Consider the following 72,089-nt stretch of genomic DNA (forward strand, 5'->3'; position numbering starts at 1 on the left):
GTCACGCAATAACTTTAGAACGACTTTACCGATTTCATTCATCTTTTTTTTAAAACTTTTCTAACACTGTGTAGAAGATTCTTACGGCAAGAAAAACTAAGAAAATCGCGCAGAAAATTGGAAAATTGGAGAAAACTTAACGACTATTTAAACATCGCGCTTTTGACGGTGCGGCGGCAATTGTTTTAATCAGCTACATCGATCGGCATATATCCGTCAAAAAATTAATTTGTGTGCTGTCAATTCGATCGGAAAGTTGATCCAGATTTCAGTGAGTTTTTTGATAAAAGTGGATGTTATTTCATCGCAATCACGCCTTTTATATTAAAAGTTTGATATACCTAATATCCATTTTTGGTAAGTGTTGATAGACTAAATACGTGGTATACATAGTTATACAGGTAGTTGAATTTTAGTTTTTTGTAGATGCTACTAATTAGACGTACCAACATGGTACCAACTTAGGTCGCAGAATTCGTAATCCTACAAGTCAAACATACCGGATGGTGCACGGTAAGTAGGAACATAGGGATTTAACATGGGAAATTAGTTTTATGCAATATTCTGCCCTCCTGTACTTTTTACAGAAAAAACTGTAGAGTTTAAAGTTGTACAGAATTAAAAGGTGCATACAAAACTGTTTTGACATGTTTTATTAAGTTTTTGATATACCCGCAAATTTAAAAATAAATTTCAACATTTCTGTTATTATGGCAATTCATAAAACAAAAGTCATGGCTATTGCTACTAATAACAAAAATGTTGAAACTTATTTTTAAATTTGCGGATATACCAAAAGCTTAATAATAAAACATGTAAAAACAGTTTTGTATGCATCTTTTAATTCTGAACAACTTTAAACTCTACAGTTTTTTCTGTAAAATGTACAGGAGGGCAGGATATTGCATAAAACTCACTTCCCATGTTAAATCCCTATGTTCCTACTTACCGTGCACCACCCGGTATATGAGTAAGTCCAACTGACGAGCAGAAATGTCCCCTTTCATCCCTATCGAGTTGCATTTAATTACAACGTAAACAACCGGTTACAGTTTACTTTTACAGTAAAACGTTGCTATTAGTCGTCTATTAGACCAATGAATTTTGTGTGTCCACATTGCAAGGTTTTTGAGTTTAAAACTGAAGTCCCGGGTTTATGTTGCGCCAGTGGCCAAGCGACATTGACGCCATTTGTACCGCCACTAGAGCCACTACATTCCTTGGTTTCTGGAAATGGGCCAGATTCTATACATTTTTTTTACTCATATCCAGAAATACAATTGCTTTCAAATTACGGCATTTGGCGCAGCAAAAAAAAGGTACGTTGTTAGCCCTGAATCGCCAAAAGCAACGTAGAAGTGAGTGCGTTTATTTTTGATTATTCTGAGGGGAGATGGGGAGATTTTGGGGCAAGTGTGTCAAAATCTCTTTTCCGGCTAAACGGTTGAACCGATTGGAACCAAATTTGGTACACATATTCTTAGACATAAAAGGGCAGAATCGCGCATGCGCAGGTGGGGCGGGTGGTACCTGCGCTAGGCACAGCAAATTTCTTGAAATAATTTTTTGTTATTGTTTATTCCAGTTCAAATTGATTAGGTATGCATAGCTAGGAAAGAGGACAACGTCCGTCGGGTCAGCTAGTTACGTATAATTTTCCGTTTTTCAAAACCGTAAATAAAAATTTAATTTCTTACACTAATTTTATATTAAATAAAAGTGTAAGAAATTAAATTGTGATTTTTAGGTAATTTCAAGTCAAATATGATTTATTGCAAAATTAACTTTTTATTTACGGTTTTGAAAAACGGAAAATTATACGTAGTAGTATGAACAGATGATCTATAAAACGTATTTAGACTTTTGCTCTAAAATAATTAGAGGAGCTAGTAATTGACTATAAAGAAATTATCATTGAAATCCCTATGCTGCGTCGCGCTAGGCACCACTCTGTATAAATCGCCTGAAGTGAACAGTAAGAATATTCTGTGGTGAATTTTAGGAGACTTGTGAGTTTTACTCAAGCTTGACTTCTTCATTTTTTAGGGGACCGAAATATTAATATTTTATATGCAGCGTCGTATAAAACAGGTTTGAACATGTTAGATTGTGTAGGTTTGGTGCAAATTATTAGTGAAACTACTCGATCTGACACGTCACTCTTAGATCAAATATTGGTATCTGTAATCAATCGTATACGAGAAATCGTCATTGGTGGGACGTTATTCGCTGATCACGCAACCATTTTCTGTGAAATCTAAAATTGAACCATATAATTACTACAAAGGGGTACAGAATTTTAAAATTTTTAATATGGATCTGTTTTTTGCAGAAATTCAAAAAGTGGCATGGCAAAGGATATTCTACTTGAGGGACATAGACTCAAAAATAAATTATATCATATATTAAATATAATAAACAAACTCGCACCATTAAACATAATTTCAGGAAAAATCAAACCCCATGCTCCGTAGTTGTCTGACAACACGAAATACTTAATGCATCTAAGAGACAAAGCATCCTGTATATTTAAGCAAACCAAATCTCCACCACGACGCGACGCGGCAGTGGAAATACTATAAAGCGCTTCGTAATCTCACCAACAACACTGTAAAGTTGGAGAAAAAAGCGTTTGTTGAATTTAAATTTAAAGGCAATAACCCTAAAGTCTTGTGGAGAGAAGTGCATCAGAATATCATGCTTTCTGACAATCATTCAAGGTTTAGGCCTGTTTATAGCTGCACCACTGCACTACTAAACGTTACGGACGACTTACTGAAAGACAATGCTGAAAGCTAGCGATGAGAATAAGATGTCTATATTGTTACAATGATACAATTAATCATCAAACTGAAACTTTAATCTTACGTGCTGTAGGTCTTTCTCCTAATTCTACCTCATTACTTCAAACCTACCTAACGTGTAGAGGTGTACCGCAAGGGTCTATTCTTGGTCCCTTGTTGTTCACCTTATTTTATACATCAATTCCTATAACGTGTTTAGTTCACATGTATGCTGATGACATGCAGTTGTATCATTCCTTTAAAAGTGTCACCTACACGATGCGCCAAATCACAGATCAGTGACCTTAATGCTTAGTTTAATCCTTTAAATTAAAGTGTTACACTTGGTGTTACTAGGATGCCTTTAAATATATACATACTTGATTTCTGAACTCAAATGGGTTTAAAAAGTAACCATCGGGGGGGGGGGGGGCGTGTACCAAGAAATTTTCCTTTTATTCACACTTCATATCGATTATTTTTTCTTCGTGGCGCTACTAACTAATTTACCGTTTGTTGTGTGATGTGATGTGTGCCTCACTTCCAGAACTACTCCATCTTCATTGAAGCTTCGATGTAGTTACTTCATTTTACTTTGTCTAATATCTAAATATAACCAGCTCTGCCAAAACACTTTCGTGGTGGTTAGAAATTACTATTCAAAAGGGAATGAATATCCAATAATAACTTTATATCCAAGAAACGATTCATTTAGTTAGCAAAGCTCTGCTCGTCTAAAATTTACATATTAAAACTGAAAAGGAAAGTTCGGTACGTTGAATTTAATTATCGAACAATTGTTAGTCCTACCGAACCCTGACATGTAAAGTCGACCTTGTGCTTATGAGAGGAAATGTTTGGCAAATGCTAAACGAGTAATTTGTTAACCCTTCGTAATTACCGCTAACATGTACCAAAGCGTTCCTTAATGTTTTCATAGTACCCGTACTTTATTTTGTTATGTACGAAACATTATATTACCATTTTGATAACACATTTACTTTGTTCAAGGAGGATATTACGTTTTGTTACATTTTCGTAATTCCAAATTTACATGCGCAAAACACGATTATTATACTAATTGGGGGAGTGCGTTAACTTTCTGAATGTGGTGGGATATTTTAATAAAATAATATTAAGAGAAATTACACATTCGTCAATAACGTAGGATAGGTATATAGTCTGTATGTTTTGCATTTGTGTGGTAGGTATTCACTTAGCGAAATCAAATAAATTTATTCAAATTATTCAGCACCGGTTTGCGGTCCACCGCGGATTTACTTAATTATTTGCGAATCAGCAGAGTTAATTTTAATTGTGGGAACACAATTCGATTTATTAAATGTGTTTCTATGTATTGTGAAATTTGTAAACAAATATGGATTTAAAAATTATAAATTTAAATAAACGCATATTTAAGTCCAAAACGTTTATTGTATTTACTGCTTTTATTTTCATTAGGTATGGAATAAAAATAATTAAAAAAACTGTGCATCTGAAAGTAAAGTGGAAATGTTTTCATCGCGAAACAGTAAGGGCATTTAAATGCTTTCATAAATAAGAAAGTTGGCATTGCGCATGCGCAAAACAACATTTAGAAATGGTCGTTAATTTTACTTATATTCGTAGTGTTTACATATAAAGTTTCATTTAAAGATCTTCATAAATAAAAAAGTTTCCGTATTGAAGCGGGTCCTTAAACTGGTACTATAAATTAAAACTAGACTTTGAATCCTCCAATTAATACCTTAAACAAAATCAAAGGTAACCCTCAATTATTTATATCGGGTGATCAAAAAGAACTGCAGACAGTTTAAAATGGGCGCTTTAAGGTTTTAATATTTTTTACTTAAGGCGAGGCTTTACAATTTACATTGTTGCGATTTCGCGCGCCCGAAGAAATAATTTGTGTGAATTAGTGGGAGAAATAGCGAGTTCATCCGATGCAGTAGTCCCGCCTTGATTCACGACGGCGCGCGTCGCCGACGCCCGATTACGAATTGGTTGAATGCTAGTTTCTTTGAAACGTTGACAATTGTTTTGGAAGTTTATGCAATTAGCACGAACCGTCTGCTTTACGCTAACCGATGATCTAATTCGCGTTGTTCGAGTTTTGCGATTTGCGTTATCTGGTAATTACCAAATATAATGCACAGAGATAAACAATGCATAGGAATAAATGCCATAATAAACATGGAAATTACGACTATCAGCTAATAAAAAAAAATCGTAAGGCATATTTAGCTTTGAGTAGATGGCGATAAGTAAAAACATAAACGTATTCCGTTGACAGCATGGGTCATCTCTAATTTAAATAATATAATAAAAAGTATAGGGGATTATTAGGGATGCCAGGGATTGTCAATCTGTAGTCGCATCGGTTGATGATGACAATAATTACGCTAATCCCGATTTGATTCAGTCAATGGCTTTTGAACATAATTTTGATGTAAATTGTGATTCTGTAGCTCAACCTTCGTCTCACAGTCCCGCATAGCACCAATTTGGAATTCAGATCAAGAAAGGTAAAGGTACACACGCATGGATTTCACTGTTGATTATTAACGATCCTCAGAGCCTTTATAGTTCTATATTGTCGTCCGTCCGTCCGTGTGCGCTATAACTTTTTAAAAGTAGCCAGGAATTTGTTGCATTTTTGGCAACCACATGTACTATGCGATCAAAAATGAGTTGCTGTCGAGTTGCCGTTGAAATTTTTGTTTACATGGAAAATCGTATTTCACTTGAACTTCCAAAGGCGACTCGACAGCAACTCATTTTTGATCGCCCGTCAATCAAAGCACGTCAAAATCATTATTCATCCACCTAGATCGTTGGAAAAAAGACTAAGAACATTGCCCCGTATGAATAAAAGTAATACCTAATACCTACTTGCAAAATTCAAAGTAAATACTCGTAAGTGCTCCTTCGCACTGGGCGACTTAGCAGCGCTGCTAAGCAGAAGGACAGGACACAGTGCAGCGTTGCTAAAGAGACCAATATGAAGGCACTTACGAGTATTTACTTTGAATTTTGCAAGGATTTGCTTACTTTTATTCATACGGGCCCTTATCTCAACGCCCAAAACATGGATTGGATGCGTTCTGATCAAAACATGTCAAAAGCATTATTCATGTATCAAAATCGTTGGGAAATAGAGCAAGAGCATTATTTCAATGCCAAAGACATGAATTTGATGCATTTTTCGCGACCATATGTGTTTTGATCAAAGCATGTCAAAATCGTTATTCATGCACCAAGACCAAGATTGTTGGGAAAAAGACTAAGAGCATTTTCTCAATGATCAAGAAATGAATTTGATGTCTTATAAATAAGGAAGGCCCTTTTGACATCTCTGTGAGTTATAAACCGAATTGCATGAAATTCAATATGCGTATAGCTTTAGCCATATAAAACGTAATTCCAAAAATTGAGCCACTTTCAACTTTCACAGTGCCCTTTTCGCATCTCGAGCATTAATAAACCGAATTGCAAATCTTTTTATTTATGAAGGTATTTAAATGAAATTTGATAAATAGCCACTTGGAATAAAAGCAAATTTAACACCAGTTTTAAGATTTCGTTTTGCGCATGCGCAGTGCCAACTTTCTTATTTATGGAGGCATTTAAATAAAATTTGATACATAACCACTTGGGATAAAAGCAAATATAACACCAATTTCAAAATTTGGTTTTGCGCATGGGCAGTGCCAACTTTCTTATTTATGGAAGCAATTAAATGAAATTTCATACATATACACTTTAAATAAAAGCAAAACTAACATCAGGTTTAAAATTTGGTTTTGCCCATGCTATAGCCATACCCAGGAGCTCGTTTTCTATATTTGTTTAGTTTATTTATTTCATTGCTTGCAGCATTGAAACGGAGGAACTTGAAATTGAAATAGAAACAATAAATGACGCAGATGTAGTTGAATTGCCCATTGGACGTAGATTTTTGACATACACTCCTTAATTCATCATTTCGGAGAAATCAACTTTATTTTCTTATATGGTCCGTAAAAAAAGTAGATACTATATTGAGTAGCATTTTTTCCTATGAATAAAACGATTTACGACACACAAAAGAAAACACAAGTCGGAAACTGTTGGTTTCAAGATGGTGTATCCGCGCATAATGCCCTAATTGTGCAAGAAGACCTATTGGACAAATTTCGTGGAAAGTGGAAAAAATCGATTTGGGCCGACAAAAAGAAAGCGCGACTTTGCCATTTAGGCATTTTCTGGTTTGTTCTTTTCTTAGTTTATGAAGAATTAGTTATTTGTTCAATATATTTCTTCGCGATTGCACTGGATAACGCCATAGAACAAACAAGGAGGGTGGTGAGGAACTGCAGCACAGATGGCCCCAACACTATTGGCGTACGCGGACAACCTACTAGTAATCGAGGACAGGATAGAAGACATCGAAGACTTCGTTCAAACCAGTGAGGCATATCTGGAAATGGCAGGCCTACAAATAAACAACGAATAGAGAGATCATTATAAGAGACCGAGGAAGCAATACCCAATATAAAGAAGGAGGAAAGATCACATTAGCCGGGAGGGAGAGAACCATGAAGCGCAAGATAAAACATCTGGGAGCGTACATAAGCAGCACACTCAGTGGACACAACACAGTGAAAGACAGAATAACAACGCATTCAGCGTCTCACACGGAATTCGGAATTCACACGAGAGAGAGTTTACTTTCCAAAACAGCATCTCAGGTAATAATTAATTCGTGGGGGGGGGGGGGGGGGCTTTTAGAAAATTTGATGGTCGTCTGGCACACCTTCAAGGTATAGGATACCTACTGCAAAAAATTCCAGGACTCTAGGACCATTCCCCTAGAAGTAGTTCGAAACGGCAGAAGTGGGTCCGGACGGACGGATGGACAAAACGCAAATAGCAAAAAATTCCAGGATTCTATATGACCATTCCCCTAGAAGTAGTTCGAAAGGGCAGAAGTGGGGACGGACGGACAAAACGCAAACAATAGCACAATTTTTTAATGCCTAAAAATGCGATAAAAAGTGCTTGTATCGAATCGAAAGTAGCTAAAGTCTAACAAACCGTGTACGCGCCTACGCGATGTTAAATTTTTATTCCAAAGCAAAAGCTAACTGGCAAAAGTCGCAAACGCATCACATTCATAGTTTCGGGTTTCCCCGTAACCCCCTGGTAACAGGAGATAAGATTAGACACACAAAAATGGTCACATAGGTATAGGTATTCTAAAAATGTGGCTATAAAGGTAAGTATAAATAATCTCCAAAAAGTATCGATATGAGAAAGTGTCGATACAGTGCGATCAATATTGAGTTGCTGCGCCGCTTCAATAAATTCTGACGTTAGTAATCATTTGCCGCAACAGGCCTGGTGCACCAATACTAAAACATAACCTTAAAGTAAACTTTTGACGTTTAACCATATTTAACCTAAATCAACGATTTAACCACCTTGTAAGTTTCCAAATTATGTGGAACTACTCGAATAGCAAATTACTACAAAAATTGAAACGATTTTATTTCTTTTACAACTCATTAATATCGAAGTAATTGGATAAATTACATGCACACTATAACAACTGTTCGAAGTGCTTGCCACCATACAGGGGTCCACTCTTTTCTTCATGTTTTCGAAGACGGCATGTAAGTGCTGTTGCGTAATGTTTCAAACGGTAGCTTCTATACCTGCTCGTAATTCGGCAATGGTGTGTAAACGGTTTCGAATACGTTGCCATCTCGTAAATTTGCATGCAATAATTTACGGTTACTTTAAAGGATAGAAGTACAATTTTCTCCAGGCAATAGCGTCACACGTTCCGTATGAGATGCCCGTTAGTGGGACACATTGTCGCAGCTGCTTTTTCCGACTTTGCTCAAGACGAGCAAGAGCATCTTTTACAACCTCCTTATTAGCAATCACTAAGCGGCCAGGTGACTTCCCAGAAGCAAGACTTCCTGTATGTTAAACCGCTCAAGTAAACGATGACGGCGTATATTGTTGTAATCCTTGTCATGGTTGACAATCGTTTATCGAAACTCCTGTATACACAAACCTATCGAGTACTCCCAAACTCCACTTTCGTCTTTAGTCCCATTACGGAAACAGGACAGCAAACGCATCTTATTCTCTTCTAAAGTAAAAGGCTTGTCGGAGTAAACCTATTGCCTATTACACGCTACAACTAAAAAAACGTTTGTTTGTAATTTACAAGTAATTTACCCACCTTGTAAATATTCGAAAGAAACTGGTAGTCTTGAAAAAAGCCGTTTTGAAAGGGACGAAAGTATTCTAATAAGAATCACAAATCATAGTTTTGGTTTGTGAAATTATAGGTTATGTTTTGTATTGGTACACATATACCTGGTTGCGGCAAATGATTACTAATGTGATATTTTATAAGAGCGGCGCAGCATATGATTATTGATCTCCCTGTACTTTTGCAGTACCTACTCATATATTTAGGTATCGCAAGACGATTTCAGTACTACCGTTGAGTGAAGGATTAGGGATAATTACTCAATGGTACTACTCATTTGGTGGATCGTAACATCAGTAACCACGGCCATTACCACGTAAATCATTTATTCATACAATGTATGAATTTATTTAGTAGGTAATGCCACGGCCCACGGGAGAAACGATAGCGCGTGGGGATATGCCGAGGACAAAGCCGAACGTGACGGCTATGGAGTGGGGACGTGTACTGAACGCTTTCCGGCCTACGAAATTGGTATTACACTATCATCGAATTTCCAATTTTTTACAGTCGATAATCCACTAATTGCCAACATAATTTACAAGGAGTGAGTTAAAACATGTACAATTTTCCTTTACTTTGAATTTTTTTGATACGACGCTTAGAAAATTACTGTTTTTGACTCTTTTTGGGAATTAATTACAGAAAAATTAATTAAAATTTTTGAATTCTGCAAAGTAATAGACAAATATTCAACTTTATTCTTTGAAACAAAGAAAACAACACAGCTCTATCTGCTTTACCAAGATAGAAAAACCGGAAAAACTATTGCATGAAATAAGCCCGGTTTCGCTAGGTAAAGCCTCGCCTTAAGGAATTGGCAAACATGTTTATAAGGTAGTTTATTTATGTATTAGTGATTAAATTGATCCACCACTGCTTTTACATAAATGACATTTGGTATGTTATCAACGTTATAAATGTTTAGTTTTACGGAAAATTCAAATTGTCCGCACTACTTTTCGATCACCCGGTAGATGAAGGTGCAACAGTCGATAGAAATTATATTATGGCAAATATCGGTTGAAGTCTAAAGAAAGGTACACGTCAAGTAAATTAATAAATGCAAATGGCGTACTTACGACAAGCCGGAAGAGACGAAATTATATCCTCCCCATCTGGGAGTCACGGGCAAATCCGTCCATGAATCAATGTGAAATCCCAAATTAAACGAATTTAATCGCCAAATATTAAGAAACTATGGATAGCGACAATTTAAATTCTCCACTAACGCCTCAGCTGATTTTCTACGAAGTGCACTCTATTAGAGCCCACAAGCGAAAAAGGAAAACGAATGTGGGCAATCAACAATCAACGTGCACTAAAATTACGTGGTTAAAATTCCAACGATAGTTGAAGTCATCTCTTCCAAGGTTACGACTGTTACGAAGATCTTTCAATAAGTAAACATTAGCTGCTTTGTAATGAAGAAAATAAACCATTACACTTTAACAAGCTTTTCCGGGCTGGGGTTCCAGTGTCTGGTGACAAGTTTATGGCGCTCGTAAACCAAAACTATCGATTTTACAAAAAAGATAATTACATACATACATTGTAGAAAATTGTCTCTAGTTTTCTAGACCTATTCCATCTTACGAAAGTCCAAATTTAGATAGCATATTTTGTTGCTCTGTTTTAACAGTAAACTAACTGTAGTGATAAATGTTAAACCCAACGTGCAACTTTGCTACTTTTGATATAAGATGTAAAATGATATATTGTTATATAAACTACGTCATGCAAACGTTATTTTGGATTCGGCATTTTCAATAAGGTTGGAACACCCCGTTTGTGAAATAATTTCAGTTTTTAAGTGTAAATCTGGGTTTTTACGAATAAACACAAAGTGTGATCGTTTCTTTTGAATTTACCTATATTTCAGTATGTATTCTTCCTTTTAACAATTTGTCAGATGCGTAATTTTGAGATGTTGTAAAGTGATTTTGTAGAGTTTGTGACAATTTAACGCGTTTTGTTCGTTTTTTAGAACAGTTAGTACGAGTGAGAGCCAACCAAGGAGTTGTTGCACACAAAGTTTAAGTAACGGTGTTTTACCGTCCGGAGAGCAACAAAATTTTGTCATTTCATTCCATAAGCCAGTTTTGTTTTGTCATCAAGATCCTGTTTAATAAAAAAGAAGTGAAGTTTCCTGAAGCTGTCAGCGCATGTTTGTGTCAATTCTAAGTGCGCCTGAATATCGCAAAATTATTACGACCAGATTTATTGGGTTATTGTAAGTAACTAAGATTTTTATGTACTTGTCGGTCGAACGCCTGGTTGCGTGGTATGTGTAAAAACAGACCTTAACTGCATCTTTTTCGTCCACATTTATTGTTTAATTTTTAATGTTTAATGTTTGCCAAATAAATTTGTGTTATTGTCAATTCATTAGCTGTGTGTTTAATCGAACGCATTATGCGAATCGGATAATAGAGTTTTCATGTCAGATTTTTCTTTTCGTGCCCAACAATTATGTCACGTGTTTTCAAATTTTTGTTCACTTAATTCATTGGAATTGTCGGGAGTTGATCGAGGCTATTGTGTTTAATTCAAGTCAGTATTGAGGTTTTTCGTTATAATGAAAGCCGAATGCGTACGGGGAATATAGTAACATTAAAAATTTCAACTTTGGTTTGTTTTGAGCTATCTGGACAGCTTTGGGGTGACTTAGTGTCGTGACCGTTTGTCATTGCACAAAGCAGTGTTAGGGTAACGCAGTTTCGCGCTAAAAAGTATCACTTTCCGAACTAGGAACTTAGGAAAATAACTATTCTTATTCGGCTTATTTGATTCCTAATAGCAGCGTCCATTAATGAGCAATAAAGAAACGATGCACGTACCTCAAAATGTTTAAATTATTACATCAACGTCTTGTACAGTTCGTTTTCAAATACGAGTAGAACCTTTACATTCATTGAGTAATGAATGTATTATGGCAACTGAAGTTTGAGATCTGCAGCTGACTGAATATCATTTTTGTACAATGTCATAGTCATAGTCATGTAAACTTGATGAAAGCGTCTTCCGGAAGTCACAAAGCAAAATTACCAGTTAAAAACCTTTACTACTATTTTATTATACCATCTCCTACCGTTATGCGCGAAAGGCATTTTTGGAATCCATTTTTAGAGGATTAAATCGACGTCGATGGGCGCCGTTCGTTTCCATCTAACGTAACGCACTTTGCATATTAAAGTTATATACGCCATAAAAAAGAATGTAAAATACTGATAATGAAATCACAGCATTAACCCAATTAAATTTTTTATAACAAAAGCATGTTTCGTGTCATTTATCCTAATCTAATTATGGTCATGCATTTCACATTTTAGTTGTAGTTAATTTGTGACCTTAGTAATGTTAGTGACAGTCTGGAGTGCGTTTTACGTTGTTCGGTTTGTCACCTGTGTGGTAAGCTAGTAATTGCATTAATTAATATTCTAACCAGGATTGTTTACCGCTACGTCATAACTATTAACGTAGTATTCAAAATGTTTCCACTACCCTTTCAATAAGAAACAGAAGAGTTTTATAGTGCATTTGAAGGAAATGTTATCGAATACAGTAGGAGAGAAAAACTATAAATAAAAAACCAATTTGCTTTTTGAACCACATAAATATCTCTCTTTTGACTTATGTATTTCTTATCATATAAATAAACTAAATGTTCGTCTCTGCTGTATATGTATATTTTCTTATTAAAACGTGGTATTTTTATGGATATAATTTGACTTAAGCCGGCTACAGACACACGTACATTCCTAGAGATATGTACCGGGTGACCCAATAAGACTGTTCGTCGGCCCTATCTCGGGAACCGTTCGTCGTATGACTTGGGGGTAAAAAAAATTATTGGGTAAATCGATTATGAAGAATCGCTGGATAATACTTTCAAGTTCTAAAAATGACTACCAGAGGGTGGAACTGCCATCTTAAATTTTAAAATTGCATTTTCTTTAAATTTCGCATAATAAACTAAAAAAATTTTTTCACATTTTTAAAGAGAACTATCATTTTCGTGAAAACAAAAACTCAGTTATTTCAAAAACAAAGATGGTGTGGGGCGTTCAATTGTTTTTGCAATAAGCTGCTTTAACTTCTTAACCGTTTGACCGATTGTAACAAATTTGGTATCGTTTGAAAGAGCATTCCTTAGGCAACAAGAATCAAAATTTGCTGCCTGTTTGGTGGCATGTATTTTGACCAAAACATGTCAACATGGTTATTCATGCACAAAGATGCAAGGCATGAATTTGTTGCATTTTTATTAACTATGAAATGTATTTTGTAAGATTAAAATAAATTGTCGTTAAAAGTGTTTGTATAAAGGGGTCGCCACACTGAACGCGGTCTGCCCGCCGGGGGCAATCGCTTGCGATCAGCCGCGTGGTCTGGTATGTCACACAGGAAGCGGTCCATGCTGCGGTTCGCAACAAAATTTGATTAGTATAGTCTCATTCATTGCTTAGTAAGCATGAATGAATATCAAAGTTCTTTTACTGCCTGAGTGTATACCACTCTGATATCTCGTTTCTGATTGGGGACCGCGCGCGATAGACCGCCAGAAACTGTTGGCGAGGCGATCCAAAAGGGCTCGCCACATTGAACGCGGTCTGCCGCGCGGGCAACCGCTGGCGGTCCGCCGCGTTGAATTGTTTAATGCTTTTCTTATGAAGCATGTCACATAGGACGCGGTAGACCGCTTGTCCACTCGCGATCCGTCGCGCGGGCAGATTTGGATCGCCTCGTCAACAGTTTCTGGCGGTCTGTCGCGCGCGGCCTCCAATCAGAAACGAGATATCAGAGTGGTACACTCAGGCAGTAAATGTCAAGCACATTTCAAATTATTGACCAATCATAAGCATTTCGGATGATCGTATCGTCGGATTTCGTATTCATGTGAATCCAGCTTTAGTCTGTCTGCAAGCTGCAGTCGCCGAGCTGTCTTCGTTGTTGATTAATCTTGTGCACCCAGCAGCGCCTTCGCGGTTCACTATCAAGGGTAGCTGCGAGCAGCAATAATTCCTTGTCAGAGGAAGAACTTTGATATTCATTCATGCTTACTAAGCAACGAACGAGACTATACTAATCAAATTTTGTTGCGAACCGCGGCATGGGCCGCTTCCTGTGTGACATACCAGACCGCGCGGCTTTATTGACTTGTTGGAGCCATAATATCGCTCTAGAAATTTGTTGCCATCGCGCTGGGCCGCGACATAATATGTGGTGGATTTTGTGGATTGGGGGGGGGGGGGGGGGGCAAACTGGGTGTTATCCGACCCGAACGGGTACGGCCACAGCTTCGCAACTGGTATTCTGCCTTAGAGGGAACTCTGCTTTCTAGTGATAGCTTCTTCTCCGGGCGTTCATTGGCTTCCGATGTTCCTATCCTTTTTCCCTCGTGTTAGGCGCTTTTTATTGTTGTCCTCTCCCCGCGTTACTTTCTGCCCCCCTTTCCTCCTCCCCTTGGCTACTTGTCCTTGTGGCTGATTCTTCCTCCACCTCCAGTATTCTTCTGCTTTCTTTCTTCCTTTGATGTTTGTCTCTGCTCTTCTCTTCCCATCTTCCCATGGTAATCCCCGAGACCTCTACCGTTTGGTTTATGGTGGTGTTCCATGTTTGGCAGGGTCGGCCTACCTTCCATTCCGAGGCACATAGAATCTTGGCAGCCCGGATGATATGGTCTTTGTTCCTCCTGTTGGTATGTCTCCAGTGTCTCATCTGCCTTCCGCCTTCTCTGCTTTCTTGTGAGGTTGCTGTTTTCTTCAGTATCCTGAGTGCCTTCCACTCCGCCCTCCTCACTGTTCGTCTGTTGCTCTTTGTTGGCGCTGAAGTGTTAATTCCGTATAAGATTGTCGGTGCTACGATCGTGTTGTAAATCATCATTTTCAAGCTGTCCGGTATTTTCTTTTCTCGTAAGAAGTTCCAGATTCCGTGTGTGATTCTGAATGCGTTGGTTATTCTGTCTTTCACTGCGTTGTGCCTGCTGAGGGTGCTGCTTATGTACATACGTTCCCATATATTTGATCTTGTGCTTCATGGTTATCTCCTTCCCGGCTATGGTCTTCTCTCCTTCATTGTACTGGGGGTGTTGTTTCCTGGCACCCTTGTCATCATGTAGCTCTTTTCGTTGTATATTTGTAGGTCCACAATTTCCGGGTGTACCTGGTACCCCGATGACCTGGACGAAGTCCTCAGTGTCTTATAATCCGCGATTACGAGCTACATAAAGCGCGGGAGTACAGCATTATAGGTTGGTACTATCGAGTTATTCCTGCATCGCTTAGTTTGAAAACTCAAGGTCAATCCCGAAGTTGATAATTTATCAATGTCATTTAGAGTCCTGCTTTTATATATCTATAAAAAGTATTTGAATACTTTCAAAAGTGTTTCATTACTATGAAAAGTACTTAAATATAGTAAGAGAGTTTAAACACTTGTCACCCAAATACTTTAAAAATTAAAAAATATTATCCATCATCATCATGATCACTTGATGTCATTGTGGGTGATTACATTTAGTAGCCTATTACTAATCGTGGTTTAGTGGATTGAAACCACATCGATTAACATCACACCTCGTAATTTTTAAGCATAAAAATTCGATACAACCGAATACCGAACGATTGTGCCAATGTATTTATTAAACCTATTACATGGCTGATAAATATGTCTCTTAAAACCAATACATTTCCAGACATCTGGAAATGCGCTCGTGTGTCTCCTGTTTTTAAATCAGGTGACTCCACTAACATCTCTAACTATCGGCCTATCTCTGTTTTATGTAACTTTGCTAAAATCTATGAACTATTCCTTTATTCTAGAATATATTATAATGTCAAGCGTTCTATATCTACGTGCCAACATGGGTTTATTGAGAACCGCTCAACTATATCTAACTTAGCCCACATTACGCAATATTTATCGATCCATCTGGACCGCCAGGGCCAGGTTGATGTCTTATAAATGGATATATCGAAGGCATTTGATCGGATTAGTCATAGAATTTTACTCTATAAACTTTATAAATTTGGCTTTAATAACAATTTACTTTGCCTTATGTCGTCCTACCTAGAAAATCGCCCTCAGTATGTGTCATATAATAATTACAATTCTAGGATTGACTTGCCAACATCGGGTGTACCCCAAGGTTCTAACCTCGGCTCCCTTTTATTTCTTTTACACATTAATGATATCAGTAACGTTATTGTTTGCGAGAAGCTGTTATTTGCTGATGATTTAAAAATATTCCATCCTATTACCTCATTGAAAGACTGTTGCATATTACAAGAACAAATTGATAATATTTCTGAGTGGTGTAAACTAAATCACCTTTCCTTAAACATCGCAAAATGTAACATTATATCTTTCACTAAGCAAGTCAATTCCATTACTTTTAGTTACAACTTAGACAATCAGAGTCTGAGAAGGGTTGATTGCATTAAGGATCTGGGTGTTTACTTTGACTCTAAATTGTCATTTAATTTGCACATAAGTAAACTTAAAAATGATGCTCTGCGATTACTTGGGTTTGTTATTAGGAATTCCAAAGCTTTTACTGATATAATGGTGATTAGGTCATTATATTTTGCGACAATTCGATCTAAGCTTGAGTATGCATCTTTAATATGGAGCCCATTGTATAATGTGTATAAATTGTCTTTGGAATCTGTCCAAAGAAAATTTTGTAAATATTTTTGTAAATAGATCGTCCGCGTACGCCAATAATGTCGGTAGTTATAATTGGTCGCCTATGCTAAGGTTCCTCGCCACCATCCTTGTTTGTTCTATAACGTGGTCAAGTGCTATCGCGAAGAGCCTTGGGGAAACGGACATCCTTGTTTGATCCCCCTGGTTTCCTTTTGGTGTTCGGTTTTCTTCCAAAACCATTGTATACTAGTTTTTTCGATTCGAAAGGTCGTCTCCGTACGTGGGCACTCCGGAACTCGATATTTTACGTCGGTCGGGGCCGTAGACGCGTCTCCGAGTTTCGTTTGGCACATCGAGACACGAAAAAAAACACGTCTATCGGTGTATGGTTCTGTTGATTAGGAATTTGGGTAGTCCCAGCATCGCCCACGCTGTCATTGGTATATATTTTCTGTTTCCCCCTTTGTTTCCTCCTTTTATATTTTCTGATGTGCCTATACCATTACATTTCCGTATTCCTCTCCATTGGTCTGAGTTTGGTGATGTTCTCCGAGAACTCGGCGAATTCCTTGATTTCGTGTTGCTTATAGGCTGTGTTTTCTTCCCCCTTGGCTTCCCTTAGCTTCTTCTTTGTTTCAGGTTCGTGTGGGTTTTGGCCCGCTTTCTGTTCGGTCACATGGGCGGTTTCTGTTTCCCTAGTGTTTTCCTTGTTGCTTCTTTGATCGTTTCGCCGATCTTTTTCCATATGGTATCCCATCCCCTTTTTGCTTCTAATGTTTTACCACTCCTTTCGGGACTCCTTTCTTTTCTTCTCCCCTGACAGAAGTTTCACATTCCACCCTTCACTTTCCCCGTTGTGCTCCTTGTCCTTTCCTTCCTGTTCTCTTCTTCCCCTGCCCCCTCTTTACTTTCCCCTTTACCATTTTGTGGTCCGATCCTACTGTTTTTGCCCATATGTCTGCTGTGTTCGTGACGCTTATTTCCTTTGATTTTGTCCTTGTTATGTGGTCAATCAGCGATTCAATGTTTCCCCTCCTACATGTTACCATTTTGGACTATGTTTTCTACCCTCAGTCCATGTAGGTGTACCATGTTCCTAAAGGTCGCTGCCGTTTCCCTCCTCCTATTCACTTCCGTCCAGTCTGCCTAGTTGTGCATTGAAGTCGCCTAGTATGATACCCAGGTTCTTTTCGCACTTTTTTTTGTTGTTTCCCTTCAATTTCTGAGTTCCGCCTAACCTCTTTTGTCCGAGGGGATGTGACATCCTATGATTGTTAGTCTTCTTATTTTCATCTTGATTTGGGCCATGGATATACTCTTGCTTTTTCTTCAAATTTCTCCACCTCAATGCCTCGGTGCTTCTTGATTACGATTTCCGTAACCCTGCTGGTTCTCTCCTTCTTCCCTCCACGTATCCGTCTACGTCTCCTATCAATTGTGGGTAGAAATCTTCCAGGTTTTCCCTGATGTATGCGTTGATTTCTTTTTTAATCATTTGGTTAATTTCCTGTGAGGCTCTGATGTCACTGGCAGTCGCCTCAGTTGGTGCGCAATCGCTCCAAACAGGAAGTCCCCATCCTTATTTATACTGATGCATTCTAGGATGTATTCTTTTGATCGCACTTCTATTTGATCGCTGTTACGAGTACTTGTCATTAAGGTCTTAATCCTGGTTTGGGTGGTGGGTGCTGTTTATTGATCGCTAAAAGAGATACCTAGGAGAGATAATTTAGTTAAGTTAATTGTTAAGTCACCGAGACGTGCCTCTTCAGTCTATCTTTGACCGCCCCGTATATTCTATTGTGTGTGGGAGACTCTAAATTAAAGGTACTAACGAGAGTGAAAAGTGTAAAAAAACAGGAAAAAAAAGCCGCTGAAATTTGGTAAGAAAGGTTTCCTTTTTTCTCAATCATGCCTATTAGACCGAAATTTGAGAGCTTAAATATTGTAATGTATGGCTATAGTTTCTTTATATGTCTCCGGTTGACAAGTTTGTACTTCCTTTCCCAAGGGTCAATTTGTTCCACCCCGATTCGAAGTAGGTATATTCAATGTAGCTCCCAGTGATTTGCGCCTCTCTATTCTATCTTTTCCCCTTTGTTCACTTTTAAATTAAATTTAGCCTTAATTTAATTCTAAGCAAGTAAGTGAGTAAGTAAGCAAGCAAGCACTTATCTTAACTTTACGCCCTTTTTTTGTCCTGTTGATTGGAGGTTCCTGCCCTGTCTTCTCACGATGTAATTAGTCTCGCGCGTTATGAATCTTGAGATTAAACTTAAAACTTAAAACTGTAAAAATTCGTAAAATCTCAACCACTGAACCGATTTCGATGAAATAAGCACTAAACAATTACAAATTTTGTACGCTCCCGACTGCGCGAGATAATAACATTTTTAATCCTATACAAACACAAAAACCCACTAAAAAACGCCGGAGCTGGCTCAAAACACGTCCGTTCGCCATGAAAGACGAACTTCTCTCTCCTTCAAGTTTTCAAGTTAAGTACTATTTCCCATGTAAACAAAAATTCCAAAGGCGACTCGACAGCAACTCATTTTTGATCGCAAAGTAACTATTAATATTCCTTGACCACTTTAAGATTCTTTGATGTTTTTGTAAACCATCAGATGATCAATAGTTCCCAACCCAAGAGCCTCCGCTAGTGTTTTACGTACTTGTGTAGTTTTTGACCCTTTCAAGTCATTAGAATTTATTGGTTGTCTTGTCTAGGGTCTTTGTTTTGAGGTGTTTGAATGTCAATCCCGAGCTCAATCCATTTCAAAACAGTAAAATTAGTACGAGACTAACACTGACAACTGCTCTGTGAGATTTCCATACTACTGCTCGACTTATATATAAACGGCGTTGGAACAAGCAAAAACGACCTAATGCATTTAGCTTACATTTGGGCGCCGCGCCGCATTAGACAGAATTATCACTTTCGAATAAAATAAGACAGCAAACCTAAGGAATCTCCATATAGTATCCATACAAACACAAAGCTCAAACAGGCGCAACAGAAACAAACGGAAATCTATGCTAATGTTTTGGGTTGCATTATTGCAACGTGCTTTTAAAGATTTTGAACCTATGTGGCCCGTGGGCGTGTAAATGCCACCGTATCTTTGAAGACGGCTGAATTTTTGTAAATATTTAAAAGTAGCCTGCGCCCTCCTTGCTAGTAGTTTACGACTTTTGGAATACTTACGCAGAAGTATTAAATATTTCATACGCATTAAATTTCTCACGGAGGTTTCGTTGTCAATATAAATTTTTCTTTCCTTCTTCAGAGAAAAAAAGTTCCGCTCATTTTAATATATTTTGTGGAGGAGCATTTCGTCCTTTGTCGACTCTCGTTTTCGTGCTACTTTATTAATTCCTTGATCAATTCGAGGGTATAAATACTTGAGCAAGTTATTCACAAGCTTCACTATTAGATATTGAGTAATAATAACCGTAACCGTTATGTTGTGTGGGTTTTGCTGCAGTAGTAGTAAATCTCGTAGTAAATAAATCCTCACTTCACCAGTTACTTTTCCCGACTTTATTTAAGGCCTTTAACGATTTGGCGACTAAAAGAGGCGTGAATTATTTACTTTACGCGTTTTTAAAATTCCCCCGAATTTCAACAACGGCATGTTGGCAACCGCCGCAATTATTTTATTTATGCAGGTGTGATCCAATAATCGAAAATGTGGAATACGTTCGAAAATTTATTCACCCCTTCTCTAGCGTAGAATACGTTTTCGAAAGTTCCATTGAAATAATGCACATCTCTGTATTTTCCATCAAATTGTTCCAGCTTAAAACGAAAGTAAACTACACATTCTGCATATATTCCAAATTAATTGTGGTATAAACTCTGACGCCATTGCGCGTTTTAATTGCACCCTATACATATTTCGCTGAATTCCTAACAGTTTGCTCTACACATTTCCCTTTACTCCATACAGCCTGACGCTAACGAAGGGGAGGGGAGCTATATTAAATAGTTAAAAGTCTGAAAGTAAATTTCCTAAATATTTTTCAAATGTTAAAGGGCATCAATATTGAATACTTATATCACACGTCACAGTCCTGTGCTACTAACCCGGATAGACAGAGCTATTGCTGGATGAATTAATTGGAAGCCGTGTGACATTTCTTCAAAGAGCGGTAATGTATACCAGGTGATCTGCGTTAGTGCGCATGAGAAGACGGTTAACGACTTCGTTGATAAAAACCGAAGAAAAATATAAAGAAACCTCAGTAACAGCAGGGTTCCACGATTATGAAACCGAGTTGATCTTGTATTATGACTTCTGAACTACCTACTTATCTCAAAGTTCCAGGACGTATCATGGCCATTGCTGAAGAGATAGATTCCATTGATCTATAAGTTAGAGCTAGGTGACATAGGAGATCGGAAAAAAATTAATTTCGAAATAATAACCAAGCCTCTAAAAATTAAAGGAGCGACGGAAATCTTACGAAAATGTTATATAACAAGGTAAACAAGTTCACTTGATTCTTTCGCAACCAAATACACAACCTCCTTCCAGCCATGGTATAAATCACCATAACCTTTTTATTATACCATGCCATAACCTCATCCTAAAGCACGGCCATCGCCGCGCGCGGGCTCAATGTGAAACACCAGATTTTCCATCACGTGCTTATAATTATACATTTTTCAATCGGTATTCGATTAGTTTATTAATTATTAATTATTATACACACTTTACTCTGCACATACAGTACAACGGATACTATATTCACATTTCTTATATAATAATTTGTAGTAAGATGTAAACCTAGAAATTTCAATTTTCTGCCCATGATCGTCTCCGTGTGTCAAAACAATAGTTATTTTACTGACGAGTTTTGTATTACACCCAATTACTGTGTTTCGAAATTGATGTAAAATCAAAAAATAAAATAATAACCTCCACCAAATCAGTGCTACATGGCAAGAAAATTTCAACAACATAAGCAAGTGTCTTAATGTACTGCGATTCATGCATACTATCAATGTGATACATAGACTGTGATATATTGTAAAGAATGTTTGATTGTAAAATGTCTGTGATATGTCCTACACACGGTGTCCATTTTTCGGGTGCCACTATGGGGATCTCACTTATCTTAAGAGATAGAAAGTTGGTTAAATGGGGGCAAAGTTGCCAATTTTCGTACCGAGTAAGAATCTGAAAAGAAATTTGAAATATCTTCAATACTTTTTAAGATATCGCAAAAAAACGAAAATTTCTGATTTTCGTTTTTAATTTTTGTATGATAAACTAATCGTAGTAGACATTTCTAATTAACACATTATTCGGACACTTTTTAATGGAGATTTCAAATATGGCATCCTGTTTTTAATAACTTTCAAGCTGACGGAGAAACACGTGGAAACTTTAGTTTTTCTTATGTGCGCCATTTTGAATTTTCACATTTTTAGATTACGTTTTTTTTTCTCTTTACAACGATATATCACACATGGTGGTTTAGTATCACATTTTTCCTAAAAATACAATTTTTAATTTTTTGAGAAGAGTGCTTTGGAAAAAGAAAACGTTCATTTGTTGTGAACAAATGACGAAGTTCAACAAGGTAGTTTTGTAAATTTCATTTTTCATTGTTCCCCACAAAAAATAGTCCAAGGGAGACAGGTCAGGTGACCGCGCCGGCCAGCGTTCGTCGCCATTATCAGCAATAACATGATTGGGCAACAATTCCGATAAGCATTCCCCAACCCTCATAGCATTATGGGGCGGTGCGCCATCTTGCTGGAACCATCTCGAGTTCAAACGATGAAGAGGAACGTTATTGTTAATAAAATCGGTTAGAAATGTCCTCAGGAAATGGAGGGACCGATCAGCATTTAGAGTCTCTTAAGGACCAATTATTGTATCGCCCAATAAACCGACCCATACGTTAACGCTAAAACGTATTTGTGGTCGTCGTTCTTGAAATTGATGAGAATTTTCAATTGACCAGTAATGTTCATTGTCAAATTTCAAAATTTTTACCGCTTGCAAAATTGCCTGCTCCTATTCATTGGGTCTATCACCACATTACTGTCTACATCTTTTAAAAGAACCATATTCGCCCAAGTTTTTATGCAGCAAAGAAAAATACCTCAAACTAGATTGTAGCCGCTCTGGATAACGCTGGAAGTATGTTGCAGCAGCCATGTGGGCATTTCGATGAGAAGTGTAGTAAACTTGGATCGTATCTGTTTGATCTGCACTTGAAAAAGGCATTTTCGCATAAACCTAAATGGCACTACATGAAATACCTAAGTCAACCTTTTGTTCACAACAAAAGAACGTTTTCTTTTTCCAAAGCACTCTTCTCAAATAATTAAAAACTGTATTTTTAGGAAAAATGTGATACTGAACCGCCATGTGTGATATATCGTTGTAAAGAGAAAAAAAGACGTAATCTCAAAATGTGAAAATTCAAAATGGCGCCTATAAGAAAAACTAAAGTTGCCACGTGTTTCTCCGTCATCTTGAATGTTATTAAAAACAGGATGCCATATTTGAAATCTCCATTAAAAAGTGTCCGAATAATGTGTTAATTAGAAATGTCTACTACGATTAGTTTATCATACAAAATTAAAAACGAAAATCAGAAATTTTCGTTTTTTTGCGATATCTTAAAAAGTATTGAAGATATTTCAAATTTCTTTTCAGATTCTTATTCGGCACGAAAATTGGCAACTTTGCCCCCATTTAACCAACTTCTATCTCTTAAGATAAGTGAGATCCCCATAGTGGCACTCGAAAAATGGACACCGTGTATATAATTTACTGTACTGTACAGGTGATATTTATAAACTGTGATATATAAACCCTTAGTCAGAAAACAGGCTAATGGCCTTTGAAGCCAAAGCCTTAGGTGGGGTTTTAGTGGGTAAGTCTGGATAACGGGAGAGCCCCACATTACTCCGAACTTCCTCATTATGGAGTGTGCATAAGGTGCATTTCTCCACCAACAAATAAAAAAAAATTCATTAAATTCTCAGGAGAATCAATTGTTCTCTGGTCGTAACTGTTTGGAACGATGGGCTTCTGTTTAGATTGTAGGCAAACAAGATTCTTATTAATATTAAAGTTTGATATTAACGGGTTTTACAAATTATTATGAACATTTTCTACCACCCAAAAAGAGAAACTTTCACGGAATCTAAATTTTACTAGCTTTACTACTTCTCACCTCAGATGACACTTTAGTGATTGTATAGTGAGTTTGAGTGGAAGAGTAGCTAATTAGCTAACACACACCCCCACTATAAAATAAAGACAATAAAATAAATCACAAGAAAATAGTGACTCAGGTTATAGACTCTTCATAACCACCCAAGACTTCATGAATTTGATAATTAGAGCTCAAATCCCATCATCCATACTCGGATTTACTGCAAAATTGTGAATGAACGAATCACTCTAACACTCAAAAACTTTCTCGCACCAAATCAGCTGGGAGTAGGAATCAAAAATAGAGCTGAAATTGCGGACCATGCGGCCAGAACCTACATAAATGCAAATCAATTCACTCCAAAAACGTTCTTCAAAACTGACTTCGCTATTGCTTTCAACAAAATAAGAAGAGATGCAGTCCTGGAAGAAGTGAAATCATAATTTCCAAAGAATAATAATTGATTTGGCTATGCCAACACCTCTGTTTTGGGGAGTTTATCTAATGCAAAATATTCGTGTTCTCAAATTTATTTATTTATTGTTCCTATGGTTCTGGGCCCTCAACAGCCTTTCGCCCAATTACAGAATGACCCGCATAATACTTTTTAGAGGTGCCCCTGCAGAAGGCATTAAGGTGTTCTATACTACTTCTTTACAAATTAGAAAACTGCAGGAAATCCTAATTGGGCGTAGCCGAAAGAATGCTAGAAGTTATTCTGGTGCGAATTACCCGCAAACCAATTGCCTGGGTTCCGGTGCGATTTGTCAAAGCGCATGGTACAAACTGACCAACAGAGGAGATATTTTCGTAGGCAGTTTCAGCAATTATAATGAAAGTAGCAGAATCGTAAAGTGTCAGGTTTTTGTAAGCATTTGTTTATGAGTATTATTTATGTTCTTATATCCACCCATAGTTTGATGTTGTTTTTCAAAAGGACATAATAAAACCAGAAGTAAATCAGCATATGCATGATTAAAGCGTATTTTTGTTATTACAGATCAGTATTATATACGGTCCTCGTCTCGTAAATAATATGTGTAGTACCCCCGTAGATGTACTATATGGTCACAAGTTTAAAGAATGTTGATTGTTGGCGTCGCTCTCACTCTGGGAACCTCAGTCTTCGTTTTTGTGCTGTATAGTTCACATTGTGTGTTTCCTTCTTCGTATTATGCCGAAACATTCGAAAAAAAGACACAGAAGTCGAAGCTCTACGCCGCAGACTGCCAGCAATTACGACGTTGGAAGAATATTAAGGCGCATCGAACGGCGTTTAGACAAGGTAGAAAAACAACAACGAAAAAGACATCGCTCCAGGTCGCCTTCTTACGATGCTTCTCCAAGGGAGGAGCACGAAATTAGATCGACAGTTTCGCCATCGCCAAGGTGTGATTCCATACCTGCCGCTTCTCGCTGTACCTAATTCAGTGGAAGCAGAGCAATTTTTAGAGGACAGATCGGAACATAATACAAACCAAGGGAGTAAGTATACGTTCTCTTTGTGTAAATTATTACACGAATTTCGAACAGAACAGCGCTTTGTTTTGTTCCTTAAATAGATTCTACTAGAAGTAGTTTCTATTAATTGGTCGCGTATCCGCTGACCTTGTGTCCAGCACAGGATGCTGTCACACGTAATGCCTAAGAGGCATTTTTTGCGTTAATATTTACAGCGGGTTGAGCTAACCGGGCTGTTTTAGCGCGTAATTTGACGCTGAAATGCTTAAAAAGCATTTGCGCGGGTTTTTCATTGAATATAAAATTCAATGTTTTTATTTACCTTGCAGGTCAATTTTGCACTTTCCTTTATTTATCTGTAATTAATTCGCTACTCGTTAGCAAGGTGATTGAATCAATCCCCTCCTTTACAGATTTGTTTGAGAATTTAGAACAGCAAGATGGGGCGTTACCGGTAATTACACCAGAGATTCTATCCATAATGGGAGACGATCGAATTGAGGAAAAAACATTGTCAAAACCCATTCAGCCTGTAATAGCGGAGAGATGGACAAATATTTTAACAAATGGGTTAACGGAGGAAGTGAAGAAAGCCCTCATTGATAAACATTTGCCACCTGAAAATCTTCAGGCTCTTTTGGCCCCGAAATTAAATCCTGAAATTAAGGCGGCTATTCCGGAAGGCGCCTTACGTCGAGATGCTCGATTACAACTGTGGCAAAAACAAATTGGGGCAGCAACATCTGCGGTGGCGTCCGGCTTATCGTCCATGTTGAAGGAAGGTGCGGACGTAAATAAGGGATTCATCGAGACACTAAGTGACGTGGGTCGCTTATTAAGTGATCTACATTTCTGCGAATCGTTTTCGCGGAGGGAACTTTTGTCCTTACAGTTAAATAAGGACCTTAAAGACACCCTTAAAAATACAAACATCACCGATTTTATATTTGGTGAAAACTTGGACACAAATATTAAGTCAGCAAAGGACTTAGAAAAGTCTGCTGAACAATTAAAACTTCAAAAGAAGGTTTTTCGTCCAGCTGCATCCGGAAAACCGGAAAACTCCCGCCGTCCATTCATGCAAAGGAGGGGCGTACATCAGAATGGACGCGGCTCTCGAGCCCCCAGATTACAGCGACGACAGGGACATCTTCCTGTAGTTCAATACAGAAAGGAGCACTTTCATTCGCAGGGGGAGAGAAAACCACGTCAAAAACGCTAGAGGTTAGTATGAGTGGAGGGAGATTAAGACACTTTGTGCAGTGCTGGAAGAACTTGTCCATTAATGAGAAATTAATTTCTCATATCAGGGGATTTCGTATACCCTTGATTAAAAAACCAGTACAAAATTATGTACCTTTAGAGCCTCGTCGATCTACATCAGAAATAAGTATTATTAGTTACTTGATAAAAAAATTACTAGAAAAACGTACAATTACTGTTGTGGAACCAAAAGACGGACAGTAATTTCCAACATATTTATTGTTCCAAAACCGGATAAATCATTTCGATTAATTTTAAATCTAAAGGCCTTTAATAAATATGTTGAGTCTCCCCATTTCAAATTGGAGGACTACAGAACTGTTGCTCGTCTTTTATCTCCAAACTGTTTTATGGGTACGATAGATTTAAAGGACGCTTATTATTTAATTCCTATTTGCGACGCCCATAAAAAGTATTTAAGATTTTGGTTCAACGGTATACTGTACGAATATAACTGTTTACCCTTCGGATTAACGTGTGCACCTTGGATTTTTACGAAAATTTTAAAACCTGTAGTAACAATCTGTAGAGAAAAGGGTTTTTTGTCAGTAGTTTATTTGGACGACATCCTATTACTAGGAGAAAGCAAGGAGGATTGTGTAAAATATAACAGAAACTGTAAAATTATTAGAATTTTTAGGTTTTATCATAAATTATGAAAAAAGCAAAATCGTCCCTGCACAGGAATGTAAGTTTTTGGGATTTCTGTATAATTCGAGAAGCTTAAGTATTTCATTGCCGGAGGATAAGCGTAGAATAGTATATTCTATAACGAGTATGGAATAGAGTGTATTCCGCGCGAGTGGAAAGTTCGTCACACGAGCCGAAGGCGAGTGTGACGGTTCCACGAGCGTTGAATACCTATTCCTTACAAGTAATAGACATAATTTTTTCTACTACTACGACGAATTTTTGCAAAATATGTAAAACAAGCAGGGTTAACTATAGACAATTCACACATTAGTATGGACGTCTATGTACGGTGGGTTGGTATAACAGATCCCTGTGGCATATTTGATTTGATTTGTCTAAATGGCTGTATAAACAAATTCCTCGACAATTTCTCTTCCCTCAATATTATCCCAGAAAAGGAAAACTAACTTTTCTGTGATATTATTTACAAATGTGCACATTTATTGAATGTGCCCTGTCCTGCGCAGTGTATCGGCGTGGATCATTTAGATTTAGATAAACATAACCATAAGCGATAAACGTATTCGAGATTGCGACCGGAATGTAATTCATGATGTGTATAAATTCAAATACAAAATGCTACAAAGAGGACGTTATGGATGCAAATTAGAAATAAACATCATAGCACTACTCGAAAAATTTGTATGTAAGGTATCTACGAGTGTAGGTAACATTTTAGTGAGCATTATATTTTAGGTTAGTTTTAAAACTTCCTGGAGGAAATGTGTTCTGGATGACCAACAACGTTAACTGTTTTGATATGGATGTTCTTTTTGTATAGTGCAGTGAGGTACATTAATTCATTGTAGAATATGCAACTTGATGTTTGGTTGTAGGTATACCAACGTACGGGTTCCTCGTAATTGTAAACTTTCGTTGTACATTAGTTTTCGTATTGGGTATTCTAATTACAGTTCCACCTAAGTCCACCGATTTTTATGTTCCACAATTCGTGCTTACGACAAGCACCACTAATGCCAACTATAAGAGCAACCTGCAAATGTAAAATAAATATGATGTAACGAGTAACGATTTGAACGTGTAATGTTATAGTAGATATGAACTGTCGGGGGTGCTTTTTGAATAAACATTTTTACTTTGCTCGTTGATAGAATTTTTGACTTTTTAGGGAAATAGCCGCTGGATTGCATTTTTAACAAGGCCTGCAACTTAGCATAGCTGCTTATATCTACATTATTGTTCAAAAGTATCGTAGAGCACAGCATGGAATACGTTTTCCACAATGTGGATGCTTTAATTTACTGTGATAGTTTGCTAAAGTAAGCACTACGTTCTCTGAAAATGAGTTGGTTTTTTTCTTGTCCTCCACTCCAAAAATTTGCTGTATGTATGTTCGTACACTTTTAGTTTGTCGGGAAGTAAATTTTTTTGCGTGTTCTGCTTCCACGGTGATTTCCGGGGGAGTATTTGAAAGTTCCATTAAATCCTCACTGGCCACTGCTATTCATTTTCGCGCTACCGGTCCTTAAAATTTAATATCTGGCGCAAGCGTAATTAAAATTTTGACAGTTTAAGAATTTTGGTTTAGGATGTCCTGTTTTAGATGTCGCCACATGTGCTCATTCCATCACAAGAGCTAGAATGAAATTATTCCACTTCACTAGCAGAGAATAGGCGAGATTCTGTTGTTAAAAAAGAAGCAAGTATGACGTGATTCTAAGGTAGTAGTAGAAAAAACTACTTACAATGATTAAGGTCATATCTACCAAAGATTGTTGTACGATACGACTATTTTCAAAGTTTGTTGGAAGTTTGGTTTCGGCAATGCCGGCCGTGAAGTATGGGCTTTTATATTTAAAGTTATTTGAACGGCAGCGGTTCTTAGCTTTAAGGAGGTGCAGGGGCAATTATGACAAAGTAATGCACCTTTCATCAGAATTGTGTTTAGATTTTTGCTGGTGGGCAGATAAAATAAAACATGCGTCTAATTCAATACGATACGACTCATTTAATTTGGAATTGTTTACGGATGCCTCAACTACAGGCTGGGGAGCCTTTTGTGAGGAAGGCACGGCGTTTGGATTTTGGTCACGATGAGCAAAATTGCCACATTAATGAGTTGGAATTATTAGCACTTTTCTTTGGATTAAAATGTTTTGCCAAAAAGCTGTCAAATTGTAACATATTATGCAGAGTAGATAATACAACGGCAATCAGTACAATTAACCGAATGGGGAGTGTCCGTTTTAATCATTTAAATAAGATAGCCCGTTTGATTTGGAGTTGGTGCGAAGCGAGAGGGATTTACATTTTGGCTTCGTATATTAATTCAAAAGACAATTCAGAAGCCGATCAGGGTTCTCGGCAGGTACATAAAGAAACGGAATGGGTACTGGCAGATTTTGCCTATCGAGAGTTAGTGGGGCGATTTGGCACGACAGATACTGATTTATTTGCTAGTAGAATTAACAGAAAGTGTCTCAAATTTGTCTCTTGGGTAAGAGATCCCGATGCATTTAAGGTGGATGCTTTTACTATCGACTGGGCAGATTTTAGTTTTTACGCGTTTCCACCTTTTACACTAGTTTTGAGGGTATTACAAAAGATAATTAAAGATAAGGCGGAAGGGGTAGTGGTAGTTCCGTTATGGACTTCACAGCCCTGGTATCCTATTTTTATTTCTCTATTAGTAGAACAACCAATAGTGTTTAAACCTAACAGAGCCTTACTTTCTTTTAGCGGAACGCCACATCCTCTCTCAAAGACTCTTTACCTAATGGCAGGCAAGTTATCAGGGAGGCGTTATTGCGAAGAGAGGTGCCGAACGAATCAATAGACATCTGTTTAGCGTCTATAACTAACTCTACTTTAAAACAATATAGTTCAGCATTAAAGTTATGGTGGAGCTTCTGCTCCCAACAGAACCTTGACCCATTTCGTCCTTCAGTGCCATCAGTGTTACAGTTTTTGACCCGCCAATTTTCCACTGGCGCCTCTTATGGTACCTTAAATTCGTGCAGATCTGCCATTGCACAATTAGTGGGTCCGGAGTTGGGAAGAGATTATAGAATTAGGAGGTTTTTTAAGGGAGTGTTTGGATTAAAACCACCTCTGCCTAGGTATGAAAATACGTGGAATCCAAATACAGTGTTAACATACGTGAGAACATTGGACAATATGGAAATTAACTTGCCACTATTAACTCGAAAGCTAGCTATTTTATTGGCATTGGCTACTGGACAACGTATTCAGACTTTACATTCTATAGAAATAGAAAACATTTACACACACGCGGATAGAGTGGAAATAAAAATCCCTAATAGAATAAAAACCTCTTCCTTGCACAAATCTCAACCATTATTAACATTGCCTCATTATGAAACCGATCCAAAAATATGTGTAGCAACGACACTCTTGGTTTATCTTACAAGAACTAAGGAATTACGCAAGCCTGGTCGGTTCCTTTTTATAACATGTAAAAAGCCTTATCGTCAAGCCTCTTCACAAACCATTGGTAAGTGGATAGCCAAAGTATTAGGTGAAAGTGGAATTGATACAAAACAATTTAAACCGCATAGTACGCGACATGCGTCAACCTCAAAAGCGGCACGGGCGGGTGTAAGCTTTGATACCATTCGCCTCGCGGCAGGGTGGTCAGGTACATCTAGCTGTTTTGCAAAGTTTTATAACAGGCCGTTGAATAATATTAGTAATTTTGCAAATTCTGTATTAAATTTAGATATTGATTAATAATTAATATTTAGAATATCGATCAACTAGTTAAGTTACTATTTTTATTTTTGAAAGAGAAATTTCTTTTGTTTTTTGATTTAGGTTTTGATAACACGAATAAATTAGCAAGTCGTGTGATATGAGGTTATTGCAACGTCTTTAAACATCTACACATATTATTTACGAGACGAGGACCGTATATAATTATAAGATCAAACGAACTTACCTTAAGTGATGTTCGATCTTGATTATATACGGTCCTCGTCGAAGTAAATAACGTCCCAGATCCCACCCTTAGTTATCAATTTTTTTTTCTTCGCCCAATCATTGCAATAACTAGGCAAAAAACTCGACTGAGGTTCCCAGAGTGAGAGCGACGCCAACAATCAACATTCTTTAAACTTGTGACCATATAGTACATCTACGGGGGTACCTACACATATTATTTACTTCGACGAGGACCGTATATAATCAAGATCGAACATCACTTAAGGTAAGTTCGTTTGATCTTATAATTTTATTAGCAAAGTAAGTTTTTCCGTGACAGTAAATTCTCTCGCCACAGTATTTGTTTACTTCTCCATATTGAAATTATTTCGATCTCACGAGTAATCTAACGCAAAATAGACTAGAGCTAGGACTATAGACTGCACATCGACACTATAACAGTGAAAATTTAAAGTCTCTAACAATAATTGTAATTGATGAGATTTCAGCCTGTCAGCCAGTCATAAAGAATTAAATACCGTATTTTTTTTTTCAAAAATGCGTTAAAAATTGCATGTATTTTATGTATTCTCTAAAAATAACTTCTCGGTATACTGTTTTATCCTAGGAGGAAATGTTAACCCGATGGATAAAATGTTCCATCTTTGTGCCGTTGGAGAAAAAAACTAGTTGTCAGGTAAACTCCTGACTTGACTTTCCGCTACTTTTAATAGAGTCATTGCAGTTATCTTTGGTCATAGTATAACATTTAGAAAATGCTTTATTTTGAACCTGACACAAAAAGTGTAGAAGCCTTTTTTGTAGATTTCATCAAGACACATATTTATTGTAATTAACATTTTTCACTCTGATGCTTACTTTTAGATAAAAATGTTTGTAGACTTTTTAAGCCATTTATTTTTTTCAACCGTTATGGCTCTTTTAAACTTCTGACATCCTCAATAACCATGAAGATGGTTACGGATCAAAACCAAAATAGGACGTTTTCGATTCCCCACACCACCCTATATGCACCCCAAATTTCGTCCAAATCGGTTCAGGGGATTTTTAGTTATCGTGTTCAGCAGCAGTGCAGATGTAATCAATGACTTCGAACATTTTGTTGAACCATCTAAATTAGTGCGACCGTCTTTAATAAATAAGAGAAGGAAAGTAGGCGTACCTTCTTCTCAGGATCCAGACTTATATGAAGAAATTGGACATGTTTGGCTCAATACTGATCGAGTTGTAGATTTTACCACTTTTACACACTTTTTACAAAAAGTTAAAGGTAATAATAAGCCATTAGAGGTAGCTAGAAATTATACTGAACGCGTCGATGACCTCATAACGTTAATCAAAGAAGTAATTCCTCTTTTTTCGCAACGGGCTATAAAGGAAAGATGCAAACGGCTAATAAATTACTTAAAACGGGATCTTACGAAAGAGGGAAAACAGTGTTCTTCTCCTGAACCGATGGAGGGTGAAATTTCCTTGGAGCGCTCAGAATCAGTCGACAGTATTCAAAGCACCTATTAATATAACATGACATTTAACATCAATAATAATAATATTAACAACTCCGTCTCACTATCCACTACGGTACGAATTTTCACACTAAACGCAAAAAGTTTGAGATCTGAATTTAAATGGAATGAACTCATCACTTTCCTGAAAGTAAACTCGCCTGACATTCTTATAGTACAGGAATCGAACATTTCCCAAATACCCGTCTTCAATACTTGCGATCGATACGATTTTCTATTAAATCCGTACATTTCTGACTACAGCGGAACTTTAATCGCCGTAAAGAAGAAAGCAAGTTTTAAAATCATTTGCCACCAAATATTATATCGCTCATACTTACAACGAATAGAGATATCAATGAATAGGACTACATGGCATGCGATTACGGTTTATATACCGCATGATAGGATTATAGCCCAAGAAGTGTTGTCAGCATTGCACAATTTTATCGACAGCCTCGGAAACGATCCAAACGTAATACTTGGGGGCGATTTCAATTGCACAGTAGATCCAGCAAGGGATCGTAATGGATCCTTTGACAGATATCCGGAAATATCTGCTCTTTTAAAGAACATCACAATAGCGGCAAACCTGCAAGACTGTTGGAACATCTATAACAAGAACAAGGGCGGATACACCTTCTTTAACAGAACGAACAGTACGGCCGCTAGATTAGACAGGATATATGTTTCTACCAAGTTAGTTACTCAACTGAATGCAACCATGCTCCACGTCAGCTTTTCAGACCATTTGTCACTTTCAGCATCTTTCAAAACCGGGAAGGTCTCATCTTCTCCGCCCTATTGGAAATTTAATGATTTTCTACTACAAGATAAAAACTATATCGAAACCATGAAAACCTTCCTATCCAGTGAAATAAATAATCAAGATGAAACGAACATATTAAGTTGGTGGGAACAAATGAAACTGAAGGTGAGGGACATTACCATATTATACTTGCGTCAACAGAAGCAAATGTCACACATCGAGATCCGTTTACTGCATAGACAGTTACAAACGGCGCTTGCGGTTGGATGTCAGGATTCGGCAGCCAATAATGACCAATTAGGCACCATTTTAAAAGACGCCAAAGATACATTTTTCCGAACTACCGAAAAGGAGCTTGCAGCGACAAAGTACGACTGTTTTGTCCACGCAGATCAACCATCATCAGAAAAGATTAAAAAAATCCCCTACAAGTCGTTGTCTAGTTTGAGACACAATAACATAGTTGTCGAAGATCTGCCGACGCTAAGCTCTATAGTTGTGGAATATTTTAACGCAGTGCATCGGAAAAAAATCGTTCAGATAAATACCTCGAGTATGCTATATAAGGACCTTGCGACGCTGAGTAACTCAGAGAAGGAAACCTTGCAGTGTGATGTCTCCATGAAGGAATTATCAACTGCCCTGATTTCTTTAAACAAGAGAAGTGCGCCAGGATTGGATGGGTTGACGTCGTCGTTTTACGTACACTTCTGGGAGCTTTTAAAGGGACCGTTTCACCAAATGGTAAAATCATCCATTAGGTCTCAGCAACTTCCCCGATCAACATCCAAAGCAGTGATAACGCTTTTACCCAAAGGAGGAGATCTTTTGGAAATTGGTAATTGGCGACCGGTATCCATTCTGAACACGGATTATAAAATTATAGCAAAGGCAGTTTCCGCCAGACTATCTGATGTCATTAATAAACTTATACCAGCAGACCAAAGTTACTCCATCCCCAATAGATCTATGTATGACGCAATACACTTACACAGGGAGTTGCTCCACTATGCAAACCACCAAAACAGGGAGCTAGCGATAATAAACCTAGATCAAAAAGCCGCATTTGATAATATAGATCATCAATATCTATTTTATGTACTAAAGAAGATGAACCTTGGGGAATCCTTTGTGAATATGGTGAAACTGTTATACCGAAACATATTTAGCGATTATAGAATAGGATCGGTACTTACTAGCGCTGTCAGAATTGCAAGCGGTATTCGGCAAGGTTGCCCTTTGTCAGGTCCACTTTTTTCATTAGCCATAGAACCATTCCTAAACCTAACCCGAAAACTACTACAAGGTTTCTCGATTCCTATGTCTCCCTTACAACTTAATATCAAAGTGAGTGCATACGCGGATGATGTGTCGATATTCGCAAGCTGTCAAGACGATTTTAAAAACGTGTATCGTTGCTACAAAATATACAGCCAAGAATCCAGTGCAACACTTAACGACAGCAAAAGTAAGGGGTTATGGGTTGGTGCTTGGAGGGGAAGACAAGATCAACCTCTTCCCTTTCGTTGGACATCCGACGGTATCAAAATCTTAGGAATGTTTTTGCACAATAACAACCAACAGGATGCTCCCCACGCTTTCAACGTTTTGGACAACATACTTACCGCTACCATCAATAAATGGAAAAGGATCTGCCCTACTCTTTCTCTGATGGGACGGAGTAACGTCGTAAATAAATTTATAAGCCCCAAACTATTACACATCTTGCATGGAATTACACTACCTATCGAGAAACAATTGCACCTACAACAGCGAATTATTAATTTTATGTGGACCGGAAAACATTGGACATCAACGAAAGATTTATGTTTGCCAGTGTCGCAAGGTGGGCTGGGCTTGATTCACTTGCCTTCTAAAATAAAAACACTGAGAGTATGGACCGCCAAAAAGTTAACTCGACCAGGAGAATTTCAAAATTGGAAAGGAATTATAGATTTCGCACTGAAACAATGTGACAACTTAGGTCTTACCTGGCAATGGTTTTTTACTACTCAAACTCCACGGCGGCGTCATTACTTATCACATTTCATGATCGACGTAATAAATATAATGCAGGAACTGGATATAAGACTGGAAAACGTTGAAGTGGATCAAATTCCAACAATACCATCTAAGTTATCCCCCACCTTAAAACCACCGCTTTTTTGTGCAAATTGGTCACATTTTGGCTTTAAAATTTTAGCCGATTTTAAGATAAACGGTATATGGATGCAGTCCGATCAATTGACCCAACGACTACTACCCGCATCGGAATTGGTAAAACAAGACCTAGTAACACATTTTGATCGGATCAAAGATTCGGTTACGAACGTACCCTTTAACTCGGAGAGACAACGTAACATCATGACTTTTAAGACACCAAACCTGTGTTACACTAAGTTAACAACATTTTCAAGAAGAAGGCTCCAAACACAAATTACAGCTTACCATTTCACGTCTAGTTATCGAGAGGATTTACAAAACTACTGGGTAGACTTCAGGACGAACTGGAAAGGTTTCGTCAATAAGATCACCCCCGGATTCGTAGCGGTAATATCGTGGAGATTTGCAAAGAACCGTTTGGCGGATCCCACTTTCTTGTTTCGCGCAAATCTACGAAATCGAGAGAGCTGCCAATATTGCAATGTGGATAAAGCAGGTGCCTGGCATATTATGGTGGAGTGTCCACAGGTCAAGGATATTTGGTTTTTAGCTTTAGCAATGAGCAGTGAAATTGTGTCTACTCACGCCCTTCCCACCATCGAAATTTTAGCAGCCTGCGGAATACAAGGTACAACGGACACTATCAACTTAGCTAACTTTATCTTGAACTACACAAGATTTTTTATATATCGAAATTCGGTAAACCAGATGAGAAATAACAGCGTAACACCAAATCTCAGCAGCTCATACAAAAAGTCACTGAAAGGCCATGTTTTACTGTCTTACTAATGGCACACGGGGAAAAAGTCACTCCAAAAATTTGAAGAACAGTGGTGTATTAACAAGGTGATATGCTATATAGACGAACATGAAACGTTAAGGTGGGGCAATAACCTGTAAAAAAAAAGGGCCTTGATTTGTAGAGGGATGTAAACTATCAGTTATGAGTAACGAAGTGTAAATATTGTACAGATTTAATAAATATAATAATAATAATACTAATAATAATAATAACACACACCCTCACACACAGACGTCAAGCTTTTTTGGAGTATTTGTGCTTCAAAACGTGCAGAAAACGCAATATTGGCATATCGAAAATGTATCACGATTATACAATACTTTCCTTTATACATACTTCGTATGTAGACGGAAAGTAATAATTCGGATTCCACAACAATACATTGTTAGAGAATATCAAAGTGGAGATACGTGTCAGAATCCTCAAATTAATAAATCAGGTCTAATGCCATTGGTTTTCCTAACGGTCTGCTCGAAATTCAACAACACATATTACACTTCAGAGAGATTGAGCTCTATCTCTAATGAATAAATAATAATTGGGCACAATGGGATGAACTCGACAATTGATCATTTTGTAATTATGTAATACCTGCAAGAATAGTTAGGTCATATTACCTTCGTTGTAATGCACACTACCCCAAAATAAAAGAATGGGAACTACATTATAGACCGGCCACTAGAGGACCGCATTCTGTAAAATAGTTTTGAACTCAGAAAAGCTTGCAGAATATAATTCTGGATGTTGCCAACAGCTTTGTTGGTCCAATTATTTTTTTCTATTTCGGTGTTCCAATGGCTTTTTTGTACAACTGTTTTCGTAGGTAATTGCACAAGTACATCAATATTTACCAACACAGAAAACCGGACATTCATATGTTCTTTGTAACAAGAATTATAAAAGAAACCCTTTGTTGGAGGTTTGGGCAGTTTTTGGCCTGCAACTTTTTCACCCGTTAGTCTATATAGCCGAAAAACAATAGCGACCTTTCTTATATCGTGAAGGACATGTGTATCAATTTTCAAAGCGATCGGATGTTTCTACACAAAGTTATCATGCACACGGACAGACAGACGGACACACAGACGAACAGACAGACCGCAATACAAAATTATAAACGATCTCGAGGATCGTTAAGAACACATAAACAGTTATGGGAGTGGTAAATCACTACACTCTATTTTGTTCGCTGGTCAGGCTATCGAAGAAAGGGGTAGAAAAATTTAGGGAATGGGAAACTGTGTTTGGAAAAACATCAAATCTTTTTAAATTCCTTGAATTTTATCCAGAATGTGTAAAACATTAGATGATTGGGGGGTTCAAATAAAAGACATATGGAAAGGTACATGAACTTATTCTCACTAAAAAAATCAAAGTGAAATTACTAAAATGTTTATTTTTGTTTCAGGTAAGTGTTTCATCCATACTATACATAGTACATAGGAACAGAGTCGGTAAGTAAAAAGATTAACGTTTTTAATAATAATAATAATAATAATAATAATAATAATAATTAATATCTATGTTGGTAAGTATGAATTACATACTATCTCTAGATTTCCAATGTGAGTGTGTGAATATTTATTTTATTTTTCTTTTTCTTTAGAACCCTACATAACTTCACCAGACACAGACACAGACACTAATCGTTACTTGATTTTAATCCGTGCGATTAGTTAACCAGGCTAGACCTGAGTTCTCACAAGAAACACCGACAATAATAATAATAATAATAACAACATGCACTACAAAGACAGGTCCATCCAATAAAGTTACACGCCCTAGCACATTTAAAAAACACAAAACTCCTTCTTCACAGAAAAGCACCACATTTTCACAACCCACTCGTATTCAACCGAAACGCAAAAACCTTAACAGAACTACAGGCTCACAACATACTAAAATATCTCCAGCAAAAACCCAAGCAACTTCACAAATACAACCTCAAGAACAAAGAAACATCATAAATACAAGTAACGCAACATGCACTACAAAGACAGGTCCATCCAATAAAGTTACACGCCCTAGCACAGTTAAAAAACACAATACTCCTTCTTCTCAGAAACAACCCACTCGTATACAACCGAAACGCAAAAACCTTAACAGCACCACAGGCTCACAAAATACTGCAATATCTCCACCAAAAACCCAAGCAACCTCACAAATACGACCTCAGGAACAAAGAAACACCATAAATACAATTAAAAAACACAAAACTCCTTCTTCACAAAAACACACCACGTTATCACAACCCACTCGTATTCAACCCAAACGCAAAGCCAAAGAAACACTTACACAATAAACTCCATTTAATAAAATTACAGGAATTATTATAATGATTTTTTTTTTGTTTTGTTTTGTTTTCCTCTTTCCTGATAGCGTTGGCTATTGTGCCCATCAATAGGTATGTTGGTAAGTACGAATTACATAGTATCCCTAGATGTCCAATGTACGTGTGATTTTTCTTTTTTTTTTTTTTTTAATTTTATTTTGATTTTTTTTAAGGACCCTACATAACTTCACCAGACACAGACACAGACACAGACACTAATCGTTACTTGATTTTTAATCCGTGCGATTAGTTAACCAGGCTAGACCTGAGTTCTCACAAGAAACACCGACCATAATAATAATAATATATATTACGTGCTTTGCAAAACAAAATAATACTTGCACTAGTCAAAAACAACAAACATCAATACATTGAAGATAACTACATCTAATTATTAATTAAATTAAGGTAGGTATAGTAATCTTAAGGAATTCCTCAACAGAGTAGAAAGCCTTTTCCTTAAGGAATTTCTTAACCTTCAGTTTAAAATTCGGAAATGCTAAGTCTTTTACATCATTTGGCAGGTGATTGAAACATTTTAAGCTAATAATTTCAGTTCCGTCCTGAGACTTGGTAAGTCTACGGAACGGCACCGGTAACAACATCCTACCTCTAGTTGTATAATTATGTGGAATTTCTTGCCGAAATCTATTAATATTTTGTTTTATATAACATACACACACTAAGATAAACACACATGGAAAAGTAAGTATTTCTAATTTAACAAAACATTGGCGACAGTCTTCACGATATCCTAAATTAGTGATTACTCTAATAGCACGACGTTGTAATTTGAAAATGTATTTAGCATGTGAAGAATTGCCCCACACCAGAAAAGCATAAGACATCACGCTATGATCTTAACACTTATCCTACGAAATCCATTTGTAGCTAACTCCAAAACATATACCGTATGTAAACGAAACTCTTAGCAGGATTGGTAGTATGCACATAGAATTTTTATAGGTGATCTTATGAGTAAAAACAAATTGATTGCACAAGATAGTATTCTCCTATAATTCCAGTTTTGCTGGAGGTAATTCTAAATTTGAAAATTTAATTGTTACATCCTTCCTGTATATTTTAATATTTTTTGATTCTACAGACATTATAACATTACAACTTATGTATAGTTTTTCGGTAATGTATAGGAGGATGGTAGAAAACTTAATTACATTTTTTTAACCTAGGTGGCCGTGAATGAGCCATAATTGTTCTTCATTGACTCTGCATGACTAAGAAACCTTTTGCATTTACACAAAGCGACCTAAAAAGATTTTTGATTTTAGCCCCAGATGGCAGTGTCATAAGTCATATTTGAAGTAACATTAGCAACCTTTAATGCGCTTTACGTTCACTTTGGGCAAACGTTACAAAATTGCACGTTAAGCTCAGGCAAAGTAGAGGTGGATCGGGGTGAATATCTGGGTTCTTCAAAACGAAGCGGAAAGGGAAATGTAGTAAAAGTAAACCAGATAGGCGCCACTTAGTCTTCAGTAAATTTCAAAAGAGAGGAGAGGAACCAAAAGAGGGAAACAAGTCAGACTAAGAGATCCTTATTCTGGTCTTGACAAGGTTAAGAAATAAAATACTTGGTAGAGATAGGACATAAACAATAGTCACACTGTAATCTACAGTGTGTCCCAGATCGCGGGGGATTGCATGGGTAATTTTCTTATTATTAAAGATAGAGAATTGGTTAAATGGACAATGTTTTGCAGTTTTAGAGAGGTTCGACGTAAATTAAAAAAAAATGGTCATTTCCTTGAATGGGTTATATCAACGAAATTATAAGAGATACAAAAAAAGTTTTATATAAAAGTTACTGTCTTTGATACGCTTAATTTAGAGTTGATGCCAAAAAAATTCAAGATGGCTACTTTTGAGGAACATTTACCAACCTTCTAAAATCTATGAAAGAAAGTTGGTGGAAGATAAAATCCTAAAAAAATGCTTCGTAAAATATACCAGTGCATGCAATACCGAATTAAAGAAGAATGGATAGCAACAACCTCCGTCGGCGAAACAAAGAACTATTATAATAATAAATCTATACCACTTGAAACAAATTTACTGCAGAAACAACTTCTAAACTGCTGGATGTCGAAGGAAATACCTAGATGGCGTAAGAATATCGGATATACATGGCAGTACAAATCGAAGGTTACTTAAAACTGAATTTCGATCAGGAATATCAATGGGTACGAAAAAAGGTCCCATTTCGCACGCTTTTGAGTGTTCAAAACGGAGATTGTGATTCAGGTATAATAAAAACGATATTTGAATTCTCTAATGCTGTGATCTGGTCTGGGGAAAGTCGTCTCGTAAAGCGATCTCTTCTGTATAATATTACAGCAGTTATTGGTACTTCCTTCTCCCTCGTCAGTGGGACTGTATTACTTAACTAATGATGATTTTCTTTATTCCATAAAAACAATAGCTGTGGTCTCCCGCCCTTTCAAAAGAAAGTGAACTAAATGAGGATAAATAAAATACAATAGATCATCAACGACCTCAATTTCACTCAAATAGGCGTAAATCTGAATAAAATGTAAGCATTGCCCATTGAAAGCAAATCACGAACTAAAAGCATTGTGAAATTGAGTAAATTGTACCAATTGCCGTTATTGACTGATGTGTCGGATAAAACGTGACATATGTGGTGAATGCAAAGAGATTAACTATGCAGTCGTTCCGCTGCAGTAAAAATTTTATTTCGACAGTAATGCTTTTTTAAGGGTATGGGGTAAGTACATGCATACACACACCTTTTAGCTACAATGTAACCTTCGATGTGATGTGTTACATTTTTAAATCATTGACGAAAGCCTATCTCTCTGTGGAAAGGTTAACTAAGTACTATAGATTTCACATTGTGGTTATGAAGTTAATTAATAGGGGCAAAGTTTAGCCTCTAAACTAAATGGTTAGCAATCGAATTTGTAGCAGCAGCCTGTAAAGGTTTACACTACTTGTTTCTAAAGAAAATATTTCCTTAAGAAATGCTGCCAGAAGTGCTACTTTAGGTGTGGCGCACTGAATATGTAAACTTAAGTAATATATTTCTCATTAACGGATTTGAAAATCGTTTATTAGTTTTGATCTATATTTTAATGTGATTAGGTTTAATATTGTATTATCAACATCATGAAAATTGTCCATTGTCGAATGCCCTCCCAACAATTGCTTAGCTGAACATTCTTTCATTGACACTTAAGTTGAACATTGCACTGTCGAAAGCCATGGTCTCGTTTCAAACAATTAAAACAAACTGTTCTTGTCTCGAGCTACCTTTTGACCCGCATCGAAAGACACAGACTGAGCTTTCTCGCATCACAAATGATGCAAATCTCACCTATCGGTTTAGATGTCAAAAGACCTACTGCCCTTACTTGGATTTGTCCGCTTCACTCGCCTTAATTTTCTCCGAGGACCTCTCGCTTTCATTCACCTAACCAGAACTGTCAGTGGCCAATCGTAAAGTTTTTTCAGCTTCGATTTCGAGGCCGAGTTTTCTCTTTGCAGTCTTGAGCTTGTCTCGACTCCGTAGTACTTTGCCACTTGCGTAATAAAACACCCCGCAGGTGTTCATGCAAGAATAACTATTTTTTTTTCTCTCTATAATTCAATAATTCAAAATGAATTTTATTTTGATATATCAAAACGATTCGGTTATGGGTAATGGTACCCAAAAATCCTTGACGTATATCCGTGTGCGTGCGGTGCGCAAGAACGAACCTACCATGTTTGAACAATAGAAGATACACACAACATAGACGACATATCGTGCGCGCAGAGTTACAATTGTGACAAGTTTGGGGCCCCATTTTACAACATCGTCAAACAAACAAAGGTAGGTGCCATAACCGATCATAATTGACAGCGTTTATTTGTTCATTTGTTATAAATTTTCTACATGTTGGGCAACAGACATTTTTTACAGCCCATTAACAATTATTCTTGTTGCGCTAACAATTACAAGCGAATTCTTTTAATTGGTATAACATAGCAGCGCAGTTGTCTGTGGTAACTCCCAGCAACGTGTTACATTGGACAAATTACTTAACTATCTTCGAAAATAAATAAACGCCAACGCATTATCGAAAATGATATTTTTTTTACATAACTTCCCTATTTGTAAAGCTGCAAAAAATTTTGAAAGGGAAAATTAGTCAATAAAATTTTGAATAAGTTGACCCATTTAAACAACTTTGTACCTATCTCGATTTACGAGAGAGTGAAAATGAAAAACAAACCTGTACCTATATAAATATGACCACATTATGGGTATGTACACAATTCCTTATCATACAGAAATGGTGTAAAAATAGTATATTGAAAGACAAGTGTTACAATGCGACCTATTGTAATACGACTATCTTGTGGCACGAGTGGCGTAGCGAAGCGGAGCCACGAGTGTCCACAAGATAGGAGTATTTCAATAAAGCATTGTAACCCGTGTTTTTCATACTATTTTTTCTATTTCGGGGCTTGAATTTAATTAAAAAGTAAATATCAAAAACTACAGGAAACTTTAGAATTACTACCTATGTCTTAAGTTGGCAACACCATTTACGTTGACAAATTTTAAGTTGGCAGCGTAGATAAACACAACACTGATATTTGGAAACTTTCAATTCCGTGAATGTGCCATTTTTTACTCGTAGATAAATTTATTTATGGTGGATGTGTAAACTGCTGATTTGGAATGTATTAAGTTCTTCGTGTACCAAAAATCAAGGAAAACACATAAATTTTACGTAATTTGATTTCACATCTGATGATTTGACGTTGACGTCTTGGCGAACTGCCAACTTAGAGATGAAAAGTTACCAAAAACAATGTTACAATGGAACTCATTGAAACACTGTTTTTGCCGAAAACAGTTGCACAAAATTCTCATTGTAACACGGAAATAGAAAAACATCTTTGAACAGAATATATGGCGTCATCATAAAGTAAGTCTTATACCGGGTGAATACTTTCAAACCGAACAAGGGAATTAACATGGAAAAACAGTTTTTCACAGATTGTTGCCCCCCAAATTACCTTAGAGAGTTCATAATGCCACCATTGGAAAGAAGATTTTTTTCCGCGTTTTATGATATGCAAATTATTAACGTCTAGTTGCACGTTTAATTATTATTTTGCGAAATTAGGTAGTCAAAATGTGTACTTTGTTTAAAAAATCACGGTAGTCATGAAAACAAGGTACGATAACTGTCAAGAATTTTAATTTGTACTTACTACAAAACTTACGATGTATTCCATTGAGGAAAGTGTTTATTGTAAAAAACGTTTACGGCGATAATAGTTACCGCAGAGTGCGAGATTTATTTTCCGTGGAATTTAATCAAACCTCTATTCCGTCAATATCGACAATACGACAGATAGTTTTTCAATTTGACAATTCCGGATGCTTAAATCTACGGGTCATGGCTACATGATTTTCAGAATTCCTTTTATTTTGCGAATTTTTGATAAAATAATGAGAAAATACAAATAAAACTTAACTAATTCGCATTTAGTTAGATGAGCAAAAAATCTTCTTTCCAGTGGTGCCATTATGAACCCTCTAAGTTAATTTGGGGAGCAACAAGCTGCGGAAAACTGTTTTCCCATGTTAATTCCCTATGTTCGGTTTGAAAGTATTCACCCGGTATAACTTTGAGAAATCAAGCTAGTAGCAAAAAGTTAATGGAATTTAGTAGCCTCAATAATATTATGGATTTTACCATGTTGCGTTGTGTCAACTACTGTACAGTTGTCAGACGTTATTATCGCAACTTATAGAATTATTAAAATAGTGCGTACAATTTGGAGGAACGGTTGGTTATCGTACATCTGCAAAATGGACGACATATCGAAAATTTACGTTAACCACTGGTGAACATAAGAATTTCCATTAGGTATTTAAGAAATCTATTTCATTTCACATTCTGTTTTTAACTTTTACTTTTTTTTTAAATACATAATAATCTGACTTACTTTACTTTATGATAACCTTGTAATATAGGTATACCTCTGGTCATATCAACTGTATAAATGAGCACAGTTTCGTATTTCATTCATGCAAAAACGATGTTCTCGGCGTATGCCATTTGGTAGTAGTTCTCCTTTAATAATGGAGAACGTTCCCACAAGCAAACTCTAACGAAACGTATAATTAAAAAGAAAGCGATGTTATACATACACATGTAAGGTGAGTACCTATAGAAATGGATGCTAAATTCATTTTATGTCTGTTGCCATACACTAAAAATTAGTCCATACTGTTACTAATAAGGCAGCAAGGAACTATAGATACGCTGGTATAAGCATGAGTAAATACTTGAACAAAATTGGAGAGCAATTTTCCTTTTTGACCTCATATCCCGATTGTCCCAATTCATTAATTGTAAAAGTTTCACATGAAAACTAATTTAGTGGTAGGTTGATTATGTACTGAAACTGAATGTTAGTAGGAACTTAATTAATTAAACATAGACTAATTGATTACATTCGTAAAAGCAACGTTAGGTAATGTATATACTGGCGACTGGTTCGATTTTCAATGAAATTACTGCTGAAAGCTTTCAAATTTTAAAACCCTGCACTTGAAAAATACGAATGGGGTATATACATGCTCGTGCTTTTGTGAATAAGAAAATAGAGAAACAGAAAAATGGTTTGCAACTCATCAATCTTTTTAAATGAGTCGGTCTCTTATATCTATTGCAATTTCAATACGTTTTTAGAGTATTTTTCGCTACAGCAAAATACTTTATCTCTGAAATACATTCATCATGTTTAGATTGCCTTATTGGATTTACGACATTTTTGCGGTTTAACTTCCCTAATCTATAGAAACAGCTTGGAATCTAACACTTGCCTTCATGAATCAATATATGAAACCTGCCTGCTTGTGTAATAGTATAATCCCGCAGTGCTTTATTACGCGTGATACACGCGTCGCGTCTCATGGAAAAACGTATCATTAGTTGCCAGCCTCAAATTTTATCCTGTATAACGTAAAACATTTCCTAATCAAATCGGTTGCCATTATATACATTTGTAATTTTCATAAAAACCCATAACCCGTTGATTTAAGTGTGTCACAGAAAGAATTTTTTTTAATTATGCGGGCGTAGATTATCTATTTTCCACTAATCAAAATTATAACTGTTTGCCCATGTTTCCCGTATAAAAGCAAATTTACTGTCAACCCAGTGGGTGGATAGGTTTCCAGATTATAAACACAACTGAAAAAGAATGTTCACTTCATTCATTTCGAAATTCTCTCGTGGAATTGGCATGTAACAATAAATCGACCGTTTTATCTTCTAAAACATACTTTTCCGCACCCATCGCTGGATGCTGTATAGGGTACATCTCCGAGAGAACCTGCACACCTTATTATCAAACATATTTCAATTCTAAGTACACCGTTTTCGAGATATTCTCATTTCAAGCTTTAACCTGTTAGAGTTTCAAATTTTATTAACGGTTTCCATTGAGATTAGTATATAAACAATAATTGTTGTCAATATATTTAATTCTATTGACGTGTTATATTTGTACGATATATTTCATATTAATATTTGTTCTGCTACGACTTCCAGCGCTTTATTTACAACCTCCACCAACTCTAATATAACCCCAGCGACGGATGCGTCTCGTCGGCATCCATCATTCTCCCATTGTGAGGACTCTCTTCCGACCCTCCGGTAACGAAATATCAGAATAATATGCATTTTTGTTTGCAGGAAATAAAAACTTACTTACAAATTACGTGGAATTCTCTCCATTTTCGTTGTGGTGCTGGGGAGATTGTTTATTGGGTGACTGTTGGGATACTTTGAGTTTTGATACCGGCACAGAGAAATCTCGTTGCCTTCTTGTGTTGTAATTGTGGCAAGTCAAGTCCCCATTGCGCACAAACTCATGCTGATTGTTATATACAGGGTGATTCCTATAGTACCTGCCACCGTTTGGGAGCGTATAGGGGGTGCCTAGGGGAGTATTTTGATATAGGACACTTGGGGTCGGAAATCTAAAATAAGGGCTCCAGAACCAAATTTATCTTCTGGAATTTCACGCCTGTATGTAGGCAACCCAACCGACCGACGTTTCGCGCGGAGCGATGCAGAGCGAGTTAGCGCGAGGAAGCGACATGGGAGGGAAGGAGGGAAAACGACAGTCAAAAGCAATAACGTTTACAAGTGTTCAACGTGGCCACCGTTGTTCTCAATGCACTTCCTACATCTAGCCAACTATTATTATACTATTGCCATAATGTTTATTCACTTGATACGCGTCGTTGCAGACGGGATTTCGTGGGTTTAAACAAAATTCTGATCAAGTGTCAGCCACACATCGCCGCCTGAGATCGCTCCGTGTGCACCGCCGGCCGGTTGGGTTGCCTACCTACAGGCGCGAAATTCCAGAAGGTAAATTTGGCTCTGGCACCCTTATTTTAGATTTCCGACCCCAAGTGTCCTATATCAAAATACTCCCCTACGCACCACCTACACGCTCCCAAACGGTGGCAGGAATCACCCTGTATGTACAGTAAAACCTCCAGTACGAAAATTTTGCAAATTCGGAAAGGGCATACCCTAAAACCTATTAAAGACGTGCCACCAGTCTTTGTAACTCTTACGATTGCTGAGAAAAAATTAAAGAAGAAATGCAAGTTTCGCCACTTTTTTGAGGCTTCCAAACGAAACACGGACTCTCGCTTTATATGGAAAAAGTGTATATTTTAATCCCCTCTAACGTCCAATTTTTTTCATATTGATTACAGTAGTCCAGTATGCGGAGCAGTCAGAAGGGCCGATTCCTGCAAAAGGTGGTGTAAACGATTTTTTTCACTACTAGCGTCTGATGACATGATTATTAACCTTTTTTCCACTTGTAAAGTAGGCTTTCTCGGCATTTGTTCAAAGTGGTTAATAATTTTTTATTATTAACTAGTAGTCAATAATGAGAACTGTCACGCTGTCACTTTTAGGAAACACAACCCGAAATTTCGCTCAATGAACGTTTAGACAAGTTCTCTAAAACGAATAATTGCCACCATTCGCAATTTCCAGAGAAATTACATACCTAAAATTATCACATTTTGAAAAAATTCGAACGAAATTACTCTTTGAAAAATCTCAATGACAGAACAAAATACGGCCTGTTTGACTTGTACTCCCACGTACTTGATTGACATGTTAAATTAAGAAACAAACAATTCTGTCCAACCGTTAACTCTCTTATCAATATAATATGTTAATTTAGAGGATTTCAAGTGCTAGTAGTGAAAAAAAATAGTATATATACCACGGTAGAGAAGTCTCTTATTGCCTTCGCACCTTACACCCCTCGGCGCAAGCGCCTCGAGATGTAATCTTGGTGCTCAGGCAATAATAGTGGACTTCTCTACCTTGATATATAATGTACTATTTTTCACTACTAGCGTCTGATGACATGATTATTAACCTTTCTTCCACTTGTAAAGTAGGCTTTCTCGGCATTTGTTCAAAGTGGTTAATAGTGTGGACATTATTAACTAGTAGTCAATAATGAGAACTGTCACACTGTCACTTTTAAAAAACACAACCACAAATTTCGCTGAATAAACGTTTGGACAAGTTCTCTAAAATGAATAATTGCCACCATCCGCAATTTCTAGAGAAATTACATACCTAAAATTATCACAATTTGAAAAAATTTGAACGAAATTACTCTTTGAAAATATTTCAATGACAGAACAAAATACGGCCTGTTTGACTTCTACGTACTTGATTGACATGTTAAATTAAGAAACAAAAAAATTCTGTCCAACCGTTCACTTTCTTATCAATAACGGGCGATCAAAAATGAGTTGCTGTCGAGTCGCCTTTGGAAGTTCAAGTTAAGTACGATTTCCCATGTAAACAAAAATTCCAAAGGTCACTCGACAGCAACTCATTTTTGATCGCATAGTATAATATGTTAATTTAGAGGACTTCAAGTGCTAGTAGTGAAAAAAATAGTATATATACCACGGTAGAGAAGTCTATTATTGCCTTCGCACCTTACAACCCTCGGCGCAAGCGCCTCGAGATGTAATCTTGGTGCTCAGGTAATAATACTGTACTTCTCTACCTTGATATATAATGTACTATTATCGTTTTAAATGGTCCAAATAACAACAATAACATAACAAGAGTGCACACAAATTTTTTTCCGGCACAACTTTTGGCAGCTTTTTTCAGTTTTTCGCTTAAAACTCGAAAACGGTTCATATTTTATTAATACACTTCTTTAATAAATTGAAGATAACAAAATTCTGCGTCGATAAAAAAACAAACAAAATCGGTCCAATAGACAAATTTTTGCAAGCGATCAAAGAACGCCCATTTTTTCCAACTTTTCTACAAAACTGAATTAACCTTTTTTAATGCGTTGTGGCTCCTAAAGGAACGATAAAATCCACAACCCCCCCCCCCCTCCCTAAAGATTGTAGAACATCCATCAGAGAGTTCAAAAAGTACCAACAATTTAAAATTGGACCAATTTTTGAAATTCGTTGGAAAAAATAAAATAAAATCTTTTACATCACCTTTTGCAGGTCAAAATTATCTGCATACTGGACTACAGGTACTGTAGTGTGTTTTCATAGGAGTAAATAAGAGTAATAAAAGCCATCAAATACCAAGATTGCTTATCTCTATTTTTGCGAAATCACTTCTCTTAATTGTAACATAAACAATGACGCTATTGTTAAATTTGAAACAATAAAATTTTTTTATTCAATGGTATACTTGCTATGAATTTAACAGCGAGGTAATTCACCCTGCTATGTCTGATTGCGACTATTTTACTCAAGTGCAATCAAGCCCCGGTGTATTTATTGTTGCCGACCAACGCATTCCCTCGTAAAATTAGCATTTAGTGAAAAAATGGTCCAAAACTATTCTCGGTATTCCGGTTTATGTACCTAATCGTGCATATTCTATCTTTGATACAGTTTATATTAAATAATGCGCATCTTTACCAGCTGCGCAGTTATGTTAATGTTTCCATGAAGTAGGTAATTATCACATCAATTTAATAGCAGATCCTTACATAGGTAGCAAAATTAAATTAATTTTGAATTGATTATAAAGTAATAGTAATTAATCACTATGCTAATAAATTTGCGAAGTTTGTTAGAAGCGTAAAGCAAATTACCTTACAATTAAGGTTTGTGCGTTCATCAATTATCGTCGTAATGAAAACCAAGTGCAAAATTAGGATTGCATGCAAAAAAAGTCAAAGAAATACAGTAATTGGAGTGTCGACAGTCCTATTTTATTTTGTTGCTATATGGAGATGAGGTGCGGTTGCGGTAGAAAAAATTCCCAGTCTGGAAGGTAGGATTAAATCGACCCAACATTTGTCTTATTTATTGATGTGAAAATCTATATAGTCTTACGTCATAGCATTGAGTAATTAAATTCACTCAACGGTCGTAGATAAACATTTAATAATTTCGAAGTTCTCAACATTTGAATTCATAAAAATAGACGACCAGTTTGTTTCACTTAGAACCATCTCAACCAACAACGGATTCATTCATATTACATTGCATAAATTCAATGATAAGTAGAGAGGTAGATATTATAGAGGTATCTTCAGTTTTGTTGAAAAAAATCCTTCTTTTGCTGACTGAATGGAGTATACATCTGGCCAATCAATGACTTAAAGCTTTGTTGAACAAGCATTTCTAACGTATCTATAATCTGTTCACCCAACAGATGCAGTTAAGCCACTCCCAATAAATTTTGGCCAATGTAATAAGAGACAGCCACAAAATTATAAAAACCGGGAAATTTAAAAATCACATGGCACATTGACATGACGAAGTTACAAAGCGTCACGTTTTGATTACTTATTAACATTTCAACACACAGCAGGAGTTTTAAATTATTATTAGGTTCTTGTAAAAATTACATGTTAAGGTACAAGGGACTGCAAATTATTACAGTGAAGAAAAGTTGGTCTCACAAATATTCAAATTTGCTCTCAAATGTGGGAATTTATATGTGGACGGCTGAGAAGTCTTCTGAGCAGCTGTGATCAAATCTGGGTTTAATCTAATTTCCGAGCTAATTCCCATTCTGTAGTCAGATTGAAGTTTGGCTACGGAAGATTTCCCGCGCACCTGCACAAGATCAAAGTGTTGGATAGCCCGCAATGTGCTTGCGGTGAACCTGTTGCAGACCTTAATCACATTTTTTTTAACTGTCCCTTGAATAAAACACATACATACAAATTGTACGAAGGACTGCAGAACAAGGGAATTGTGTTCCCATTAAATATAGTCACCGTATTAAGAAGTAACAACCGAGGGGTGTTTGATCTGGTAGTGAACTTTGTTCATAAAATTAAACTAAACATTTAACGGCGAGTTTGACGGTATATAAATTCAAATAAAATTCTGTTTTTCGCTGTATTATCCTCTGTGCCACCCTATTCCTCGTTAACCATGGTCGTATCCAGTATTGTCATTGAAAAGCCTTGATAGACCTCTGGGCGAAAAGGAGTGTCCTTGTTTCTTCCCATAGTATATTACCGTAGCTAAATGGGCTTAGATCCCCGAAAAAAACTATTAAAAAAATCTCGAGTCGTCTCCCACGTTAGTGCGCGTCTATTAAAATATTAGTTTACCACATTTTGTCCTCCTCGGTTTGGCCGTTTGGGTATGCCGGATTACCTGCATTCTGCAAATTTTTAACACATTTCTTACGGAATGTTCAAATATTGGAGGAGGGTTTTTTATTTTAAAAGTGGCTTTTTCCTTCCATACGCTGCTTACAGTATGCCAACATGCAAGTTTCGTCTATAGGGAATACAACTTCCTACCTTCTTCCCTTCCCGGTATTGTCTAATTTCTCGCAAGAAACATCGTCTCCAGTTAAAGGTAATGGGGGTCCGTTACGCTAATAAGCCCCCCAGGTATGATCATGAAATTGATAGAAATGGATAGAGGACACCTTAATAACACGTTCAGATTAAAAAAATTTGCGGAAGAGGGCCTAAATTTTCCACAATCTTAATTAAAAGTTCACCTCATTTTCTGGAAATCTGGTGTTATTTTACGTATATTTTGTAATTCTTAAGTTGGCGAAACTGAAAAATTTTATGTGATAGCTCATTTCCACTAAAATAAACAAAGGTGACAGTAAATTTTTGTAGGAGGTTATGTTAACTTCTTCGTCTACTAAAATGAAATATGTTGGGTTTAACGTGTATATTAAGAGAATGTAATAAAAGTAGTACAACAGGTATAATATACAATACAATTTTAGGTTTTGTTCGACTTAAACACCAAATAAGCGACACTTCCATGTGACTGACATTTTAATAACACCACTTTTTGAAGCTTATACAGTCTAAACTTGAATGCATTAGGGAAGAAGGATGTCGTAGAGAAGGTTGCATGTGGCACAAATTTCTTGGTATCGATCACCGAGAGGCGAAACCCGGGCACTTCCTGCATGTTTCATATGAATCGACGCTTAGCATCCACCACCTAATACGGTCGAGAGGGAAAGGAACATCTCTCGCATTTTCCATGGATCGCAGCTACGTTAGCGATCGCCGCTTAACTTGGAACGCCTTTTCCGTATCAATCGCCGCTTAGCATCCACCGCCTAATACGGGCGGGAGGGGAAGGAACATCTCTCGCATTTTCCATGGATCGCAGCTACGTTAGCGATCACCGCTTAACTTGGAACGCTTATGAATCGCTGCTTAGCAATGTAGGATGTAGAGAACTACTTACTGCTATTATGGTATAATTAAAAACATGTATAAAATTGTAGGTATATCATTGTTTAAAGTTAATTAAATCGTGGAAAATAACATAACCTCTTAAGAAACTAACTAAAGTTAGCACTCAGGAATGTTAAGAACACCAGTACCAACCGAAAAACAATCATGAAATTTAGAGTAATATAACCTCACTTACGACGAAATGAAGTGAACTTTGAATGAAGATTGTGGAAAATGTAAGGCTTCTTCCGCAAATTTTTTAACTGATAACATATAAATAAGGTGTCCTCTATCCATTTCTATCAATTTCATGATCATACCTGGGGGGCTTATTAGCGCAACGTAACCGGTAATGGTCTCCTCCTTTTCCTTGAGAATACTATTGCCGATTGCGAGACTTTTTCCCGTACAAAATACGTTACATGTAAAAAAAGTTTACTGGCCGAAAACAAATTTTCTTGACCAAAATGTTGGCAGGTCATTTTTTTAGGTGGATAAAAATAAGCTACCGCTACATTCATCAAGTCCCATGAAAATTTTAGTCTACTCTATAATCACCTTACTACCTTTTGATAGCTCAAATCTTCAAAAAGGCTATTTTGCACGTATACATAAGATTAACAGAATGATGCAATGATTTCAAATTCAGATACCGACGGCAATTACAATTGGCAGCAAATAGTGCGAGTTACAGGCTGTGAAAATTCGGCCAATTAAAAATGTTCATTTAACTTTGCCGGGATTTTTTTTGGGAGAAACTTAACTGCATCTGTTGAGTGAACAGATAATAAATGTTTTGGGGGTGGTATTTATGTTATTGACGGTAAAATTTGATTATAAAAATCAGATAAGCGGGGATTTATGGTAATACGATTATTCAATAGTCCGTAAACGGTAAGAATTCCTACAATTGGAATAGGTACTTTGATTATTAGTCTACCAAAAGATCTTATAAGGTACCTTCGGGACTAGTATCTAGTTGTCACAAATTGGCTACAAAATATCTTAACAGTTAACACTTTAATACGTACAGCTAAATGTCTTACTGTTTTTTACGTGCTTTTCATTTTATTCGCAGAAGCGCTTAAACTTTGGATGTGGAATCGTAAAACGTATTGCTCCCATTGGCTCAGCCTAACGAAAACCATTTACGTCAAATGCAGAAAGTCGTTTAGGATTCTTCTCTAATAATCCAGCCCCAGCCGGCCAGCCCGCAACTTCAGTTCACGCTTCCAGTCCCAGTCATGCTATGTTTCGTATAATGGCAAAGCAACTGCCAAGTAATTAAATAAGCGATATAGTCCCCATAATTGTTTCATAATTGAATGAAAGTGTTTTACGCGAATTCAGGAGGTATTAAGAAATCACTAGGAATTAGAAATAGGTTTGATTGATCGTCGTAAACTCACGCGACCGCACACCTGTTGTACTTGCATGCAGTCATAGATTAAGCTGAGAAACACCTTTTGGCAACAATCGAAGTTGATGTTGTATGGTAACGCAACAGGTGAGCTAACGCGTTTTAAATATAACCGTATAATTTTATATGGGTCGGTATATTTTTACGAATTGTATCAGAACATAAAAAAACTCCCTAAACATTGTACTGCCTCTTGTATCAAATTGTGTAGTAAATATGTGCCTATTTTAAAACGTATCACATCGAATATTTCAGTTCTTCTCGAAAATCCATGCATTTCAAGGTCGACATTTTGTTGTTGATGAAATTAGCGCCCCACTGGCGATAGAAGCAAGGAATTGATTCTTATTTGTAAATAACCATTTTCTTCAGTACTAATCGAGTCAAAATAAGAGAAATCGGGATACCGATATTGAAATATCCAATGTCTGATGTTTTTTCGATGTGTGGTATTCTATCCCGGTCATATGTACATGTTGCTGTGAGACATAAGCAGAACTTTTCGTTTCCAGTAAATTTTGGCGTTGAAAGGTAAAATATGTCATGCCGCGAAACGGTTCCGTATTGTTATTCAATTTTTATTTAGGGCAAATACGTAAAGTGTATTTTCTATTGTCACTAGGTAGCAGGCTTCCATACGTACTGTAACGGGTGATCGCTTTAGAATTAGGGAAGTAATTTTTCGAATTTATATTTTTTACATGACTTGTTCTGCGACCATCCACGTGTAAAGAGTTCCAAATATATTTACTCTCGATCGTAAAGAGAAATCACACCGGAGTTTTATTAAGTGCAGCTAATTCAACTTGGGATGGTTCCTTTTGTTTATTTTGAACTCACATCAAACTTGCTCCTCCACCTTGTACTCGTTGGTTTCCGTTAGTGACTGACCTTGTATATTCTTGTCTCTGAAAATTGCGGTAAAATTGTGTACATGCACTGTATATATTTAATGTTGGGTTTCTATATTTGAGCGCCGACTAGTCACATTTGAAATATTTAAATCAGAGAAAGCAAAGTTAATCTTATTATAGGGATGCCTTTATCTACATAAAGCGTTTCTGACTCCCCGCAATCAAATCTGAATATTCCGTCAGTACTGAACTTGCGTTTTACAAAACTATGTCACTCAAGAAATGAAAATGGATTTATTTACAATAATAGACACGAATGGTCCACATATAACAATACACATAAACAAATTCATTTTTACTATTTACAATCAACCTTCACATCTGACAACAAACCTACGGATTGACTCATTTCCACGAAAGCATTTGAACAACAAAAGCAATGGAAACTACTAAGTCAAAAACGAGGGCAAAAATGTCCTTATCGCTAGTAAACTACAAGAGCATCGAGTCGGTCACAACCGTAGCTGTTCATGGATTCAGCTTTAGCTAGCTACTATGCGATCAAAAATGAGTTGCTGTCGAGTTGCCTTTGAAAATTTTGTTAACATGGAAAATCGTATTTCACTTGAACTTCCAAAGGCGACTCGACAGCAACTCATTTTTGATCGCCCGTTATAACTTCTCTTGAAAACGGAGAAGTAATAATTGTCAATACACGTAGCAAATATATTTCGAAATACAGAAACGCCCCCTCTCCCTCTCCCTCTCCCTGTTGCCTGTTTTAAGTTGGCGACTGCTGTTTTTTAAATCCTGACGTTTAGATATCTGACATTACTGTTCTCCATAAGAGCTTGTACTGAAAGGTCACTGTGAAACGCACAATAGCGTCAAGAATGTAATAAAAAAATAAAAGTTAATAACCTACCTTTGGAAATATTTTCGGAAGGTGTGAAAAGAGACTCAGACTTACATGTACAAAAAATAACGTGGTGCATACTTGTGTTTTACCCAGGGTTTTACCACAGTAATACAATGTAAATAAATTGGGAAAATCATAAACATTTTCAACAGGCCAGGAACCTGTTTTTGAATATAGCGGAAATCATTCATAGCTTAAAAAACCGGGGTAATTCAAAAAGTATTAGGCATAATTATTTTATTTACCTGACATGAATTTGTGGATATAAATAACGCACGCGAAGATAAATGTTGGCCTTTTTCTTAAAAAATCTTTACGTTATTTCCGAGAGCTTTGGAGATTGAGGATATGTGAAATGATTTCCGATGGAAAACTGAAGCGATGTTTTGTGTTACATCTTGTACAACGAGCTGCAGCTCAAACTAGTACAGTACAGAAATATGTTTTTGAATTGATCAGATCAATATCTAAATTTTAGGTCACTATACATTATACTTGCGAATATTAGCCACAAGATGTGAATTCTACTAACATGATGAATAATTAATAACCGGAAAAACAATTTTTTCGTTACCTACATTTCCCATGCATATGTTATAGAGTTACATATCATATGTAACTCTAAAACGCAGCGCAAATTACATTTATTTCAACTTAATTTTTTCGTTTCCTTTGTTGATGGAAATATACTGCGCCCCGTAAAGCACAACACACATTAAGCCCGTAAAAATTGTTACGCTATCTCTCTTGTGAAACACTTCAGAAGGCGTCGTTGCATTTGCGTCAAGTTTGAATGCGCTGAACATTAAAGCTAAACGGCAAATCGCTCGTATTTCCTCATTAAAAAACACAAAAAGGATTTTTCTTTCTCATTATTTTTTAAATAACGATCACAGCTTTCAGGAATCCATTTAATTCCAGAGAAGTACATGAATTTTGTAGGTATAAAGCATTTTTTTTAATTAAAAGCGGCACTTGTATACGTAGGCTGCCACTAAGAAGAATTACGTTTTGCGTTTTCTTCTGCTCGGTATTTCCTTGTCAGTAGGAATTATGAAACAAATGCAATTGGCAGTTTCAAATTCTCAGTTGATTCTTTACGGTCACTGTATTTGATTTCTGTTCTGTCTATTAATTCATTTCAATTCAATTACCTATTGATAAAATTTACAGAAGTAATCAAAGCAACAAAGTAAAAACGATGAAACACACAGTTTTTATATTCCTTTTGGTTTATACTGAGGATAATTCACAATATTTCTACATATATAGCTATTTTGCGTCAAAATGGCCTATAAAGAAGCTCATTATATGATTTCTGTTGTTTAACGGTATATCTAGGTAATGGAAAGATACTAAACGAACTGCTGCATGCTTATAACTAAGACATTTAAGAGTAAATATTAAATGCGTCTATCGGGGTCCCCGCACTACTTTTTGGAGAGTTACTAATCTAAACTGAGCGTCACGGTTCTAACACGGTTTTACTGTCCAGCAGTAACCTGGTTCATTCTTTTTATTGTTTTAACGTAGAGTTTAGTTGAAAACTAAATTAACGTGCATCTTTCTTAGATCCATATTTGACGGAATTCATGTCATCCCAAATAGGTTTTTGTGTGTCATCCGCCTGACCTTACGGGATTAAGGGCAAAACCTATTTTCTGTGATGTAGCAACTATATGAGATCCCCTAATTCCATAGGTCTCCACGAGGGAGAGAGGTGTGAGAGATATGATTGCTAAATAGGTAAGCTGTACTAGTTTTGTAGACACGATCCAGTAAGAACCAAGTAACGTCATAACAGAGAGCTCTTTCACACTATCCATTTTTTTAACGGACTGGTAAACTGTCGGGCCGGTATGAAGGACGGAGTATGTTATAGAAAAGTATGCTTTGAATTTTACCGTAGTATGATGTAACCATTAGCACTTTCGTGGAAACTGTTTTAGATACTCTATCCCTGACGTATGCTGTAAGTCGCCTAAGCAAATCGAACGCCATTTTCTAAATTTGGTTTTGCGCATGCGCAGTGCCAAATTTCTTATTTATAAAAGCATTTAAATGAAATTTAATAGGTACATGGGTACTTGGAATAAAAGCATAATAATAAATATCCTCGTCATTAGAGATTGCCGGTACGTCATAGTTCACAATCGTATGGTTTAATATGAAAAATATGAGTCAAATTACTTCCGTAATAATGCCAACTTGATTAGAAAATATACTCCGAGATGGCGACAGCTGTCATTTATTGGATGTTTATTTGAAGGTGCAAAACTGTCAAATCGCAGAAAGTATCGTTAGTCGATTTTGGTTTTTAATTGGTATAAAATATAACGTAATAAAGACGGTGAGAAAACAAATTCGTTGTAATCTAACAGGTCATTAATGCGTTATTTTTACAGGCCATATGGTAAGATAAACCCATTGTTGTAAGCTGCCTCATTACAATGGAATTTTTCCAAAAATGTGAACATTTAGTAATTACGCTACGTCAGAATTATTACAATGGTCGGGTCTTGCATTCATAAGTGAGTTTGCCGATAAAGAATTATAAATTCACAATTAGTGTATTCAATTTATAGGTTATACGATTTTGATACACCCAGCTGCACATTGCAAGACTACCACGTTTCAAAGTTACTCACTGTTACTAATGATGGCTTACAATAAGGCTAAATTCAAAATCATATACACTAAATGGTTATTAATTATGTTCAAAATATAATATACGATACTCTGTCACTATCACTCTACTTCTATTTCATATTTATACTTTTTTTTACATTTTTAGCACAATGTTAGATTACTAGGAATCAGAAATGAGAAATAAGCAGCCTCTCAACTGGATTCTGATGTTGATCCTTCTTCTACCCTACGCAGTATATAGAACGTGTGTGGAAATGTTTTAACGAAACAGATCATATTTGGCTTTCTTGCGGGGCCGTTTCTTACCCGGGCTTTCCAAAACAGGGTTAGATGCCCCTCTTGTCTTGATGCTTCGCACCGTCCTCTCAGATATACCCAAAGCGTTAGCCACTCGCTATAATTGTGTGTTTGTACCAAATGAAAATATAAGTATATACAGGGTGGCCATTTGAAAACGAAACAGAGCCTATTTTGGGAATGTTGCTATAGTAACGCTCTCAACAATAACCAAGATTTCAGTTGCAGAATTGACATAGTCACCTACCTACAGGTATTAAAAAGAAAAAAAACAACAACAAAAAGTACGGTTCAGAATGTAGGAGAACAACATTTTTTGTATTTACTGTTGTATTAATTTTTGTTATTTAACTAATTCATTTACAAGCATTTTTTTCATAAGAAAATGTTGACACGTTTTTAACATTTATTAGCCCCTGTATCGGCTAGGCAAATTAGTAGCGATTTAAAACTTAAGGGTTATAATCCACATAAAAATACCTTCAAAATAAGTTATCACTCGACCCCCCATTCGATTTAAAATTTTGGGGGCACTTGTCACCCCCGCTATGGCTTTGCCCCCAGGGGGGCGAAACTAGCAAAAAAATGGTTCCCCCTTGGATCAAAAATTGACGGGTCCGAGGATTTTTTCGTAAATGTTTTGAGGTCCCCAAAATAGGCTCTGTTTCGTTTTCAAATTGCCACCCTGTATAATCACAGTTACTTACTTGAACAGCATATACGGGTATCAATGGACCACCGTTTTCTTTCTCCTTCTCAAAATGTTGCACTAAGTTTAACACAAGCTGTTGTGCTTGTGTATGCAAAGTTTTACCCTTTGCAGACATGGGAATTCGTAGAGAGAGATAAAAGTGATTAATAGGATACCCGTAAGTGACGGATTAGTTTTTAAAAGAACTGATTGAAAAGTGCGTAACCGATGATTTAAAAGTGCGTGACAGGTAAACAATTAAAAATCACAACTGTCAAACAAATATACGGAAGAACTATTTTAGTCAAATGAGAGTTCAAATTCATACGGTTTACAAAACGCATTGGTTATTCGTTTTTGTTTTTTCTCTTTCTACCACATTATCTCATTCAATAACTCACTTCGTTTCCTTCAAATGCACTTCGAATATTCACTGTCTTTATTTGATGTGCTGTTTTTCATGTGACTTTACTATAAACGTTTTGGATAGCTAGAGTCATTTACTTATGACGTACCGGCAATCTCTAATGGCGAGGATAATATTCATCCTGTGAGACAAACAAAGTGTATAGGACAAGTCAATTAAACACAAATAAGACAAACATTTGACATTTAACATTTAACTGATGAAATCTTCCACAGAATAAAATAAATTAACCAACAGAAAGATTTTGAGTTCCCGTGTGAAGGTATACCGTTTCTGCGCGTTCTTGATTTTGGACGGGAGTTTATTGAACATTTTTGCCCCTATTATATGTGGGCTGGCTTCGTTAATATTCGTTCTTGCAAACGGTATCCTGAGGTTATTTGTCGCTCTCGTTTCATGTTCGTGTATGTCACAGTTACGTTTAAGGTTGTCTTTACGCAGGAATACAAATTTACACACCTCGAGTATATAGAGGCACGGTGGAGGTAAAATCCGTAACAGGGTGAAAAGTGGTTTGCATGACTGTAGACTTTTTGCTCCGCACATGCATCTAATGATACGTTTTTGGGTGATGAAGACTTGTTTCATTGAGGAAGAAGAGCCCCATAAGCATATTCCATATCTTAGCCTCGATTCGATGCAGCCGTAGTAGAACATTCGCAGTTTCTTGATATCAAGGTAGCAGCGTAGGTAGCGTACTTGGTGGCACATGCGATTTAATGTAACTATTAGGTTGTTATTGTGTGGTTTCCAACTTAACGTTTCATCTAAGGTGATACCAAGGAATTTGGCTGTAGTTGAGTTTGTCAAGGTGGATCCCGATATTGATATGGTAAAGTGAGGGAGATTTATATTTTGATGGTTGTGAAATTGAACCAATTGGGTCTTACTTTGGTTTAAGAAAAGTAGGTTTTCATTAAAACAGTTTGCAATACTTTCGACAGTGTCTGTACATTTCGCAATTAATTCCCTCTCTTCTGGGTGGGACACCACAGCGGTTGTGTCGTCGGCATATAAGGTGAGTGTCGCATTGTCATTCATGTTGTTCACGATATCGGTAGTGTATAACGTGAACAGGAGCGGTGCTAAGATGCTGCCTTGGGGAGTACCAGCATTTAGTTCTATGACATCAGAAGAGACAGTAACGGTACTACCATTGTATCTGTGAAACAACGAGACGTACTGCTTTCTGTTCCTTAGGAAGTTTTCCAGCCATTTTAGAGCGTTTCCTCTTATACCGTAACACGATCATTTTTGTAGGAGTCGGTCATGGTTGATGCAGTCAAACGCCTTGGTTACATCGCAGAATAATCCAACAGGAGATTCGTTCTTGCCGATATGCTGTAGCACTTTCTCATGCAAGAAGTGTAGAGCATCGGAGGTTGGCATTTTAGACCTGAATCCAAATTGAGTGAGAGGAGGTGGTGAGTTAGTTACCCACGAGTTGAGGTTATAAAGTTAACCAATCTCTCCAGGAAACAATACTCAAAAATTGTTGAGAGCACAGATGTTATCGATATGGGTCTGAAGTTGTTTGCGTTGTCCTTATCCCCTTTTTTTGTAAACCGGTACCACTTTTGATAATTTATCAATCAATATCAAACGCCAGTTTCAAAATTTAGGTTTGCGCATGCTATAGTGATACTTAGGAGCTCGTTTGCTATATGTGTTTACACATTTTATTATTCAGAAGGTCGACCCACTGATTAAATGACTAAGACTTATTTGTGTTGGCGTCACTTCCAATGTCGCTGATAGTTGCATGAATTGCGAAATCTGTGAATTTTGGTATTAGCTATTTTCATATTCATTCTTATTTTTTAATGTCATAATAAATCTGGTTCATTATATTATGTAATAGTGTGTTTGTTTTCAACACCTGTGAATTTTTCTCTATTTTATTTAACCGCAAAATACTACGAAAATGCAATAGGATTTGGGTTTGTTCGCGATTTCTACATCCTTCTTTGGTGTACCCCAACAATTTACAAAATGAACACTTATCACGTTTTTACAGTCGTTATCCTTATGCATAGCAACTCATGTTTCTTCCCCCAAACGACACTCTTCAGTAGTTCAATGAAAATATTAGCTTTGTAGCGCGGAACCTTGTCTTTAACGCAGTTATAATATAATGTAGTAACCAGTAAACCATGTCGATTTTTAATCTGTTCCGTAACGGTTCCCGAAGGGATTTCTGGCGAATAAAAATATCACACGACGTGTCTTGTTCTTTCGCGAAAAGCTCACGGTGTACTTTATAGGGTGGTTTCACAGGACCATACGTAGTGTCATTGAATAATTAATTTTCAATGGTAGTGTAGAATAATGCTACCGCATCTACCCACGAGTTGAGGCTATCTTTCACCCTCTACCTCCATTCTGGAAATTATTCCTCTGTAAGAACAGAATGACAATCGATTGTCGGTCATGTTTAGTTTCTGTACTGGACTTGCAATTGTAACTTGATACCTTTCCTCTCGAATGGAGTAGTGTCACGTGAGCGCAACGCCAAGAAGATACGGCAGCATCACGGTCAGATCACGGTTCGCTTACGGTGCGGTCATTTATTATTGTAGTGTGTATTATTTTCTTATAAATATGTCCTGACCGTAACCTGACCGATAATGTGAATCGACCTAAATGAATACACACTATAATAATTATTACCCGCACTGTGAATGGACCGTGATCTGACCGTGAGGTAACCGATAATGTAATGACAGCGTTGGCGGCTAAATTTTTCCGTTCGTTTTCCACTCTTAAATATTACAGTTAACAAATTGTTGTAATGTTCCATACGAGAAGCATTTACAGTTTTCGTTTTTCTGTTAAGATACTCACGGCCGGTTGCAGGAAAGCGAATTATAATCAAACTCCTACATTATTTGCCAAATCTGAGTTTAAACAAGAATTTTGACATTTGATTGGCTGCCTACTGCAATATAAAGCCAATCAAATGTCAATACCGGATGAAACAATAATCCTCGATTATTTTTTTTTGTGCAACTGGCCGTAAATTAAACCCTTTTCTTTACAACAACCACAAACGCCAGTTATAGAGAGTGATGTTTGGTATACCATTTTATTATTAAAGCTATACAGTTCAACGAGATGGGTACTTTAAAATATTGAAACAGAAAGAGCAAAAACGTCCCTCTGCACATGTGGTACTACACTATTATGCACGGCTAAAAGTAACACAGAGTAACACATGCCTTCATCGCAATACCTACGTATATAAACGTTCTACCCTTAGGTGCTCGTTGCTATATTAATAGTTTCAAACAAGTTCCCAATGCAGTATACTTTCTCCACAGTTAGATAAAGCGTTCCCCTTGAGATTTATCCCTTACCGTTAGAAATAATAAATAATATCTGAGGCTTCGTCACGTCCGTTTTATATTTTGGCTTCAAATTGCAACACAACATTTAAGAATGCGTCTTTCTTGTAAAGCAAGAGCTGTAGATAATCGCCTTCTTCTGTCAATGAAAAGCACTGCTTATAACATATCTTTTAAGAAATGTTCCACTCTACCTTATACGGTATAACTTTGTTTTAGAAAGCACAACCTTGGGAATTCTTATACCCCAAAGACTATAACTTTACAAGCTCGTGGCAGGTAGATTATTCTAGGACTTTTGTTTATAAAGAATACTTATACAAACTTTGGATTGTCATTTTAATTTTATTATGGAATAATGCGTCTGCTTAGATGTTGAGTATGCATTAGATTCGTTTTCATTTTCGCAACGAGCTTTGATCCAAGTAATTTGTGTACTTGTGTAATTTGGGATAAGTTAAACAATGCATTTTGCATTTTGCATTGGTCGTTTTTCTAAATCGAACACTGATTATAAATACCTATTTAATACTAATCAACTAGAAGCTGTAAGTATTTAATTTCCTTAAACGTCACGCATTATAGGAGGAGAATGGGAAGATCGCCCAAAAAAGACCAACCTATCTCCATATGGGATTAATGCGATGGAAATCGGTACGCATTAGTTCATATACGTAGTCTTTTTCGACGATCAAGAAACATCGGGCTGGTTAATTGAAACAACTTGAATTTTGGTCTTTCTGCTGCTTTTCTATTCATATGAAATAATAAACATACACATATATAACGTATGTACTTCCTGGATAAAAACACATCTCATTCAGTTACGTAGCTCCGAGCAAGAATAGATCGGATCTCAAAAACTGTCAACATCAGGATTGCCATCAAATTTTCTCCACGGATCTTAAATATTTAATTTAATAATACATCTCGTAAATAAAATTTGTGTAGAGAGGGAAAATGTAATTGACACCCAAAGAAGTAGACACGAACGAGTTCTCCATTACTCTAATTAAGTAGAGAGGAACTAACGTATAGAATGGAGGATGATACGGGGGAAAGGACTTCTTATAACATTGATTAAGCGTCATTGATACGCAACATTTCGGAATAAAAGCAACATTTCCGTTCCCCAAAATGCCTATTAGACGTATGTATTACTCAAGGAGAAGTCAGGATAATTACAATGAGATTAGAATTAGAATGAGAAGTAGATATAATAATTATTAATTAACGCAATTAATTAGACACTAACAAATATTTCAGATTAACTATCTGTTTAACAGTGGTTCACGTAGTACCTTAATATTACTATGGTAGCAGAATACGGGTTGTTCGTCAGCCGTACAAAATAGTATATTGAAAGACAAGTGTTACAATGCGACCAATTGTAATACGACTATCTTGTGGCACGAGTGGCGACGCGAAGCGTAGCCACGAGTGTCCGCAAGATAGGAGTATTACAATAAAGCATTGTAACACGCGTTTTTCATACTATTTTTTCTATTTCGGTGCTTTAATTTAATTAAAAAAATCATTATCAGAAACTATAGGGAACATTAGAACTAACATGTTTTATGTTGGGAACACTTTTTATGCCGTTAAGTTTTAGGTTGGCAGCGTAGTAAGACTGACATTTTGAAGTTCAAACATGGAAGTATTGTACCTACTTGTACTAACTAGTAACTGCCAACTTAAGAGATGCAGATGAGTTACCAAAAAAAAACGACTATAATCACTGTCTTTGTACAACTGTTTTCGGCCGAAAACAGTTGTACAAAATCATCATTGTGACACCGAAATAGAAAAAACACTTTTTCTCCTAGGTTAAAGGTAGTTACTATACGTGAGATTTTGTATATGAATTCGTACAAGAGCTATAAAACTTTCAGCTTAAACAATTGGTTTCCTGTCGGTATTAAGTTTGTAAGTTTCAAAATAAGTTAAAATGTACGGTTTAGTGCAAAACTGCAAAACCTCGCCACTAGTGCAAGGAGTGTCGTACAACCGTGTGGTATTTTAGCGCATTTTCCAACGAAGTTGGGTGCGTCTGTCCGAGGCCTTAACTACTCCTTCAAGATATTAAATTCGTTTTTTTTCATTCGGTAGCGTATGGCTCTAGCACCTGAACCAAGGAAAATCTTGACAATTAAACAGATACTTCCGGTGAAGGTAAACATATCGCAAATGCAAGAATCATTTTGTGCGCAGTCAACTTTCTTATTTATTAATATATTTTGATGAAATTTGAACCACAGATATTTCTGGTGAAAGCAAACATATCGCATATAGTAAACATCAGATGTGCGCATGCGCAGATTGCGCAATGACAACTTTCTTATTTATGGAGATATTTCTTTGAAATTTAAACCATATATGCCTCTAGTAAAGAAAATCACAGCGCACATAGCTATGGCCTTTCGGGAAGTACTGATCATTCATGGAAAAAGCGCTGAAGTTACTCGTCTTAGGGCGAAAACCTTTAAACTTGTTCCTTTTGCAGAGTTTGTTATCGTAGTTTTTGAACCACCTTCGTTTGTGTTCGTTTACATATAGTTTAAGATTTCGGTTTAAGAAAAAATAGTATATCTAATTTTGCGAAAAATTTTTTGCTCAAACGACTCACCATAAAATAGTACTTTGTGTAGCAAGGCGGGAAAGGATAAAGTGGTTGTTTTTCGTGGCTGGCCACTTCCTGAGGACTCGAAAACAACTTTCATGCCGTGATGCACACAATAATTTTTATCCTATACACTTGTATTTAAAATTATGCCCGTGCTTAATGTGTCCCAATGTGTGTGAGAGAGATAGCCAACAGTAGAATACCGATCATATGCGAACTGACTTGACATACTCGTTCCCGGCACTAGACTGGCGCGTGTCGTATTTATTTCCTTAGACAGTAACGGAATTTACGGGGTTGTAATTAATACCAGGTGCATTTGAAATTATTACTGGTCTTATGTGTAATTGAATGTGTATATTTGCAGGGACAAAATCACACCGGTTACATTTTAAATCCTTGCAGGGTCTTGTCAAATGTTAGATGCTTATAATACTGGATTTTTGTTTGGTGACGAAAGCGCAATGGGCACACTTTAAATCCTTGATAATCTTGTATGTTAATAAATGTGTTTATAAATAGATTTATCATTCATTGCATAGTCACACTGGATACATTTTAAATTCCAAAAATATTAGGTTTTCCTGCTGTTTTCCTAATTCGTAAGGTAAATACCGGAGTAGTATAGACCAACTTAAGACCTTCTGCAGAGGCACCTCTAAATAGCATTATGCGGGTCACTCTGTAATTGGGCGCATGCCTGTTGAGGGCCCAAAACAAGAGAGGGATAAATCTAGATATATAAATATAAATAAATAAATAAATATAAATTCGTGGTAGTCTTGTATGTTAAAGTGCTATTGCGGATAAGCTGTGTTCTACTTAGTACATCTAGGTGTTAAATGTGTTGGCACAGATGCAGCTTATTGAAAGTAAATGGGGGATTATATATGATTTTAGTTGGACATTTGAATTGGTCACCTGATATTGGGAAAGTACTCAAATTCACGGAACGTGGATAGGTAGGTACGGTAATGAATTTTTAAATTCAGTAAAATGAAGTGAATAATATAGGGTAAATTTATTTATTAAATCAGTGTTAAAGATTTTATGTTTCTTATTTAATTAAAAAGAAATATTAGTTCCTTCAAATTTTATTACAACTGCGACATCTAGCTTACATAAGGCGTATTTATTTTCTCGCCTAGCCTGCAAAATGAAATTTTCTCGCCCCATGCCTGCAATTGTCTTCTTTCGCGTCTTCATACAGGCGACAAAATGTAAGTTTCTCCTTGTATAAGATAAAAAATACTTTAGCGCCTTGTAATAATATTGTTGTTTATAAACAACGTCATGTAGATGTTGTTTCAGTCCAAACACCAAAAACAATGACGTGTAATAAATTCTTTGGAATTTTCGGTCGAAGTCACCAAGTGTCTCAGATCGAGAAATTGTAAGTCAGTATTGGGAATTCTTTATATGGCAGGTGCCGGATGTGTATCAGAAGAGATTATAAAAATTCTAGGTTTCATTTTTTAGTTGAGCTAGCTGGGAGGTGTTTTGTGGGTGGTGTAGTAATGTACTATGTACTTATATATTTTATATGTACTTATATATTTTAAAGGAAATAGTCACGCCGATTCTACAATGCAGGTATATACCAAGAATAAGCTATACCTAGAACAAACGTCAATGGTTGCGTTGCCAGTTATTCCAAGAATATCTTACTCTGCGAATAAGTGCAATATTGTAGAACCGGGCCTTAATGAAATGTATCTTTAAGAAATTCGGAGCGCGTACAATTGTTCTCTAGACTAATGTCCAAGAAGCGACCGCCCTTGGGCCCTGAACTAGGCTTAAAGCTGATTTCAATTTTCAAAGAAAAGTAGTGTTGCGTTGATTGAAGCAAAAAGCGAGTCTATTCCTGTGCAAATCCTATTTAAGGCGAAACCCTTCTTCCGAGAATCTAAATTATAACAACCAATCCCCTCAACTTACGTTAATAGACCAAAATAATAGAGGTCGAATAATTTTACTAAACAAATTCTTATCAGACATTAAGAGATTAAATCCAAACTTAATTTCTAGAAAAAAAAATAAAATTCATTTCCTTTTAACTACCTACACAGAAAAGGCGATAAATCGCATCCACCTGTCAATTAAATTAAGCAGTTAATGCAAACGACGTCTTCTTCGTCGGAAGAATTGATAGACAATTTTTTTTTATGTACTTCACAAAAAACACCGTTACAAAATTTAAGTAAAAAAAATTGATAGCAACAATCAACCACACTCGATAAACGACAAATATAGACTAGATCGTCAACTTTAGACCGGTTTCTGTGTGGCCACTATATAGAACTGCAAACGCTACGTTCTGCGTTCTGCCCGAGTGGGCAGACCGCGCTCTGCATAACCTGGCCTTTGATAATATTGATTGGTAATAGTAGTAATAGTAGATGCTAGCAATAAACACGTGTGTTTTCTCTCGAAAGGAACATTCAATACTAGAAGGATTTCACCTAAGCCACTTGAAAAACTGCAGGTTATGAGCGTGTGACACGTAGATTTTGATCAAGGACATGCGGTAGAAAGGACTGGATAAGGAACTGAGTATAATATCTTTTGAGTGTATTTTCACTGAATGTTATATTTTATAGGTACATATAAGAGACACAAATAGGCACTTTTACTTATTACGTACCTGACTGTGTATATGTATACGTGGCATTTGTTTGCATATCATGTGGAATGTAAATCCTTCAACCCTTAAAACGCCGACATCTTAGGAATGGTGATTTTTAGGGGAAAAATATAAGAACCATTTTTGTAGATAATTTTATGATCTACAATTTTTGTCTAAGTTGTACGTTTGATATACGGTTTTCGCTATAAATAGCGTTGCACGTCATCAACAGAAGAAAATGGCATGCCAATTTAAATCAAGATTTGGCGGATTTATATTCATTAATATTTAGTTACTTTTTGGGAGAATAAGTTGGCAGATTCGGAATTTTTTTACAATGTTGTCAAACGTTATTTGTAATATTTGTTGACATTTGCCACTTTTGTTCGGTTTTTGCGTATGAAAGTTTTCGGTTATTCTTGTGGTTGTTATTATTCATCTTCACTCTTAGTGCAAAAAAATGTGTTCTGTTCAGAACAAAATTGCTGTTTGTGTACATTCTACCGTTATTTGAATTTGTACTCGCCACAATGCCGAAACATTTGACCAGTAAAGTGAAGGAACTCCTTGACTCTTTAATTCAATATTTTGAACAGGAACGAGATAATGGGGGTTCCTTATTACCATTAGGTTCAGTTCGAGAGGTAAGAATGGTTTCAATTACTTCTGACTACTTCCACTTAATTGTGATTACCTTCAGCGCGTTGCGGCAGCATTACATTTAAACATTTCTACGGTCAGCAGAATTTCCCAAGCTTTTAAACAAAACGAAGCTTTGATATCGCAGATCTTGTATTTCCATCTAAACGTACTGGCGATTACCACGGAGAAATGAATCGTGAAAACTTTTTACATTGGTTTGAAAAACAATTATTAGTAAATTTAGAAGAACCAAGTGTTATCGTATTGGACAATGCTTCTTACCACAGCACCTTATTGACACAAAATCCGAACAACTCGTGGAGAAAAGCAGATTTTCAAGATTGGTTACACAATAAACTTGCACTTACGATTGTAACCTCAGAAATTCAATTAATCGCACCGAAAAGTTAATAAAGGAATGGTATGAACGCGAAAAACAATTGGATATTGCAGAAATGGTCCCAATTTATGTTGATTATCATTTTATGTAGTTCAATAAAATTTCTTGTGTTTTTGTCTCGGTTGAACTTACTAGTCTCAAATTCCACTAAAGCAAGAGTTGGTCAAATAACGTAAAATCAGTCAAGATTTCAAGCAAGCATTAACTTGATATTTATTTGCTGATGGCCTATGCAATGGCTTATAACTTCCGAAACATTTACATAATGCCGCAATGCCCACATTCCTCATCTTTCTGCTCACAACGGCAGCGATACGTTATAAACAAAATGCTAATAGTACCTACTACACTTAGTGGACTGCACTTTCCTTAAATCCGTCACAGCACAGTAGGAATGGGTTTTATTGATGCACAGTAGGTTGGTTTCACACAGAGAGCCCAAAAAATGATCTCTGAATTTTCTAGTTCCTCTGGAATCTGAATGGTAGAAACATAACCTAAAAGTATTTCCTTAATAAAAGATTAATATATCAGCATACCTTAGAAATATTTGGCAATGCCGTGTATTGTTGATGTCATCAAATCAATGACGTGCAACGCTTTTTATAGCGAAAACCCTATAACACTTACAGTTGTCGAGAAAAATCCAAAAAACCGAAAATTTTGATCTTTAACCTTGAATAACTTTTTTAGCACACATGGGATCTATGGAGACTTTTGGTACCTTATTTATACTTATGTATCCAAGGTCTCTACCAACATTCAGCTCTGTCGGAGTTTTTGTTATTTGATCAATATGTTTACGTCTATTTTGACCGGACTATTATGAAAGTTAATTACATAAGAAGGAGACTGCCCTTGTCCATCTTAATTATGATTTCCAAAATTTCATCCTGCCAGACGAAATAAACACAGCAATATATAATATATATATAGAACGTTATATTACGTTAGAATTGGGAAAACGTGGAGAAGTACACAATTGGGATTTCTTTCCATTTTCAAATTTCATTTTCTACGATGTCATCATGCAATTAAATTAATTTTCAAAAGCTCGACTCAAAGTAACAGAACAAAGTATTTCGTTAAAATGGAAATTCGATGAGTTGAACATTATCCTCGAGATACTATTCTCGGATTTGAATATGAAATTTGCGTCAGAACATTGTTGTTATGCAAATTTGGTAAATTGGTTTTGTTTTGTTTAAACCGATTGTTATTTATCACACGTCAAATGATTAACGTATGCAACAAAGTCGGTGGCATAAATTTATTGCAACAATAGGTCGTAATTGCGTTATGCCTATACCTATACACTTTCATGGGCCAACGTCATGTGATGAACGATCGCATTTTAGCCCTCATAAACTAAAAACTCCCTATCTTGATTTATCGGGTTTTACAATTTTTGTTAACCACGATTTATTGGATTTCTGCCATGAAAAACTTTTTACTGTTACAAATTTCACGGCGCGATTTTCCTCTCGTTCAAAATTAATACGGGAATCATTACGAATACGAAATGAGCGTGGCATGTTTTCCCGTCGATAAAAAAGAAACTTTTTTTTAGTTTAAATGAATGTGAGAATGTGTCGTGTAGCAAATTTGTTATTCTGGAGAAAAATACAAAGGCAATGGTAAGATTACAAGTTCGTCAAGGTACGTTTTCCTCACGTTACGCTTGAACTTTATAACAGCTCGTCTTACCGACATAGCTAATCTTAACTCTGTATCCATCTTCCGTTAAAATTTACTGCGTTAAATTTTTAAAAGCACTAGAGAGATAGGTAGGTAGATGCATGAAGGTACAAAGTAGTAAGTTTAGTGGCATTTATTATATTGTCACTGTTTTCGGCCTATCGAGATAAATGTCAACAATCACATTAGCTTTACAGTGTTTGTAAATTTGTCATTGTCCACTAGGCAACTGATGGACTATAATACTCAGATTAAGGTTTTTTGTTTCCACCCTATTAAGGGATGGTTTTCAAATAAGCAAAGTTTTCAGGGAAAATCAATTTTTATTTTCTGCTAGTTACAAATACAGTGTTTAATCTGGGAGGTTATCAAAATCAAAATTTGTATTTATACTGCAAACACTGGAAGCCTTGTAACCGTTTAAGTAACAAAAACTAAAGCGAAAACAACAATAAACATGGTTACGTAACGCTAAATAACCCCCCCCCCCCCCCTCAGGTACGATGATGAAATTAATTAAGATAGCTAGAGAGCACCACAATTAATCGTTTACAATAAAAAATTGCAGAAGTCCTAAAGGGTGGGTTTTGTGAACTTGTGAGATACGCTACGTGGAAATTGGTATTATAAGAATTTGCGTGATCCAGTTGATTTTGGTGATTTTCAGTGCTAAGGATTCCAATTATAGTAGGGGAGCTAGCACGAAATCCACTGAACGAGAATGATCAAAATTTTAACCGATGGAGTTCCATTTTGCCCTATCAGAGTATGCTAAAATCGATCGTCTGCCGCCTCAGGTCATACGACTTAAGGCGCTGCGGGTACTTCTTGTGGTACCAATTCTGAAAGGTTGTTTTTCGAGAAAATAAGTTATACACCAAATGAAAACGTTGATAGTAGCTCTTAAAAAAATATTTAAAAAAATCGCGCGCAT

General features: G+C 36.5%; 1 protein-coding gene and 1 long non-coding RNA gene across 3 annotated transcripts; both read left to right on the forward strand.

The window, feature by feature from the left end:
• Nucleotides 1-25,336: 25,336 nt before the first annotated feature.
• Nucleotides 25,337-26,569, forward strand: LOC116176254. Its single transcript, XM_031494738.1, has 2 exons — nt 25,337-25,371; nt 25,761-26,569. Exon 2 carries the CDS (start codon nt 25,829-25,831, stop codon nt 26,567-26,569), a length of 741 nt encoding a protein of 246 aa, XP_031350598.1. The 5' UTR covers nt 25,337-25,371; nt 25,761-25,828.
• Nucleotides 26,570-27,654: 1,085 nt separating this feature from the next.
• LOC116176723 lies at nt 27,655-29,007 on the forward strand. Of its 2 annotated transcripts, none has more exons than XR_004146497.1 (3): nt 27,655-27,949; nt 28,000-28,583; nt 28,868-29,007. It is a non-coding gene; the product is annotated as an uncharacterized LOC116176723 (long non-coding RNA). The 2 variants fall into 2 exon arrangements; XR_004146496.1 differs by having other exon boundaries at nt 28,000-28,814; nt 28,868-28,991.
• Nucleotides 29,008-72,089: the final 43,082 nt, after the last annotated feature.

The sequence above is a fragment of the Photinus pyralis genome, unplaced genomic scaffold, assembly GCF_008802855.1.
Source record: "Photinus pyralis isolate 1611_PpyrPB1 unplaced genomic scaffold, Ppyr1.3 Ppyr1.4_LG7, whole genome shotgun sequence".
Lineage (NCBI taxonomy): Eukaryota > Metazoa > Arthropoda > Insecta > Coleoptera > Lampyridae > Photinus > Photinus pyralis.

Bases quoted from the DNA above. Each gene is read 5' to 3' on its own strand.
- LOC116176254 (XM_031494738.1), top strand. From the start codon at position 25,829: ATGGGAGACGATCGAATTGAGGAAAAAACATTGTCAAAACCCATTCAG.